At 36.5% G+C, this 51,389-nt stretch overlaps 7 protein-coding genes across 7 annotated transcripts; 5 read left to right on the top strand and 2 right to left on the bottom strand.

Moving 5' to 3' along the window:
- Nucleotides 1-848: 848 nt before the first annotated feature.
- Nucleotides 849-4,272, top strand: LOC105168592 (uncharacterized). Its single transcript, XM_011088726.3, has 5 exons — nucleotides 849-1,393; nucleotides 1,726-1,877; nucleotides 1,992-2,089; nucleotides 2,190-2,274; nucleotides 3,624-4,272. Exons 1-5 carry the CDS (start codon nucleotides 1,269-1,271, stop codon nucleotides 3,845-3,847), a joined length of 684 nt encoding a protein of 227 aa, XP_011087028.2. The 5' UTR covers nucleotides 849-1,268; the 3' UTR covers nucleotides 3,848-4,272.
- Nucleotides 4,273-8,998: 4,726 nt separating this feature from the next.
- Nucleotides 8,999-14,715, top strand: ATML1 (Homeobox-leucine zipper family protein / lipid-binding START domain-containing protein). Its single transcript, XM_011087872.3, has 13 exons — nucleotides 8,999-9,429; nucleotides 9,564-10,041; nucleotides 10,556-10,836; nucleotides 10,940-11,057; nucleotides 11,139-11,327; nucleotides 11,593-12,030; nucleotides 12,125-12,226; nucleotides 12,353-12,553; nucleotides 12,662-12,836; nucleotides 12,982-13,253; nucleotides 13,338-13,433; nucleotides 13,538-13,922; nucleotides 14,294-14,715. The coding sequence occupies exons 3-12, from the start codon at nucleotides 10,613-10,615 to the stop codon at nucleotides 13,901-13,903; spliced, it is 2,181 nt and encodes a 726-aa protein (XP_011086174.3). The 5' UTR covers nucleotides 8,999-9,429; nucleotides 9,564-10,041; nucleotides 10,556-10,612; the 3' UTR covers nucleotides 13,904-13,922; nucleotides 14,294-14,715.
- Nucleotides 14,716-21,606: 6,891 nt separating this feature from the next.
- LOC105167975 (vacuolar protein sorting-associated protein 28 homolog 2) lies at nucleotides 21,607-23,680 on the bottom strand. The gene is made up of 2 exons (XM_011087873.3): nucleotides 23,070-23,680; nucleotides 21,607-22,533 (listed from the first exon to the last, which is right to left on the bottom strand). The coding sequence occupies exon 2, from the start codon at nucleotides 22,450-22,452 to the stop codon at nucleotides 21,823-21,825; it is 630 nt and encodes a 209-aa protein (XP_011086175.1). The 5' UTR covers nucleotides 22,453-22,533; nucleotides 23,070-23,680; the 3' UTR covers nucleotides 21,607-21,822.
- Nucleotides 23,681-23,836: 156 nt separating this feature from the next.
- LOC105167976 (Pseudouridine synthase family protein) lies at nucleotides 23,837-28,011 on the bottom strand. Its single transcript, XM_011087876.3, has 9 exons — nucleotides 27,679-28,011; nucleotides 26,855-26,983; nucleotides 26,533-26,787; nucleotides 26,358-26,439; nucleotides 25,399-25,514; nucleotides 25,262-25,316; nucleotides 24,790-24,901; nucleotides 24,475-24,644; nucleotides 23,837-24,324 (listed from the first exon to the last, which is right to left on the bottom strand). Exons 1-9 carry the CDS (start codon nucleotides 27,939-27,941, stop codon nucleotides 24,052-24,054), a joined length of 1,455 nt encoding a protein of 484 aa, XP_011086178.1. The 5' UTR covers nucleotides 27,942-28,011; the 3' UTR covers nucleotides 23,837-24,051.
- Nucleotides 28,012-30,505: 2,494 nt separating this feature from the next.
- LOC105167977 (cytochrome P450 77A3) lies at nucleotides 30,506-32,506 on the top strand. The gene is made up of 2 exons (XM_011087877.3): nucleotides 30,506-31,708; nucleotides 31,801-32,506. The coding sequence occupies exons 1-2, from the start codon at nucleotides 30,556-30,558 to the stop codon at nucleotides 32,178-32,180; spliced, it is 1,533 nt and encodes a 510-aa protein (XP_011086179.1). The 5' UTR covers nucleotides 30,506-30,555; the 3' UTR covers nucleotides 32,181-32,506.
- A 10,314-nt stretch (nucleotides 32,507-42,820) lies between these two features.
- On the top strand, nucleotides 42,821-44,836 carry LOC105167978 (cytochrome P450 77A3). Its single transcript, XM_011087878.3, has 2 exons — nucleotides 42,821-44,097; nucleotides 44,209-44,836. The coding sequence occupies exons 1-2, from the start codon at nucleotides 42,948-42,950 to the stop codon at nucleotides 44,592-44,594; spliced, it is 1,536 nt and encodes a 511-aa protein (XP_011086180.1). The 5' UTR covers nucleotides 42,821-42,947; the 3' UTR covers nucleotides 44,595-44,836.
- Nucleotides 44,837-48,624: 3,788 nt separating this feature from the next.
- LOC105167979 (cytochrome P450 77A3) lies at nucleotides 48,625-50,505 on the top strand. Its single transcript, XM_011087879.3, has 2 exons — nucleotides 48,625-49,841; nucleotides 49,934-50,505. The coding sequence occupies exons 1-2, from the start codon at nucleotides 48,689-48,691 to the stop codon at nucleotides 50,314-50,316; spliced, it is 1,536 nt and encodes a 511-aa protein (XP_011086181.1). The 5' UTR covers nucleotides 48,625-48,688; the 3' UTR covers nucleotides 50,317-50,505.
- Nucleotides 50,506-51,389: the final 884 nt, after the last annotated feature.

Raw genomic sequence — 51,389 nt, forward strand, 5'->3', positions numbered from 1 at the left:
CAACATACCAAAACGTGGTTACAACAATGGAAAAACAATATCTGGATAAAATAAATAGGTGGAGATACGATTATCTGGTCAAGTGGAAATTATAGCAAGGGGAGATTAGATTAATGATAATATACTCTGTAAGAAAAATGGTGATGTACGTATGCAACCAAACCTTGTTATTATAAAAATTAAGACACTCCCGTTTGGATTAGTACAACATTATTAACAAAAGATTCTCTGCAGAGGGAAAATGGATGGCCATAAACACTAGAAACTTAACATCATGTTCTTTTCTGACAGTTGGAATGCATGCCACTGCTCAAGTATTAGGTTTCTGACTTGTTGTTTCTTTTGATTTATTATTGATAAATAAATGGAGTAAAATGCTGACTTAATTATTAAAAGCAAGAAAAAATTTGGTGGGATGTACTTATTACATGAATCATTAAAATTTCTTAATGACATTTGAGATTGGTCAATTCTTGATGTATAAAGTTCATAATATGAATCCCGCATCAGAAGCAGGGGATCGAATAATTTTTAGTATTGTTAAGTATTATCTGATAAATATATATATATATATATATATCGATACATTTTGTAATTTTTTGTGAAAAATTTCTAAAAGGGCTTTCTTTGTTTATCATGGATTCATAGAAGCTGGTGAAAAAAAAAATATCTTTGAGAAAAGTGAGATTTTTTCAGTTATTTGAACATTATTATTGATTGAAAACTTATGAATGTGTTAAGGTTAGATTTCTTTTGTTTTTGAAAACAAATATAGTACGATGAGGTAGTCAGGGCCGAACTAAACTGAATTAATGCATCTGTTGGAATGGAAATAATGCCCCAGCTCTCACCACATTTCTTTATAATCCCATTTATTTCCCTGAAAGAAAACATTAAAAACTCTCCAGCCAGCCTCCATTCCATGAATAATAGTAATTCTTGACCTATTACAGCATTTTTATATGAGTTTTTCCGGAGTCCATCCATCATGTCCTTCAAATCCACCCCCACACCCTTTTGTGGGCGATTTTCTGTGTTTTCCAGCTCATTTCATTCTTCTTTCTCTCTCTTCCTCTTCTTCTCCCTCTCTCCTCAAGAAACATTCCCAACCCATTGAGCTGCATCCCTGACAATCCCGCTTCTTAGTTTTTCCATTTCATCCCCTGCCTACAATTTCTTTGGTTTTTGGTTTCAATTCTGATAATTTCTGAGTTTTCTTGCTTCTTTCTTGATTCACTGAAGAGCCCTATATCACACAACTTGGTTGCATGCATGCTTGTGTACATCAGCAGTCTTTGAAGATATATGGGGATTGTGACCAGGATAAGAGGAGAAGAAGCTTCTCTGTTGAATCCCCTTTCTCCCTGTCTCATCTCAGTGCTTCTCTGAAAAGGTGCTTCTTCTCTTTTCTCTTCTTTTATTCCTTTCTCTTTGGGTAAAACTAAAAAGGTATTCTTGGGCCTTTATGCTTTTCTTCTTATATATCAATTCTTGATTGAAAATATGGATTGTATAGCTTCATGCACATTGTCGTTACTTTTTTGTGTACTCTGTACAGATACCATTCCCATAAGATGGGCTGTTTAATTTCCGAAAGTTACTCTTCTTTGCACCTGCTTTGATTCTCAAATTCTTTTCTTTCTGCTTTTTCAAGAATTTAACGAGGGAAAAAAGGTGAAGTGATTGTTTGTTATTAACCCTTCAACTCGTTTGCTCTTGAAATAGGCAAAGTGGCAGTTTTTTGACAATTTGGTGGTGCTTCCTTCTACATTGTGCTTCATATCCTTGTCGGCAGCAGTTCAATACAGTTGATAAAATGGGAACGAAAATGAAAGGGATCTACAAAGGATTCAAATACACTCTTTCTCAAATCTTTGGTAATTGCCATTTTCAAATTCTTGTTCATATTTACTATAATTTTATCTAAGTATCTTGATGTTCTTTTCTGTAATTTTGGAGGCTGGACTGAAAAGTCTTCATCTTTCTTGTAGTTGTGAAGGAGCGTGAAATGGAGATTGGGTACCCGACGGATGTTAAGCATGTGGCGCACATTGGGTGGGATGGTCCCTCTGGAAATGCACCCACCTGGGTACGTGTTTTTTCCCAGCTTTTCTGTACCTTTCTCTGTTCTATATTGTTTACTCAAACCATAAATCGAGTGGTCGACCGGTTTTTATATGCAAATTCAGATGAATGAGTTCAAGACAGGCCCTGATTTTGCAGCCATGTCAATTGGCAACTCTGGTTCTGCTCTTTCTCCTTGGTCATCTCAAGGTTGGTTCTTGACATCCCTGTTTTTATGTCCAGTTTCTATGGTTTTTCTGTTTAGTATTTTATATGGAGTAAGACATTAGTCAATGATGTTCACTACTGTATAGCACTGTAACATGATTACTCAAGAGGCTAAGCAGAATGTTGAGAAGTTTTTAAAAGAGTTGGAGATCTAGTGAGTGATGATGGCACATGGTACATCAAGAATTTAAGAAACGACAATTGGTCTATTGATTATTATATCATCACTTCTGTCTTCATTCGGGCATACTTTGTCACGGGTTGCATATTGACTGAAAAATGAGTACACATGTCCTATGCATTATTGTACTCTTGGGCCAAAGTTGGAGAGTGGTAAAGTTCCTAAGATCCTTTGCCTCAAAACAGGGAAATTTTTGGCTCATCTGTCACGAGGTGTTTACTCATTGGTAGGATTTGAGTCTAACATGGGGCCTTGAAAAGGACGGGGTTCTGGTGTATGGGGTCATATGCTGTGAAGTGCTAGACTGCAGTACCATCAAGTCTTGAGCCAGAACACCTGAAGCACAATATCAAAACATAGAAAAAGAAATGGAAAGAAAGAAAGGAAACAGGTGAAGAAAAGTGAAAACAAGAGAAAGTATAGATTTTAAGGCCAACAGCGAAGGCAAACCATCTTATCATATTCCATTCCTGACTTTTATTTTTGAAGTAATTATACCTGGAATACGATTTTGAATTGAAAAGGAAGAGTCGAACTATAAAACACGGAGTTGGTTTTAGTTCATATACTTCCGTAATTATTTATATCAAGATACTTGTATGAAGGTCAATGCAACTTTGATATGACAACTCATATATCTAATGTGTACATTGTATCTCGGGTATGAACGGCTACTGGCCTTTCCTTGAGTCCTCTATCTAAGTAGTTTGTTACGCAATCCAGTGGATAATAATGATAGGATCTACTGTAATATGGAAAGAGATCTTATAGCCATCTTGAAAATAGAATGGGCATACATAAGAGGTGAGGTCCGATGAACTGTGAATTCCTTAGGCAAATCTGGATATTTATCTCCATTCCTGATGCTACGACCTACGCACTGAACCAACCATCTAATGACATTGCCTTCTATATTATCTCAAGCAGTCCGAGAATGGCAAACTTTCGGCAGCACAAACTTGTTGCTACATGTTGAGATTGACAAGAGGATATAGATAGGAGTTCTCTAGTTATACTCCATGCAGTCAGTATAAAAACATATTGCATAACAAAGACATCTTTTGTCCATTTATATTCTCAAGTTGCTTTCACTGAAGGGGGTTGTCGAAGAAGATGGTGATTGATTGATCTTCCTTCTTTGTCTCAACAGATTTTGGTGAATCCATGCGGCAGCAATCTGAATCTGATATGTTTAAAGACACACCCTCAGCAGAACTTCCAAGCATCAAGAAAAAGGAGAAACGGAAGAAGTCTAAGTCGACTAACTCCCAAAAGTCAATTTCTTCTTCATCATCAATGTCATCAAGAGGGCCAAAGTCAAAATCCAAATTCATTGAAGGCAATGCAAATCCTACAAACATTAGAGTGGTGTAACTGTAGAAAGCGCAAGGCAAAATTTTCCGTGCTGATCAAAGTTCTTGAAAGTATTCACATTGTCCTATCCAGAAGCCACAAAGGAATCAGAGGATGTTGTAGAAAATATGAATTGGTTTACGATGATCTTCATATGCTTTTAAGGTGAAACACAAAGGGGGCGACAGATCCAACATACTAGAGTTCAAATGTGTAGTGATGTGAGAAACTGAATCTTTTTTTTCCTGTACCCCTATCTTTAATTAGTTTTCTCCCCTTGCTTGGAATTTAGAGGAGGAAGGCCCTGTAAAGAGTTAATCTTGTTAGTTTTGCTGATGAAGAATTGTGGGGATCACAAGCTATTGGATTTGCACAGGTTGTATGTAGGAACACCTGTACTTAGTACTGGTTTGTTTGAGGTTTTTGTTTTCATGTTGTTCTTCTAATTCTGGTTTCTAGGCCTTAAGATTGATAATGTTTTGATTGGTGATCCTCATACCTCTTTCGTAAGTCCTACATGAAGTTTTTAGTGTACTTTGAGGCGCAAAATCACCTTAGAACCCATCAAAATGGTGGAAAATTCTTACCAATTAAAATCAGGTTTGGTCAAATCAAATCAATCATAGAGTAAGTATATGATACAGGTTAATTTATGATTGGTCATTTTTCTTTAACTATATGTAAATTACACTACAAGTATATTGTACTTATTGTATAATTGGTTTAGGTCCAATCAAATTTGATTGGATTAGAATTTTTCTAAAGCAGCTGCGAGATTTTAACTCAATGCTACACTAACGCTCCAGCAAATGGCTACCCAAAGCTGCTGCTTTGGCCCATCTCTTGGCTCGACCCACATCTCTCACCAGATCCACTTCTTCCGACCCATTTGACTTGGTATTTAATTATTATTTGCTCTTCTCAGATGAAACCCTCTCTCTCTCTCTCTCTTTCAAATTGCCTTGTCTCCCTCTCCCTTCTTCTCTCTAGAATCTCCCCTGTCGTTCTTCTCTCTCACTATCATCAATTGCCGCTCTCTATATATATCTTCCCTTATGTTTCTGGTGGTGAGAACAATACGAACAAAAGTTTCCTTTCTTCTCTTCTCTTGCTCCCGCTTGAAAAGTTCTCAGTGGAGACCTAAGTGGTTTTGTGTATTTGAGCCTTTGTGACAAGACTATTTTTGGGTATTTTGCAACTGATATAGTGGTTGCCGGCTTCATTGGTTGTGGGCTTCCCTTTGACTGGATTTGGCTTCTTGAGCCAACTGTTTTATTCTGATTTCTTTATAAATATTACTGTATTTGTAGATTTGTATATATGTGTAATTCATTCCTAATTACTGGTTGTAATATTAAGGCTTTTCATAACTCACAAATTATTTGTAATAGTTGATTACGGTTTTGGGCTCACTATTGGAGGAATCTCCTCCCAACAGGCTTAAATAAGATGGGCTTTTATGGAAATCAATAGAGATCTATTGGGTTCGCCTTCACTCTGAATTGGGTCATATTCTCCTCCACTCATCTTCCCAATTTTCAACCGTCTCATATTTTTATCAAAATTAAGTCAATCAACCATGTAAAAATTCATTATAAACATAATGCCAATTACATTACCTTATCAATTTATTAAAATATTTATTTATTAAATAAAAGTAAACAGATTCACGAGTCTGACTAGCAAACAACGATGTCGTCCATTTTGCGAAGTAATAAATTAGCGAATAATCGATCCATTTTGAGATATGTATTAATATTAATCACTATAACAAAATAATAATCATGGTGCATGTAAGTTTGGTAATTAGGCAAGTTTAATTAAATTGAAGTACAGGTAGCAGTAGTGTGGTAACTAGAAGAGTAGGTAGCCCGCGTGATTAATTAAATGATATTTCTTGGTAGGATTTGTGAGGGACCAATTAAATTAGTTGCATAATGAAAACACGATTTTAATTAGTTTAATTTAATAGTTTGACTTTGATTTCCTCGTATTGCCCCAGTACCAGGTAACATTAATCTTAACTCAAACAAACTATTTTTACCTGATACGTGAAGGCAACGAAAACTTAATTCTGGTCTGTTCGCAGCCTAAATTAATTAGCATCTACCCTCTGCACTAAGGTTTGGACCCGAAACGAAAAGATAAAATTTCGACCTTGCGTCATTCTAAGTTCATTTCGTTAAGGTTTTCTGTTAATTTTTATTATTCGAAAAAGGTCTCGTTGATCATAATAATTGAATTGCGCTTCTATATACAAATATTTATGATAAGAATTAATATGTCTCTCACATTATACCAACTTTTATTATGTCATCCAACTGAAAATGGAAACAATTTCGGGCCTACGTGCCTTAATTATGACCACGATGTTCATAATCGACTTCAATTTCCGTAGCCGTGAAAATACTACTGAGACGACGACAATGACGGCAACGACGGCGATGGTGATGACGATTGCTCCTTCAATATCATCCTTAATTGACAACGGGCTGAAGAAGTCTTTTGTTTATTATGTTCCATAGAGATTTTTGCACTTAATTATATATCCTAATTAATCATTTTTTGTATATACTTTTGGAAGAATTTAATTGTCCAGAGACATGATGTTTAGTGTACTAATTCAAGCAGTATTGTGTTAATTAAATAGAGACATGAGCCATGTTTAATGTTTTGAAATTTGGATATATATATATATATATATATATAGTTAATTCGATCCCGCTTTTTTAGCCATTAATTATATGCAAACCCTAATTATAGTAATATCCTTCTCATTTTATTGGATTATGTACATCTTTTATATAGTGATGAAATTTTGGTGTATTTATACACGATCATGAAATTATTGTTTTGATTGGGACGAGAATGACGATAAAATATTCTAAATAAATTAAAATATTTTTTTATTAACTTTATCTTTATTTTTTTGAAAGAAAAACTAGAATGAAAATGAAACAAGACATTAGGGTTCATCATTCGCAATTATATTTATGGAACTTCTTCAAGTCCTATCTCACCCATGCTTACGTGCAAAGATAAAAAGAAGATATTTGCAAGCATTGACATGTAAGAAATAAAGTCTATAAATGAATTTGTTTAATGTAACCAAGCTTACCTTCATATATATTTTGAAAATATATGAATTCTTGTTTATTTTTTCTTCTAAAATTCTTTATCACAATATATGTAGCACAGTTATCAATTATAGAAGTAAATTATAACGAACTCTTATGACGTTTGGTATAATTGGGAATACTCTCTTTTTATTTGAAAATTATCAATACGTACTCCTTTCCATTATGTTTCTACTATATGTAATCTTGAACGGGAATCTCGAATTCTTTTTATCATTTTTTTTTCTTTCTTTCTTTCTTTTTAAAAATTAAAAAGTTGTTAAAAAAAGAACAAGGTGGATGAAAATTGTAAAAAAAAAAAAATTGTCTACTAAATCCATAAAAAAAAATAAAAAAACTTTAAAAAATAAATAAAATTATAATTTATAGTTCACAAGACATTTTGATCATTTTACCACGAAACGATATGCTAATTGTCGGGGTCGACAATCACAAATAAATTTTCAAATAACAAAAAATATTTATGATTTACCCAATATGATTTGTATACCAACTATATAGAGTGGGGGGGCTTCTTGGTTGGAAACATAGCGTTTAAGGACACCATTAATTACTAGGACTCTCCTCCCTGTCCTCACAAAATCCACTCCAATACACATTCAATTCAATACATATATGTATAAAAAATTATGATCCTATACACTAATATTAACATGTATAAAATTTAATTATACTTATTATTTTAACATTACTTTTCCGTAATTTTGTAGTCATAAAAATGATCACTAAAAACATGATAATAATTAGGGATCACATTAATACATCCTCAATTAATTAGGAGGCATACACATGACAAATATATATATATATATATATATATATTTCTCATTAATATAATTAATAATAATAATAATCTGATCACGTGTGCGCTAGCTAGCTACCTTTTATATCCTATGTGATAGTACCTGGTTTTAAATTTTAATGAGCTTCAGCCCATTAGGAAATTTTGAATTATGATTGCGATGATGCGATTTCAGGCCATTAATACATTATGGAGGAAAATATGGAAAAAGAATTGGTGTCAAATATTCAATTAAATGCAGTTGTGTCCACTGTGTGAGGTGGCTGAGTTCACTTTGGTGAGACAATAAATTTTCCTGGTCCCTTCAAATTAAATTATTACCCAAATACTACTATATATGATATGTATATATATATATATTTATATACACTTCAAATAAAATGTACAATAACAAGAAAAAGAATATATATATATATAGATGCATGTTATGAATATGATTATGATTATGATGTAAATTATGATTGTAAGACATTAATCTTGTTCTTGCATGGGGTATATAATTGATGTAAATTATGATTTTTCCTCTAATTTTATTAATTAATTGCCTCAAAATGAAGCATGTTTCACCATTAATTAATGTTGCTTAATTATAACTAGCTAGAAAAACCACATTCAGTAATAAATAATTCATTTTTTTCTTTTGGGTTTTATAGAAGCGAAGGAATAAAATTATTTGTTGATGAGTTGAGAAATATATAGAGATAAATTTGAATAGATTAGTAGATTAATCATCATTATTTAGGTGGGGGGCATAATTAACCTCATGATCGAGCAATATGATGATCATGTATGCATGTAATTAGGGTTTACTACAAAAATTCTCTTCGTAGCTGTAGCAAGAGAAGCGTATATATATATATATATGCGTACGTATATGCAACTTCATAAAAGATGACATATTTGCTTTGTTGAGAGATGAAAGCAACATTTTCCCACACTCACACGTTGGTGTCTCTCTCTCTCTATATGCATTATTAGTACACAATTTTCCAACAAAAATTAAGGTTTTAGAAAAATGAATTTTTTTTTTCATAATTTTAATTTTTTTTAAAGAAAATAAAGGGTTGGAAATTCTGATGATCCAGTGAGAAATGAGTTGTGTGGATGGGGAAGGGGAATTGAAGGGGCAAATCACCATGGCATACACCACATTAATATATATATATATATATATATATATATATAATCCTTACACGGGAAATTTAAACATGAGATTAGATACCAAACCCCTAACTCTTCTCCCTCTCTCTCTCATCAGCAATAAAACCCTTCTTTCTCTCTCTCTCTCTCTCTCTCTCCCCCCGCCATAAATGCCGTCGCACCCTCTCTATACGCTCTGCAATAACTCCTCCGCTGCCACATCTTCTCCACATGTTCCCCTTTCCTTCTTCACCTTCTCATCACCTCCTTCATCACATCCTCTCTCTCTTCGTCCCTTTCTTTCTCTGTCATCCCAACATCCCCCACTATTCTTCTTAAATTCTATTCACAAGAAAGGCACCACCCACAATAAACCTGAAAACCCAACCTCATTTAGTATCCAATATCTGCTTTATTAGCAACCCTTTAACTTGAATGGCAGATCTGCACCTTCTCTCTTTGGCCTAAACCCTAATTCTTGAATAGGGTTTTCTCTGTCAAAGTTTCAAGAAAGAGATCAGTTGGTTAGTTTTACTCATCGCCCATGTATATAACTTAATTATATTATGTGTGTAGTGTTTTTCATTAAGTTCAGCCACTGCAGGTGTTCAGATTTTGGTGTTTCCTAATCTCTTCCGTTATATATATTAATTTGCAGGAAACGGAAGAGAAGAAAGATTTTGAGTTGGAGTCCACCGAATATCTCGCTGGCGTTATATGTAACACCAGTTTGAAAATAGCTAATGTCAAAGGCCAGTTCAGACTGTCATTTCTTTTGTTAATTTTTCTCATTATAGTCTTTGGGCGCGTCAATACAGACACAGATAAAAAGTCTTGTTAGAAACCCCAAAAAGAAAACATAAAAAGTCCTTTGCTAGTATATTGTTACATGTAACCATCCCATTTGTTTTGCCCCAACACTGACACACAATCCTATTTAACTCAACGCCCCAAATTTCGTATCCCAAAAAGCGAAATCCCATTACACCTTAGAGAGAGAAACCTAGAGAGAGAGAGAGAGAAAAGAAAAGCTTTCTAGGGTTTCTTGGTAAAAATGTGCAGCTCTGAGGATGGAGTCTGATGATATGAATTTTCCGGCAAGTTGGCAAAGCTCTGTGTCTGACCGGAACTATAAGGTCGGTGAGCTTGGCTTTTCTTTAATTGTTGGTAGACAGAGTTGTAATTTATTTTGTAATAAACGAGTTGTCATTTGTCCTTCCCTCAAAGTACTGTATGCATAAATACTGATAACAAGAACAACCCTATTTAATTTCCGTGTCATATCACGATTTAATTATTGAGCATTTTTTTTTGTGAGGAGTCAACCATTTCGTTTTCCTCTTGGTTCAAGTGAAAACCCTTTGAGATTGATATGAGTAAGTGCATAAATTTATCCCAGCAAAATTTTTCTTCTTGGCAAGTTGTACTGCACGAGTACTTTTACACACACTGAACACTCGGACACTCGCCCCACTTGTTGGGGTTAATGCACATATTTCTCTTGAGGAGTAAAGAAAGAGATCTGCAGCCTTGATAACACTATTAATTGCTCACACATTCTTGAGATTTCAGTCCCTGGTTTTCTCTCTTAATCCTTTAATGGAGTTTTGACTTATAAATTTGCCCTGATTACAATTCAATTCTTCTTAGGTAATTGCAAAACTCTAGCTTTTCTCTGCTGCGAAATATAGATATATACAAGTGAAGATGTTTCAGCCGAACATATTCGAGAGCCACCATCACCTGCTGGACATGGCCCATAAGACCCCAGAAAATGAGATGGACCTCATCAGGGATGATGAGTACGAGAGTAAATCAGGAACTGATATAATGGAAGCTCCCTCGGGTGATGATCAAGATCCCAATCAACGGCCTAATAAGAAGAAACGATACAATCGCCACACCCAGCATCAAATCCAGGAAATGGAATCGTATGGACCTACTATGACTATTAAAGATTTCATTAGTAGAATAACAATTTTCATTTGATAGAATCAATTTTCTATTTTTCTAACTGATGAAATAATCTAATAGGTTTTTCAAGGAATGCCCTCACCCTGATGACAAACAAAGGAAGGAGCTTGGTCGCCGACTAGGATTAGAGCCTTTGCAAGTGAAATTCTGGTTTCAAAACAAGCGCACCCAGATGAAGGTGATTCTTTTTGCCAACAAAATATTTGTTCCTAGCTATTTTTTGGAGGTTTAATGGTGTCTGGAATTTTTATAATTGCAGGCTCAACATGAACGCCATGAGAACACCCAACTGAGAAATGAGAACGAGAAGTTGCGGGCCGAGAATATACGCTATAAAGAAGCTCTCAGCAATGCTACTTGTCCAAACTGTGGAGGCCCTGCCGCCATTGGCGAGATGTCATTTGACGAGCAGCATCTCAGGATTGAGAATGCTCGCTTGAGAGAAGAGGTAGAACTCCAGGACTCAAAACCTCTTCATTTTGTTTGTTGAAGAATTAATATCGACATAACTGAAGGTTGTGTAAATTTCTATACCTTCTGCGGGGATTATTGTTTGAAGGACTGATTCATCATTAAATAATCAGCAGTTTTACTTGAATAAGAATGATTAGACATTATTGAATGACTTAAATTTAGCTAGCTTGGACTAATGGTGGTCGATTATATATAGCATGGCTGAAGATAATCTTCATGCACCTATCGTCTCCTTTCAGATTGATAGAATATCCGGGATAGCCGCGAAGTATGTTGGGAAACCAATGCTATCATATCCTCATCTTCCACCTGGAGCATCGCGTTCACTGGATCTTGGAGTGGGGAATTTCGCCCCACAGGCAGGCATGACTGGGGAGATTTATGGAGCTGCTGATCTTCTAAGATCAGTATCTGGCCCAACAGATGCTGATAAGCCAATGATTATTGAGCTTGCTGTTGCAGCCATGGAAGAGCTGATAAGAATGGCTCAAAGTGGAGAGCCTCTGTGGATTCCCAGCACGGACAATTCAGCTGAGACATTGAGTGAGGAGGAGTACGTGCGGACATTCCCACGTGGGATTGGGCCGAAGCCCTTGGGAATGAAATCTGAGGCCTCTCGAGAGTCAGCTGTTGTGATTATGAATCACATCAACCTGGTGGAGATCCTGATGGATGTGGTAGGATTTCTTGTATATCTTTTGGCATCGGACTGCGTCGTATGTAGTTTTCCTTATTCGTTTGACCAAAACATTTTATGTCTGAACATTGCAGAATCAGTGGTCAAGTGTGTTTTCTAGTATAGTCTCTAGAGCAATGACTTTGGAGGTATTATCGACTGGCGTGGCCGGCAACTACAATGGAGCTCTACAAGTGGTAAGAATGGAGCTGGATCGTGAAACAAACTTTGCTTACTATTGATAAAACATGTTTTCTTAAAAATTACAATGCACTTCACCAGCAAACTTTTACAATCTTCTTCAAATGTGTCATGTTTTCCAGATGACCGCTGAGTTCCAGGTCCCTTCTCCATTGGTCCCAACTCGGGAAAACTACTTTGTGAGATATTGCAAACAACACGGCGACGGGACTTGGGCCGTGGTTGATGTTTCTTTGGACAACCTGAGACCTAGTTCTATATCCAGATGCAGGCGAAGGCCGTCCGGTTGTTTGATTCAAGAACTGCCCAATGGTTACTCCAAGGTGAGTAAAATGGAACCCCATTTTCAATTAGGTACCACAATCAAGTTGTTGAACACAGATCAATTGCGTTCAATTAATTAACCTGCATGGACATAATTAATTTTCTAGGTCACATGGGTTGAACATGTCGAGGTGGATGATAGAGCTGTTCATAGCATCTACAAACCACTAGTCAATTCTGGACTTGCATTTGGTGCAAGACGTTGGGTGGCAACACTCGACCGGCAATGTGAACGACTAGCAAGTGTTCTGGCCAATAACATTTCAGCTGGAGACGTTGGGGGTACAATACAGACACACACACACACACATATATATATATATATATATCTCTTAATTGCACCTTTTACATAGATATATCCTGATAACTATAGCTGAGATGAGTATGAATTTTCCATGACACTAATCATGTATCATCAATTTCCCAGTGATATCTTCTCCAGAAGGTAGAAAGAGTATGTTGAAACTGGCTGAAAGAATGGTGATGAGTTTCTGCACTGGTGTGGGTGCATCAACTGCACATACATGGACAACACTGTCTGGAAGTGGCGCCGATGATGTTCGTGTCATGACCCGGAAAAGCATGGATGATCCAGGGAGACCTCCTGGTATTGTACTCAGTGCTGCAACTTCATTTTGGCTCCCAGTTCCACCGAAAAGGGTTTTTGATTTCCTGCGCGATGAGAATTCCAGAAGTGAGGTATAAAGTGTTTTAAGTATCAGATTGAATTTTAATTTTTGAGCTACAGCTGGTCTAATGTCATCTCCTTTTCTGGCATTGAAGTGGGACATTCTCTCTAATGGTGGCCTAGTTCAAGAAATGGCTCATATCGCCAACGGCCGCGATCCGGGCAACTCAGTTTCTTTACTGCGTGTTAATGTAAGATGTTGATAAAATCAATTTTGTCTCATTTTTTTATTTACTCAAATTAAATTGCTAATCATACATAAATGATAAACCTGGAAAACAATTGGTAAATGCAGAGTGCAAACTCAAGCCAGAGCAACATGCTGATACTACAGGAGAGTTGCACTGATTCGACAGGCTCCTACGTTATCTATGCTCCCGTTGACATCGTCGCAATGAATGTGGTCTTAAGCGGGGGTGATCCCGACTACGTTGCCCTCTTACCATCTGGTTTTGCTATACTGCCTGATGGACCTAATAATCAAAGTGGTGGAATTCCTGAGGTCGGATCCGGCGGATCCTTGCTCACTGTTGCCTTTCAGATATTAGTTGATTCTGTTCCGACAGCAAAACTCTCTTTGGGCTCAGTGGCAACTGTTAACAGCCTTATCAAGTGCACCGTCGAAAGGATCAAAGGTGCAGTCTTATGTGACGGTGCATGACCGAAGGGTCATCCTCCTGGTAATTTCTTACATCTATTTCTTGCATTCAAAGCTTAGTTTATTTAACCTATTTTATAAGTTATACATTTTATAAGATATGTTTGGTGTTCTTGATATCATCTAGCTCATAAAATGTTAATAACATCAATTTTGAAATTAATACAACCAAAATTGGATGAATTTATTAAAATTTTAAAAATAAATTAGGAATTACTTAATACTTTAAAAAAATTATAAGCTCTTAAATCCATTTTTTAAAAAAGAATTATCACATAATTACGATATTGTGAACTTCCAAACATCTCAATTACATATCATATGCTATATCAAACACCCTCTTAATCTAATCTAATGTCTACATTGAATCTAATTTCCGGATGATTTCTGCAGTGACAACCGGAAAATGAATGAGGACAAAGAAGGATTTGTTTACAATAGGATGCAAAAGAAGGGAAGAAGTCAAGAACGCACCTCGCATAATCCTTGCCGTCTGCTGTTTATCTTTGACAAAAACAAAAGGAAAAAGAGATGAGGCAGACAGACATTCAGCAGGCTGCAAGGGTAATAGGTTCGGGTATTGACTCTGCCCATCAAATTAGATCAAGTAAACAAAGACCTTGTTTACAACATCAATCAATTAATGTATGCAAACATCTTATGTATCTTTTGTTAATTTCGTGTCAGGGTTTTAGGCTTTTAATTTTGTTTTAGCAGCAGCACTACTAATTAATTGCTTGTCTATGTCTTCTGAAAGAGGGTTTTCAGTTATTAGGCCATGGATCCTCAATCTAATTAGTCTTTTTTAACAATCACTACCCGTTTAGCTTTTCCTGTTGCCTTTTTATTACTACAGTAATTATCTTAATTTGTTGTCTTGTCTGAATTATTGAGTTGTGAACTGTGGCCATCTGGTTTTTATGTGTGCTATGTATTCTGTACTTAAATTCTAGCTAGAAGAAGAAAAAAGAAAGTAGTTTAATTGGGAAGATGAAGGAGTATTTATTGGGGTGCAAAGTGCAATGATTATATCCTTACATTTTTTGTGAGGTGAGTCTGGCAACCCAACCTAGAATTATTGCAATGGAGAACGAGTGGTTGGAACAATAAATGGTGTCAGTTGCCATCACTGCCACCCACTGTGTATATGGTGGGGTGTTCTCTCCCCCACCCCTCAAAAAAAAAATGCAGTTCAATTGGAAACCTCGAATCACGCAAGATCATGTTTCGGAAAAATATTCTATTTAAATTTAATTTTTGATAAATCAGATTAATTATAAAATAAATATAATATATTTACTATAACGTATTTGTCGATTTAAGTTGAATCAAACTCAATTTTATTGGAATTTTTCATGTTTAGGATTTTTTTTTCTAATAGAATTTCAGTTCGGAATTTGAGTTTGGATATTTGTTTCAATCTTGTTCAAAGCCAACAGCATCTCTTCTCGTCCAAACAAAGTGCATTCTTTGCAAAGATTTGGACAACATGTTCACCCAAACGAGAACCATAGCCTTTGACGGGAAAAGATAGCTTCAGCTTCGGACTCATGTTGCGTGTACTCGAATAAGTATATTTTATAATCGGATTTAATGTTATTTATCTCCTATAATATTTTAAATGAGCAGATTACTCTTTGTAAAAAAAATAGTAATTTATTTTTCTATATTAATTAAATAAAATAATGTAGCCCCTGTTTAGGTTGTTAAATTGTTTCGTTTTAAAAAATATAGGGAATTAAATTGCTAAATCTTAAAAAATATAAGAAGATAAATTATTAATTTTTTTATAAGAAGATAATATTCATTTATAATATCATACGAATTGTTTGTATTTTTCGCTTTTATAACCTGAACGATAATTGTACATTGAATGTTAAATAATTATAGAAACATTATTATGTTATTTAGAGATTGAAACACTTAATATGCACAAGCAGGTTTCATGCTATACACAACGTACGATGCACTTCATTAAATACGTAACATGCTTCAATTGCTGAATTTAGGGATAATTACACTTTCTATGAAAATTGGTGTAATTATACCTAATTTTTTTATAATTTAAAAAATTATATTTAGTATTCTTGAAATTTACTTTTGTCTAATAAATAGGCTCCTTGATCCTTTACTCAAAATTTATCGAATTTATTGATATGAACAAAATAAATAAATAAATAAATAAAAATTTATATTTACACTCGATTGATTTATTACTACTTTATTGCAAGTCAAACCAAATATCCTCTAACTAAATTGGCCTTATAAGGGTGATGATATTACCTCTTGACATGCATTAATGTGTGAAGATAGAGTTAAAGATAACATTAATTAGTCCTGTAATTTTGGCACTTTGACATTTTTTATCCTTTATCATTCTAGAATTGCAAAAGAGTCCTGTAACGTTTTGATATTTCACAATTTTGGTCCTTTCGATGCTAGATTTCATGAAAATTGCCAAAATAAATTATGTACCACATCATACTTTTATTTAAAATTTTTCATTTATGTTGGAAAAAGTGAACCAATCAAAACAAAAACTCCAATTTAAATGAACCACGTGAGGGCAGATGATTTATTCCAGTGACTATTGTAAAATTCAACATTTAAAGGATTGAAATTGCAAAATATCAAAAATTACAGGACTCTTTTGCAATTCTAGAAAGACTAAGGATAAAAGTGACAAAATATCAAAATTACAGGACCAAAAAACTTGTGAACATATATAAGGACAGTTTGATCATAAAAAGATTTATCTGACCTGCAATAAGTCAATAATAAATTAATTGAGGGTAAACATGAATTTTCATTCAATTTTTTTAATTTGTCAATATCAACAAATTCAGTGTGTTAGACAAAAAAAAAAACATCAATAGTATTAAATATAATTTTTCAAATTATAAAAATTCTACATATAATACTGTAAACCTAAAAAAAGAACAGTGCAATAATACCTTTAATTTATATGTACATTTCAAATTTCAAAATGAAAAAGAAAAACAAAGTCGTAAACAAATCAAGACAGGTATTTATATAGTATCTTAAATTCTTACAATTACACCGCCCTCGTTCTAACATGTATACTAAGAATTTATATATATATATATATATATATATATATACTTTTCGGTTTACCAGATTTTTGACGATGATTTAACGGATTTATGACATATTATGAACAAGCATAACACCAATAAGATGAAGGGGATCTACCCATGCATGATTGATCTCAAGGAAGCAACTATAAATTAATATGTACTTTATTAACAGAATGTACGTTTTTTTATTCTGAAACTGAAATAGTTGGGGAAAAAAAATATTACATGGTTCATTGTGCAGTCGTTGTGAATGAGTAAATATAGGGCCCAATTGTTGGTAAATTATAACTATGCACCAAACAGAAAAGGGTAATTTTCAGTTTACCCCTCTCAATGACAAGCTTATGTCAATTTGGCCCCTTAATCTATCAAAGTATACGTTTTAAGCCTTCTAATTAAGAGAATATAATATATCTTTTTTTCTTATTATATTCGTCTTAGTTTACAACATATTTTAAGAAAAAGATTAAAGTCAAGATGTTTTTGAAACTTATTAGAAACTTACGTATAATAATAATTCAACGCGGAACAACTATATCTAAAATCAGAATGGGGCAAAAATGATATCAAATAATAGTTGATGGACGAAAACTAAAATACATTCTCCCCATAATTAATGGCAAAGCAAGTAGAAGAATTCCATGATGATGATGGTGCAATAAATTGATGATGAAGAAGTGAAATATTGAATGGGGAGCGAGCAGTAGCAGGCATTTATATATACGTATAATGAATGAGTACATATATATATATATATATATATATATGATGAGGTCATTGCAGCCGCATGCATGCATACGTGGATGATCATGGGGAAATTCGAATCCAAACTGAGTTTGGCCGGACCTGATATGACAAGTGAAATATACTTACAGTGCGTGATTCATACATAAATTTAGGAAAAGTGACTAAGAATTGCTCTGTGATTGGTTTGGATAAGAATTTTTGAATGATGATGTTAATGATAATCGTCTCTGGAATAAAGTTGTCTGTCCGGGGAAAGTTTATTAATTCTGTCACAGTTGGGAGGAACAGCCGTAGCAAATATCATTAAAATGGATAGTTGCAAAAAGCAGGAAGCTATTTATTTGTTTGGACAAGAAATTTAAGGTGAATACAGTAGTGGTCTTAAATTTCACAAGCAGATTGCATTAATAAGCTGCCACTTTCCACACCAAAAGCTTCAGATAACACTTAATATACATATATGTATTTGAAGCTGCATGCAGTGATGGTTGGAAATCTTTCTCTACTTTTGACAGTTGTATTCTGAGTTTGATCAGTCATAACGGTGTTGTACGAATAGCTAGTCATGAATTTATTGAGAAAGAAAGAAAGAAGGGGTTTCAAGTTTTGATTAAATTTCAGTATAGGGTTTGTTCTTATTTTGATTGGTGGTGAATGATGCTGTCTATGTGCCCACCACTGTTGATATAACATATCGTGGAGACCATTTTCATGGAAAAATCGTCAGACGGAGAGCCTACAAATTCCTTATCTTAAAATCAAGAAAGTGTAGTACTTCAAACTTACTTGTACCTTTTAAATTGTATTTATGAACCAGCACTACGGGTTTAGCCAAACTTTCCACTTAGGCACAAGTCATGTTTAGAGAAAAAAGGATTTTTTTTTTTTGGGAAGATACCTACTTAGATATATGATGATTGGAGAACTTTATTTCAGTCATCAGAATTTTTAATATTTATCAAGATGTTTGGTTTTTTCAATGGACGATGCGATTCAGTAAATTTCAAGGAAGATTGCCGTCCTTATCTAGTGATGCGTACTGAAATCCAATTATAATACCACAAAGATTGAAATATGGAGTGATATAAATTGGAGTTCGACAACATCATAAAGATGGAAGGATTTTTTCAAAAATTTTAAGATTATCAAAGGCCAAAAAACTAATATGCAAATCAGGGGTTTGCATTCTGATGCTTATATCAGTAAAGATTCAGAGGAATGAATAAATGAAACTTAAGTGTAAAATGTGAGATTGGATGGTCTAAATTAAAAAATCCAAAGGTGGAGTGCTAGAACAAACGAAAGACCGTGTGGAAAAGACACTTGCAAGAAAAATATTGGGACGGATCCGTCGGGACAAAAAATAAAAATGAAACCCTATATCACAATAGTCTATATGACAATTCCACACACAATATCAAGGCTATACAAATAACATTTTAACAACTTGGCATTAATACCAAAACGCAAATCATCCTGCAATTTCAGATCTGAAACATGCAAAATGAAACCCTACTTTTTAGAAAATTTATTGCAATAATAAGATTTGATGAAGCCTAACTCCTTGGCTTGGGTTTGGGTCATATTTGTTTATCGGGGTTGAAAAATATGTGTTGTGGGCATCATGCAATAATAAGATTTGAAGAAAGATTAATAAATGTATTAAGATGTCTTATAAATGATTGCGGGTGAGATCCCATGAAATAGTTTGATATCGTCACGGGTGAATATATGAGTATTTCTCTCATATACTGATATACATTATTATTTCAAAGAAAGAGAAATTAATATATTATTTTTAAGATTAAATTTAATTAAAAAATATGAGTAGTTGTAAGAGATAAGTTCTGTTAAAACAAAAAGAATATTTCTCACTAAACCCCTAATTCGAAAAATTGGGTCACCATTATTTCCTGATGTAGAGGTGTTTATGGACCATCATTGGGCTGTGGATTGGTCCATAGATTCTAACTGCCCCATCAGCTAGACCTCATACCGTCAAGCCCTTATTTTTCTAATAATAATAAAATTTAATATTTTAAAAATACGTTATAAAATGCTTTTAATAAATTTAGCCAAACGCCTTCTCATCAAAATCAAATGTGGTGTAGCGTGAGAAACATGCATTTAAACTACATCAAAGAAGATTAACGAGAAAAAGAATCAAATAATAATTTTAATATTATGACTTTATAATTATATGTACTATTTTTAATTTATCACAATAATGGATTTGTAATTTTAATAGTGATTATTATTTTGTAATAGGTGCTGTTGGCAAGAATAAGTGACAATTTTTTTATTTTTTATTTATATAAAATTGTTACTAAAAATAATATGATATATATATATATATAATGATCATTTAGTCCCAACAAATAATCTTTGTTATTATACTCGTTCTATTACAACAATTGTCATCTCGCCAATTGTCTATTAATGTGGCAAATGTATAATGATACAATGTAGTGATAAAAAATTATTATTATTGATGTGTATGAAAACAGGTTGTCTCAAAAAGGTTCAAACGATTCAAAAAGAAAAAAGAAACGAGAGGCTCGTAACATCTTAGGAGACCCAAATCATGAGAGGTCCAAGAACACTTAATAGACGGTCTTGGCAGGTACCCCAAAAAACAGATTGGCAAGTGAAGGAAGCTGAAGGCATCCTCCTACTCAAAGCTCGAATAAGGCCCATCAACCCAAGAGGGAAGCCTAGTACACCAAGCTCAACCCAAGAGGTAAAGTCATTACACTAAGCCAGCCATGTACACCAAGATCGGCCCAAGAAAGAGGCTTGGTACAAAACCTACCGGACCTCAAACCTACCTTCCAGGCTAAGCCCACAAAAAGGGAGGCGTCCCAAAAAGCTGGACTTCATGACCTAGAAGGACTCCTTCCAGAGTAAGAGTCCTCATGTAAAAGGACTCCTCCTCCAACCAAAGATGTGCTGCTCAAGTCAAGGAGAGAATAAGATCATGCCTTATCCACAGATTTTCGCTCTTTTTGTCGAAAATGCAGGTCACTTACAGAGTGCCTACGAAGAGGGACTCCTTCTCTATAAATACAAGCAGCATTTCTCAACAGAGACCTTGAGTCATCCAACAGGATACCTTTAATCCCTCTACCCTCTAGAATTTAGAAAAAAATCACTCTCTATTCTTACATTAGCATTCGAATTGCACTCTTAGCACGATCTCTCTCACGAAATTGCTTACTCTATCACGATTTTCTCGTTACATTTTATTTCTTCTGACTATTATTCTCCTAAATCAAATATTAATTTGGATGTCGGAGTGCTAACGCCTATTTTGCAGATCCCCCTTCCGGATTTGCATTCGCTTTGGTGCGTACAGAAATTTACTATGAAAATACTTTTTTTTTTTTAAGTTCAAACAAACCCCTCCGTACAAAAATTGGATCACACTCATTTTGACTGTAAATTGACTATGAAAGTACTTTATATATATATATATATATTTTGGCCGTTCTCTCATGTCATTTTATTAGTGATTGTATATTTTTTTCTAATAATATAAAGATGTTTTACTAAAACTTTTTGTTCTTCATTTGTAGCACACACACTGCAGTGCAGACTAGAAGGGATAGTTCCAGGCCTGGAGGCTGCTCATGCATTGGCATACCTCGAAAAGCTTTGTCCAACCTTGCGCAGTGGTTCTAAGGTTATCGTTAATTGCAGCGGTCATGGTGAAAAGGATGTGGCAACTGTCCTTCAGTGCAACAAGAACAAATTGCCAAATTGAAATTTGAGTGAAATTCGGGGAAAGCTAACAGAGCATAGAGATACAAAGATGCAGAAGAGAAGTGGTATTGGTCTGAACAAGTAACAAAGGCAACCAAGTGACACAAAATTCAGTACAACATAGTCCATTCAGCAGAAATTTAGGTGAATGTTTACCAATGCCCACAAGAAGTTGAAACAATAAATTACTTCGCTTCAAATTTAACTAGTTCCTACCAATGTTAACACAACGCAATTACAACAGATATGTTTGGTGCTGTCAACAGAAAACAAATATATCCCCACGTATTTACAAACTTACCCCAAAACCAGCAATTATGTTCCAGCAGTGGGTAACGCTGCCATAAACGAGTTATAAGATGACTCCAGATCAAAGTGCAACTGTCGAGCCTGCTGCTCAGTCAGCTCATCAGCAGCACCCATTTTTGACAGCCTTGCAATCCACTCTCTCATCTTTGTCTTCCCCTCAAAATCAGGTGGCAGTATCGACAGCTTATTGAGAGAAGCTGACAAATCCGATAACAGCGGATGGACCTGATCAACTGCAACCATGTTAAGTTTTAATGAATCCATGGCCGTAATAAAATTCTGCACACACTCAGCCACTATGGCAGCTGATGTAGTGGCTGACATTGCTGCGGCTGCACGATGCTCCACAGTGGCAGGAACTCCTGATGTCACAAGACGATTCAGGGCAGCCGGGCAATCCATCTTATAAGTATCATGAAAACGCTCTATACTTGGTACAATATCTTTCAATGTGGAAGACAAAGTTTTAAAATGGGCAATCAACTTTTGGCATTCAGTTTCATATTCTGCTGGAGAAATAATGTCACGGACATAAGCCTTCTCAAGCTTCTCTGTTGCTTTTATAATGGCAAAGAGCTCAGCAAAATTCTCATACATCTCTCTCTCACGCTTGTCGCTCCATAGCTTAACCTCCATTAATGTAGTAAAATATTAATATTTGGAAATTGAATTGGAGAAGAGCACGGGACACGCGCAAAGAGAACCGAACCTTTATCCCTGCAGCAAAATCAAGAACCAAACACTTTTTCAGATCCAGGAAACTGAAATTCGATTTCACTTATCTCCTCGGAGAAGTACAAATTGAAAGAAAGCAATCTGATAGAGGGGGAGATAATAAAATCAGTTGACACGTTAAGAAAACCCCACTCAACAAACAAATCCCAAGTTTGACAGCTGCAATAATACACGTCAAGGCACTGAATCAACAACCTAGCTTTTCAATAAGAATTCAGCAGCATCTTATCGATGAAAACATATCTGCACCCCGTTATACCCATCTTAATAACACAGAAAACACCGAAACAGTTTGTAGATCCCACATCAAGAATCAGGGCAGGGAAAACCTAAGATCAGGAAGCACAAACACATACAAACAAATACAAGAATCCACAAATAACAATTAATATACCTCAAAAGAACAGCAAATCTTAGGGAGACGAAGTCAAATTATATATATATATATAGAGTGAGAGAGAGAGAGAGAGAGAGAGAGAGAGAGAGAGAGAGAGAGAGAGAGAGAGAGAACCACTTACGAGAAAGAAAGACGCGGTTTGGAATAATGGGAGGAGTGTTTGAGTTCAGAGGGGAGAGAGCAGGTTGTGCCCAGTCTGAGCTTGCGTCTGTCTCTGGTGTGGCCTTTACAGTTTACTCCATATTCTAATTCTACCCTTTTTTCTTTTTTTTAATTATCGTCTTGACACGCTCTACTTCTACCCACTACATGTATATAATTATTTTTCCATATATTTTAAAATATATTATATAAAATAAGAATGTATAATCAATCCATTATATTTTAAAAGAATTAATAAAATCAATCATCCACATAATAATAAATAATAATATAATAGTGTTACAGATAGTTGTTTATGATAAAAACTGCATATATATTTTATATTAGTATAAATCGAATAATTATTCATATTTTCTCGGCTCTGGTAGTTAATGGAAAGATTCAAGACCAAAATTCATTAATCTTTGTTAAGCTTATTTTGAATTGAGGTGGATGGAGTTTGAACAATTCAATCCAATCAATTACTCTCTTTTGTTCCCAAGGGGGAAAAAAAAGGATAAAAATGGAGTTTGACATGAAAATAGGAGACAATTATCTAAGGCGTTAAGCGTTAAAGGTAGCTTAAGAAAGCTAAAAATAGTAAACTGCTATAATCCAATCATTAATGTATTGTTATTCTCTTAGAAAGTGAGGATGTTGGGCTGGACCAATTTAGACTACCCGATAATTTAGAGGTTCAGGAATTATACTGGCTTTTTTGTATTTAATTTTACACGTTCCGAAAAATAGCCAAAAGATTTATTAATGATTGATTTCGTCTTTATAAAATACAGGGTTCGATGTATTTTAGCTTATCTTTGTTTATCTTACACTAATACAAATAGACAAGTGAAGTGAAAAATTTATGATTCACAATGAGGCTTACCTTTGATAAAATAAAATGCAAGTACAACATCATATAACATCTGACGGTGGTTTCCAGGCATGTGTTGTACTTGTATTTACCTCCACCATGGACATCCAGCCTCATAAGTGTGTTCTCCATCATCCCATGAAATTTGACATGCTTGAAGACCAATGGCAACACTAGGTTCCTTTCCATGGTGAGCAATCCATTCTTCAACAGCCAATACTTTTACATCATCACTGGAGTACTCTTTCTTGTTCTTGCCAAATGGGTTAAGTCCTGGAGAGTTCGCCTCAGCAACCGCAGCTGGCATATACATTGAGTCACCCACTAGAGGGGCTCCACAAGCAGCCAACTGTGCTCGAATCTGCAGGTATAACAACTTGCAAGGGTAAGTTAATCAAAGTCGATTTGCATGTCATGGCAATGTGGATGTTTTTTCTACTCACCCCATATTCTGAATACTACCGAAGAAGTAAAACATGAAGAGAAGTTCAACATAATTCCATCTCCATACCTGATGTGTCCGACCTGTCAAAAGGTTGATTTCACACTCGTACGCAAAATCTTTACTAGGCCATCCACAGTCCTCAATGCTATTTTTCTCTTCAATTATACGATTTGGCCAGGGAACTTTCCTGCACTCTAAGACCTCCAGTTGGCATAAGTGCCAACCATTGATGAATTCTGCACACAACAAAGAATAAAATTTATATGAAACCGAACACATTTGATATTCTCTTTGCCAGGGAAAATAAGAAAAAAAGAGAACATCACATGGTTCAGTCATGCATTAAAACACAACCAACCACTCAGACAACAAAGTGGTCACCTCCAGATATGAGTCGGGGAGCGATATTAACTGGGCGCATATAGTGGGTAATTACTCCAAGTGATACGGGAGCAGCAGCAAGAGCAAGATAAAGCTTCTTAACCTTTTTCTCCTGCGAACAACATATATTGTTTTAAATGCAGCAGACAACGGCCAACGATTCTGCAGAAATGCTTCAGAAACAAGAACATGAAATGACACCAAGAAAATAACCTAGATTCCTTTCTACTCTATATGTCCTGGGGAGATGACGAGCACAGAAGCCAGGGCACGGAGATCAATTATAATTATATCCATTATTTGAAAAACATAATCCATGAGATGATAGTGTGAACAAGTGATAATTAAGAAAGTAAGGTAAATAACTAGGGAAGGCCAAATGCGATCTTCTGCAAGCAAAATTTAATAAATTGATTGCCGTCATAATCATCCTAAATTACTAAAGCAAACAAAATATAAATCTGCAACTAACCCTTATTTTCCCATGGAAAACGGAGCAGTACTCCTTTGTTCTCGCTAACACTACACTGTAAATAAATAAAAAACAATTAACACTCTGCTTCCGTTACTATATAACAAGACATTATAAAATACACTATTTTCACTTACCAGCCCTCGGTGCAATTATCAATCTGGTGGGTAGTCCTCAAGGGAGCGTCTAATCCTAAAGCACGAGTAGCAAATGTTGCACAACTTTCTTCGATATTATCTGTGGTTCCTCCAACCTGATCAAAGTTAACATACCTCAGGCACCTTCAGCACACAACAGACTAACTTTCAACTCATCACATTCTCAAGGAACATTACATCAAAAAAAGGAAAAGAAAATCAAAAGATGGATGTGTAATATATCAAATTTGGAAAAAGAAGAATAGTTTCTGGTTACCCCTACATTGATCATGACATCATAAGTAAATGAAACATCAATTGTATATGTTCAGTTGTTCACAGTCAATGTTTCACCAAAAGATTGAGAGGAAAGTAGTTATCATTTCTATCTGATCTCTGGAAGAAGACATGCTCATTTACATTATCTTTCACAAATAGCATCAGGAGAGTGCCAGAAAGTCGTTTGCAGTTTGATAACCTCGTGGTGGCATAACAGACCCAAGGGAACACATATTACCTTTACATTGAAGTTCATGCAGCATCCTTTATTTAAAAGGCAAGTTTTAGTTATAGGTAAGAACAATGAAAAGTATGAAATATTGAAGATAAAGTCATAATGAAAGATGATCACAAAAATCACAATTTCATAAACAAGAGATAATAAAATTGTTTGTTTTGCAGATGAAGAACACAGGTAGAAATTTTTGTAAATATCATACTGAGAAAACCATGGAAATTTGAAAAGGACAGATGACAAATTTTTGTTTTAAGGAAAAGGCATGGTTAAGATGAGACAAGCACTTTTTCCTGATAACATTACAAAGAAACTTATTATCCATTAAAACCAGGTTACAGTAACATGGACCAATTATCAATTTCAAGAAAAAAGGGTCTAAACAAGCTCTCCAACTAGGCATAAAATGTATGATCATCATAGATTGTAAAGATCAACCACATACTGATGTACCCGCAGGTTTGTCCAAAATAACGTAGTCATCAGTCACAGCAACAATCCGAGATCTCCAGTCAATTTCATAGCACCTGATTGGAAAAGATATATCAGGATTGCCAGATTCCCAGGCCATATTAAACTAACAAAAGTCAGGAAAAAGCATATATACGTCAGAAGAAAACCTTGGAAAGCGTTTTGGGTGTACATGAACACGTAAGTAAGTTCCAGCTTCAACAAACTCATCAGGGCGAGTAATTCGAAAAGTTTTCTGTGCTTCTCGTACTGTTTTCCCTTTAATAGATGCTCTTTTCCTTAGAACTGATGGATCTGTGAATTCTTTAAAAGTCTTGATTTGCTCAGGCGTAGCACTTGGTGGAGGGTCCGGGCATACAAGAGCATAAAATACAGCTCCAAAATGAATGAGATCTGCAACAAATCTTCGAAGATGGAACATATCAGTATCACACATCAAATCATAATTAAAATAAAATGATGAAGACTCACAGTGGTGGTAGGTTCAAAGCACTACTGATATACTCAAGAACAGGTCCTCCTTTTGAAACAACCAAGTGTTCCACCCTTGGAGGTCCATTCTGGGATGGGCAAGGAAGAAGGCGGCCATACGGAGGGTAGCTGAAAAAAAAATGATTAACCATTCCGTAGGGAGAACTAAGGAGAAAAAATCAAGCATACAAATAAAATCCAGGAATTCCATATCAAAGGAAAAATAGTTATCACTTTCAGATGGGCTTAAATGAAACTTCATTATGCTTGCTTCATTTTCAATAATCTGATTGTCTTAGAACACCCTCAAGGTAACATCTTGACTATCGAGTTTGAAGTTATTTTCTTTTGTGTTAACAGGCAGCTGCATAATAACGGAACATCATGAGGCGACTAGGAGAAAGACGGTCATATATGCAATGATCTTCCCAAGAGGAAATTTTGTCACTATATCTACTGCCATCACTAATTTATGCTTTCTATATAACCGGCTTGGTGGCAGACAGAGACAACATGTCAACTTAAGTAATGGTAAGACTCGTGAACACCGGCGTCAGCGGGATGCTAACATGGACTAGATGGACTCAGAGAAGGCAGACGTGCACTGTTATGACTCTCTTAAGAATGCAAGGGGAAATGTCGCATCTGATGGGAAAAAAAAAAAACAAAGAAAAATAACGGAATGTGCGTAATCACAAAACAATACATATTAAGAACAAACACATATTGTATTTACAGAGTGAGGAAAACTGAGAATTAAGAACTATCAGCAAATTCTCTTCTTCCAGGAACTCGTTAATTTGGACCAACCAATTGCTAAGTACCTATTATTAGAAATATGAATCGAGGAATTCGTACTAATATCCGCAGAGGCAGTAGATTCGCAGCTTAAGTTTCTTTTGCCGGCAATGAGGGTGTGGTGTTTGTGAATATTCTTGAAACGACAGTTCGTGGCGGCTAACGTGCGAGCGAGGTTGATATGGGTGAAGAAGTTCCGGCGGAAACTGGAAGCAGATAAAAGCGAGGAAACAACACTGCCGGCGAGGGTTGAAGATAAGGCAGTGGTGGCGCCAATCGCCATTGTCATCGGTTCCGCGCAGGGTTTATCGGTGGTTCTACGATGGAACGGGCCACATGTACTTTGGATGTCGAACAATTGCGACTTTGGCGGTCGTTTGCAATAAGTCGCTTTTACATATTGGGTAGCGACTTTCTCGGAAATGGGCCAACTTTCGCTCCACTCCTATTAGGCCCATGTTGGTTGTTAGAAACGGTAATCGGCCCAATACCAAGCCCTAAATATACTTTCCGACAAGAGGGAATTGGGGAATATGACATTTGTAGATTAGGGTTTTTTAATTCGGGGAAAGTATAATTTGAAGTTAAAAGATTATACATATTCAAATTTTGAGGTGAAAATGGTTAATTAACTAAAGAAACCCATAGCACAAAAGTCTCAGCCAACTCTTGTATCCCAAGCCAAATTGTGCCAAATTCATATTTTTTGTCCTAGGAATTTTTTTTAATTTAATCTCACCTATTACTATATTTTATATTACATTTCATAAATTAAAAAAAAATTCTATTTAGTCGTCACCTATATTTTTCATCTAATAATTAACAAAAATGCATATAAGACCACTGGCGACTATTAATTATGGAACAAAAATGCCTGTGATGACTAAAATGAATAAGTTTTCAATTTATAAGATGCAACGTGAGAATTATAACAAATTAATTAAATTAGAAAAGACTCTACAATATGAGACCAAATATACAATTTTCCAAAAAACTGTAGAAATTTTTTCTCAAGAAATCGTTCAAGAATTTATAAAATATTTGTAAAAAGTAAAAAATTATAAAATACAAAATATTATGTGATTCAGATAATATTTGTACTTAAATATGTATATATATCTGTATATATATTTGTATTATAAAATATAGCAAAAAATTCCTTCCCTTAGAAATTAACAGAAATTATGTCACACTCGCCTATTATGCTAACGGACCTTATTTTTTGGCCTTTTTTAGAATTACTTTAAGTGTATAATATCCATTATGCCCGTTTCTTTCATATTTAAATATATTTTAAATTAATTTATTTATATTATTATTTTATTTAAACATATTTAACTAATTTAAATAATTTATTGAGTCCAAATATATTACAATAAATTGTATTTATTTATAAGTATATTAATTTAATATAAAACACCTAAAAAGTATATAATTTTTTTGCAAATTAAAATTTTAAATTTAAAAAATACAATACAAATTTATATATTAAAATTCACATTTCAAATTAGAATTTATATGCAATATAAAAGTTACTTTATTATATATTATTAACTCAATTAAATTATTATTAATTTAAATACATTTTATTTATTTATAAATAATATTGATTAAATATCAAAATAAAAAAAATAATTTTAATTATTTTAAGTTATATTATTTATTATAAATAATATTTAAAATTTCAAAAATTTAAATTATTTTTATATATTTTTTTTACTTCTTCTCTGTGCCGGTAGGAATATTGATGTCATTTTTTCAAATTTTTCTGAAAACATTCAGCTCGTTGGATATGTAAATTCTAATTATGCAAACGATAAAGATAGTAGGAAATCCACCACTTTGAAAGGGGGCTTGGCCTTCGGCCATTGATAACTGTTTCCATCTTCTCTTTGTGTCTTTCATTCTCTTTCTCCTAAAAGTTCTTTGTGAAATAGTGGTGGGTTTCAGTGGCTGATTGTGTGGATCTTTGTGATCTGAAAGTTGAGGTGTTGTTGAGGCTTTATGGTGGTGCAATCGTGGGTATTTACTTGTAGGTGCGATGCCTACTAATCGTGCTCACTTTATCGGTTTGGATCTGGCTTTTCTAAGCCTTTTTCATTCACATATTGTTGTTTCTTTATTATTTCTGATTTAATCATATTATATTTGTGATTTTTAATATTGGCCTGTAATTATTTAAGGAGTTTCATACTTCATTTCTGTAATAATTGATAGACTATTTCTGTCAAGGAATTACCACGAAGGGGTTCTTACTCCCTATAAATTATATAGCAAGTGCAAAATATTTACTGTGTAATTGGTGCATAGTTAAAAAAAAATGACCAATCACATATCAAATGTATTATACTTACTTTTTGATTAATTTGATTTAGCCAAATTTAATCTGGATTATAATTTTTCTTATTATAAGAATTGTTTTTTGGAAGGACAGCGTGATAGTTATAGGAATCTCCGAAGATTAAACATAAGTTACTCCAAATTAGAACTATAGCAAATTAAGTCATTCACTTATTTATGATCCATTAATTATTGCATTAATATTAATTTGGTACTGTTATACCAACTCCTATATGTATAATGCCTCTGTTTTGTTCGCAGGGGTGGCTGCCTCTATTCGATTGAATGAATCAATAATATACCAAATTGTAATTGGTTTAATTTCATCAAATTAAGTTTAAATTAGATAAATTTGAACCGACCTACGTTTTTAAAATTAATGTTTCTAATATCTTACCTAATTATTAATTAATACCGCCAGTTTAGTCAAAAGTGTTTCACCAACCTCCATTCTGTGTTCTTTATAACCCTCAATATGTACTGCGCACTCTTCAATTCACTCTCTATTGCTCAACCCTCTAACTATCTTTAATTTGCTTCCCAATCTCGGGTTCTGTGGGAACATGATTCTGATACACATTCTACTACTTTGCTTGGCAGCCCTCTTCCTCCGGCTGGGGTGGCGGTACTGGTCAGCCATGGGCCGAGGGCCAAGAAACCTCCCACCAGGGCCACCAGGGTGGCCACTGGTCGGGAATTTATTCCAAGTTATCCTCCAACGCCGTCTTTTCATGCATGTGGTGCGGGATTTACGTGCAAAATATGGCCCAATTTTCACCATGCAAATGGGACAACGTACTCTAGTGATCGTCACCAGCTCAGAGCTCATTCACGAAGCACTCATACAGAAGGGCGCGGTCTTTGCGAGTCGGCCGCCTGATTATTCCCCCATCCGGCTCATATTCAGCCTTGGGAGATGCGAAATCAACTTGGCTGAGTATGGACCTCTGTGGCGCTCCCTCCGCCGCAACTTTTTGTCGGAGCTGATGAACCCTACGAGAATAAAGCAGTGCAGCTGGATCAGAAAATGGTCGATGGACAACCACATGAAACGGCTTCAAGATGAGGCTTCCCGAGTGGGCTACGTGGAGGTGATAAGCAATTGCAGGCTCACCACGTGCAGCATTCTTGTTTGCTTGTGCTTTGGTGTAAAGATTTCTGAAGACCGCATCAAAGCCATTGAAAGGATAATAAAAGATATCCTGCTAATGACGACACCAAAGCTGCTGGACTTCTTGCCGGTGCTGACCCCGCTGTTCCGCCACCAGGTGAAAGCCGCGAAGGAGCTGAGGAGGAAGCAGATGGAGTGTTTGGTTCCGTTGATTAGGAACAGAAAGGCTTTTGTAGAGAGCGGAGGACACCCTAACGCCACCACTTCAGAAATGGCAAGCCCATTGGGCGCTGCCTATGTAGATTCGTTGTTCAATATCGAACCACCAAGCAGAGGCAGGCTGGGGGAAGAAGAAATATTGACGCTCTGCACTGAAGCTATAATTGCCGGCACTGACACCAGCGCCACCGCACTTGAATGGGCTTTACTCCATTTGGTTCAAGACCAAGAAATGCAAGAAATACTCTACAAAGAGATTGTTGAGTGCGTTGGCAAAAATGGTGCTATTACAGAGAGTGATGTCGAGAAAATGCCGTATCTTGGAGATATAGTGAAAGAGACATTCAGAAGACACCCGCCCAGCTATTTTCTGCTCTCACATGCAGGTAACTAATCAATTCATTCTTGACCTCTGCAGCTTTTGCTCTCAATCTCATGCGCATGCACAAGACTGAATTTTCTACTTAACTGATCACAGCCACAAAGGAGACTGAGCTAGGCGGATACACAATTCCGGCAGGCGTGAATGTGGAGATCTACACGAAGTGGTTGACGGAGGACCCTGAAATGTGGCAAAACCCTAGCAAATTCCGGCCGGAGAGGTTCTTGACAGGTGACGGCGTGGATGTGGATATCACGGGGAGAGGAGTGAAGATGCTGCCATTTGGAGTGGGCCGGAGGATTTGCCCCGCCTGGAGTTTGGGCACATTACACGTGAATTTGTTGCTGGCAAGGATGGTGCAGGCGTTCAAGTGGATCCCCATTCCGGATCATCCGCCCGACCCGACTGACACATTCGCATTCACTGTTGTTATGAAGGATCCCCTCAAAGCAATAATTCTGCCCCGGCAAAATTAAAGAAGATTTGAGTAATTGACTGTGCAGACATTACAAATGTCTCCTTCCTCGTTCCGCTACCTCAAATTAAGTGCTATTTATAGGATGATGATTCGAAAGTCACTAGGCTGAATCCGATTTTCCTTATTCAGAAGTGGGGAAATTCACCGTATCGAGTATGGTATTAAGTATAATATATTTGCAATGTGATTAATATATAGATTAAGAAAATAATTAATCACATAATAAGTGTATCATAATTACTCTGTAATTGATTTGATCCAATCAAATGTATTTTGTTAAAGATTTTCCTTAAAAGTGTTGGAGTTGCCAAAACTTAATACATTATATTTTTAGGATAAAATTCACTTGGCGCCCGACATTTGGATAATTAATCCCTAATTTTTAATTTACTTTTAATTAGTTAGTTCATAGAAAGTGTTTACACTCGCTTCAAAAAGCGATTTTCAACTTCTAGTTGCAAAAATACTTTTGAAGTGTTTAGGATACCAATTTTTGATTTGCTAAAAAAAACACTTGTAGGCCAAACGTTTTTAGCTGTTTTGTAAATAAATCTAATTTTATATTTTAGTACATTACCTTTATGATAATAATCTTAATTCAACTTTATCATTTTTAATTTTTATTTCTAAAATTGTATATTGAAAGTTCATGTCGGAGTTTTCAAATAATTTAAATTTACCAATAATTAAATTTACACTTTTAAATATTTAATATTTTATGGTTCATTTGTTGTATCATCTAATTATATTATTTTGTTAACATATTATTATTTGATTAATTAATAAATTGATTATTTTTTGCAATCATACAAGTTTAATTATTCTATATGAATAAATAATTATATTACTTAGTGGAGCATTATTAAATTAAATATATTTTTATGATAGTTTTAAAAATATAAATATGAAATACTTATAATTGAAATTAAATTTATGATTTTTTATGGAAAGATAATTAATAGCGACAAACAACAAGTAAAATAATAAGCAAAAAGATAATATCTTTTTAGCACATAGGACAAAATAGTCTTTCATTAATTAAGTTATTTTAAAAGTGATCTTTCTCCATACACTATCCAATTTAATTTTTATCTGCTTTTTATTTTTTTACAAATACTATCCACTTTTGATTCTGGTTCAACTTCTAACTTTTTCTACAAAAATCACTTATTTAAAAGTAGAAATTTTTGCAAACACTCTAATGTCATTTTTAATGAGCACTCCAATCCCCCCCCCTACCCCCAAACCCCCACCAATAAGGTGTGGAGAAGGGAGGAGACCCAAAGGGTTGTTTGAGAGAGAGAACAGAGAGACAGTCGGCAAAGGGGAAGGGGATTAGGGTTAGGGTTTGAGTGAATGAGAAAGAGAGAAAGGGTATTAATAAGCCAAGAAGCAGGTCAAACCTTGGTGGGCCGGGTTGGTGGGTCAGGTGGCCTATTGGGTCGTAAGTGATTCAACCGTCCAGCAGATATGAAAGGGCCCAAGCCAATTAGTCTTGGGCCATTTTTTATTTACATTTTTCACCTTGATCTAAAAACCAAGATGGCGGATCTTAATATGGCTTTCATTACTGCCCGTTGTCTTGAACCTGCATATTACCTACAAAAGAGAAGATTAGAAGCAAGGGTAATTCATAATTAAGAATATTAAGGCAATTTTTAAATTTTTCAATGGATAAGCATTTAGTGCCCATGTCTCACGAGGCGCCTATCACACAGCGCGTCGTGTGGCTAGTAGTCCGCTGACTACGTCCGCCAATACCTCCGCTCGGCACAAATGCAGCGCGCCGAATATATCAGAGTCGGGAGGAATAAATCACAAAACAGTAAATTGCGCACGCGGATTCAGAAAACCAAATTGCATTGAACTGAAAATGCGTATACAATGATCAACGATGCTAGAGCAAGGGTTCGCCTTGAGGAGGACTCCAACACGTCACTAAACCAAGCTTCTTGAACTCATTCCCCCCTATAATAGGCTTAAAAAAATAAATCCTATTGTCTACACTAGACACTAGAAAAGCTGAAATTTGCAACTCAAGAGGCATAACGTCCCCTTGAGGAATCTAAACAACAAAAAGCAAATAACAAAGCAGTAACAAAGCAATAAAAGGCCTACACCTAGGACTCTAAGACTAGTTGGTTGTCCAGCGTCTGTCGATGAAGGCTGAGTGGTCGGCCATGTAGAACGGTTGAGTGGCCGAAGTGCGCGTCACGGGGCCTAGTGAATGGGCAACCCATGACATTCTCCCCCACCTGAGATAGCGACGTCCCTGGCGCTACGAAAGCATGGTACGCTTCGACAAGAGGTAGAAACGCCTTTAGGTTTGTCACTCGCTCCCAAGTGTTCTCCTCGCTGCTGCATCCCCTCCATTTCACCAAGTACTCTGTGTGGTCTTTCTTCGCGGTACTCGTCACTCGGTGATCTAGGATTGCTTCAGCCACCTTCTCCTTCGTCTTCTTCAATTCGAGTTGTGGGCTGCTGGGTTGATTGCGGGTATCGTCTTCCTTGTCTGCTGAATACTTCTTCAATTGGCTGACATGGAAAACGTTGTGGATCTTCCACCACGGCGGCAACTCCACCTTGTACGCCACCGTCCCAATACGCCTACGGACAGGCAAAGGACCAACATATTTCTGCATCAACCGAGGATCTCTCCACCTTGATGACTTTGACAATTTCGGATTCGGGACCTTCACCAGCACCAGGTCTCCCGCATTGAACTCAATGAAGCGGCGATTCTGATCTGCATACTTCTTCATCCGCTTCTGAGCTGTCTCCAAGCAACTTCTAACGATATCAACATTCTTCTTCCACTCCTGGGAGAAACGTCGAGTAAGAGGGGATCTCACACTTTGGGAGATGTCAAGAGTGTGAGGAAGGAGCGGCTGCTGCCCAGTAACGATTTCAAAAGCGCTCTTGTTGATGGTGGAAGAGCTCTTTTGAACATTGAAATATAGCTGAGCGACATCCAGGAGCTTCACCCAATCCTTCTGCGTACCTCGCACAAAGTGCCGAAGGTAGTCCTTCAACGTAGAATTAAAGCATTTTGTCTGACCATCGGACTGTGGATGATAGCTCGAGCTCATGGAACGTGTGGACCCGAGAAATTTGAACAACTCGGTCCGGAAGACGCTAGTGAATCGGGAGTCACGATCACTGACAATATCTTTTGGCAGTCCCCAATGTTTGACGATGTGCTTGAAAAAGAGATGAGCTGTCCCTTCTGCTGTAACGTGTTTGGGTGCTGCGATAAATGTAGCATATTTTGACAAACGATCTACCACGACGATGATAGAGCCTAAGTTCTCGACCTTAGGCAATCCAGAGATGTAATCTATGGAGACGCTCTCCCATGGACGCTTTGGGATGGGAAGTGGTTGCAGCAGACCGGCCTTCTTCTGATGGTCTGCCTTGTCCTGCTGACAAATCAAACAAGTGCGGACATGCGTCTCGACATCGACCCGCATTTGTGGCCAATGATAGGCCCTCCGCACCGAAGCAAACGTGCGCTCCTGTCCTTGGTGTCCCGCCCAAAGTGTGTCGTGGCATTCGGAAAGAAGTGATTTCCGTAGGTCCCCGCCTCTCGGAACGTATACGCGGTTTCCCTTGGTCATCAGCAATCCATCCTCGATCCAAAAGTGTCGAGCCTTGCCCTGCTCGACAAGCCGAATCAGGCGTCGCGCCGCGGGATCTCTCGGTAGTAACTCCCGCACCTGATCCTTCGTAGAGATAGCAGCCGCGCTAGAAGAGAGCGCTGCTATCGACTCCAAGTTCGCCAAGTCCGTCCTGCGGCTCAAGGCGTCTGCTAACTGCTTCCTAAGCTCCACAAGCTTAGGTTGCGGCATTCTGTACGGTGCCCTAGCGGGCGGTCTCGTGCCAGGCACCAACTCGATCTCGTGATCCACTGCCCTCTTCGGTGGTAGCTTCCGAGGCAGCTCGTCTGGCATCACGTCTTTAGACTCCCCCAACAGTTCCTTACTACCGCCCGGGGTGGGCCCTGACACCTCTTCCATCTCTTCAAAACAAAGGGTACCCAAGTAGGAGATCTCATCCTGCTTGTGCCCCTTCTCAAACTGCATGGCCGACAAGTTCTTCTCTCCAGTACGTCCGGCCAAGGTAGGAATGACACACGGCTTCGCCCCCAACATCATCAGCGAATCGGCATGAGGTAAGACAGCAGTGCGTGTATCCCGTAGAAATTCAAGCCCAAGGATAAGCTTGAAGTCGTCCATTGCCACAACAGAAAGATTGGTCTTGCCCTCATAAGCACCAACCTTAATCAGCACAGACTTGGCTACACCGGCAATGGGTTGTGCAGCCGAGTTGATCGCCTTCACACGCCCAACTCCCTTCTCCAGCACGAGCCCGAGTCTCGCCACTTCGGCGCTCGCAAGGTAGTTGTGAGAGGCTCCAGTGTCGATCATGGCTCGAATCGGCTTGCCATGAATCTTCACATCCACGAACATCAACCCTTTCTTCCTAGGAATCCGGGGCTGAACTTCTTCTTCCTTTTCCGGCTGCTCCACAGTAAGCGCCGGGATGGTCCTTTTCACAAGGGGTGGCGCAACTCTCTTTGCCGCCACCGTAGAGAATGTGTTGCACCATTGGTTTACGGCCCCCAAGTTGTCCTCATACTCCTCCGTGTCATTCTCGCCACCTGCCTCTGCTTGTGGCTCCACACCCTTCGAGGATGACACCTTGTCGGTAAAGGTCGTCGCCAATGCGTTCAACACCTGTCTCTTCGGGCAATCCCGATACATATGCGGACCATCACAGATCAAACACCCTCACCTCCTCTCGGGTGCTCCCTGCTTGTTCTCCTGGGGCTTGTTCCTGTTTGAACCGCCCTGTGAGCCATTCTGAGAGTAGGGCCTCTGGTCTCCCCCACCTCTATTGAAATTATTTCTGAACGATTTCATCCCATTCCACTTACTCCGCTCAGGACTAGGCGTCGCTTGCCTATCCTTCTGAGTTTCCAGGTTGAAATCTGCCAAGCGTTCGGCCGCTATAATAGCCGAACTCAAATCAGTCACTCGTTGCCTCTGCAACTCGTTTCTCGCCCACTGTTTCAAGCCTTCCATGAAAGTGAACAGCTTGTCTGCCTCCGACATGTCTCGGATGTTCAGCATCAGCGCTGAGAAAGCTTTGACATATTCCCGCACGGAACCTGTATGTTCAAGCTTTCGCAATGCCCTCCTGGCATTGTACTCCACATTCTCGGGGAAGAACTGCTCTCTGATCGCCTCCCGTAGAAGAGCCCACGTGTCGAGCTGTATTTGATGAGCCTGGATTTCCGCAAACTTGGTCCGCCACCACAGCTTTGCGTCACCAGTCAGGTACATGGTCGCAGTCGCAACCTTCCTTGCCTCGTCCCGCACGTCTGCCGCAAGGAAGTACTGCTCCATGTCAAAGAGGAAGTTCTCGACCTCCTTCGCATCACGCTCACCGCTATAGGCCTTCGGTTCTGGTATTCGAAGCCTAGCACCGGGGTCGTGAGCAACCATAGGCGTGCTACCCACTGCACGCTGGAGCAACCCAATCTGAATGGACATTTGCTCCATGTCACGCCGCATATCGGCAATGCTGTCATTTCCGAATACGCCAGCCATCTCCTGAATCACCTGCCGACATTCGTCCAACTCCGAATTCAGCACCGTGATCTCAGATTCCAGGGAAGAGACCTTCGTCTCCAATTCCACCAACCGGGAGTGTCCATCCTCCGGGTTCTCAGCTCTCTCGCTGGATGAAGCTGCGGCATGTCGCGGGCTTTCCGGATCTTGCCCCGATGCCTTCGCAGCAGTAGCGGTGCACCTCGGCCCCATCGTGGCACGAGGCTCTGATACCACCTCTCACGAGGCGCCTATCACACAGCACGTCGTGTGGCTAGTAGTCCGCTGACTACGTCCGCCAATACCTCCGCTCGGCACAAATGCAGCGCGCCGAATATATCAGAGTCGGGAGGAACAAATCACAAAACAGTAAATTGCGCACGCGGATTCAGAAAATCAAATTGCATTGAACTGAAAATGCGTATACAATGATCAACGATGCTAGAGCAAGGGGTTCGCCTTGAGGAGGACTCCAACACGTCACTAAACCAAGCTTCTTGAACTCATTCCCCCCTATAATAGGCTTAAAAAAATAAATCCTATTGTCTACACTAGACACTAGAAAAGCTGAAATTTGCAACTCAAGAGGCATAACGTCCCCTTGAGAAATCTAAACAACAGAAAGCAAATAACAAAGCAGTAACAAAGCAATAAAAGGCCTACACCTAGGACTCTAAGACTAGTTGGTTGTCCAGCGTCTGTCGATGAAGGCTGAGTGGTCGGCCATGTAGAACGGTTGAGTGGCCGAAGTGCGCGTCACGGGGCCTAGTGAATGGGCAACCCGTGACACCATGTCAGCTGGGTTTTCTTCAGATTTGATTTTTTTTAAGACTAATTAATTTAATATAAAATACCTATAAATAATATAATTTTTTTGCAAATTAAAATTTTGCAAACTAAAAGTAAAAGAGAAAGAAAAGTGAAAACGCCGACGCAGTAACAGTAGCAGGTTACACCACTTCAGTTCGGAGTTCTCTTCTCTTCTCCTTCTCGACTCTCTCCAGCGGTAGCCAGACCCACCAGCGACTGTCTCTCCCTCGAGGCCGCGACTTCATTATTCTTCTTCTTCATTCTCATGTAATTTTTCTTTCTTTTAAAGTAGAAGAAATTCAAGAAATTTGACTTACAAGTTTTGCTTCGTAGGTATTTGATGAAATGCCTGATAGAAATTTTTTGTTTTTATTGTGTTCTTTTCTTTTAATTTAAAATTTTGAATTTTATTCATAAATATTCTTTTCATGATACATTTTATTTTTTTAGATATATTGGTATATGTATTTTTGGATAAAATTGAAAAAATATCAAAATTATTTATATATATTTTAAAAAATATTTTTTTCGATTTTTTAACCCAAAATACCGAAATTGAAACTATTCGGTTCGATTTTCAATTTTTAAAATCGGTAAACCAAATTTTTGATTAATCGAAAATTTGATTCGATTCCATTTAGTTAACCGAACTGAACACCCCTAGTCACCGGCATGTAGTGGCCGACAACGGAAGTAGCAGCTTCTTCTCTGGGCGACCACCGTCGCTCAGATCTGGCCACTGCCCCTTCTAAAAGGGGGCAGCGGCTGCAGTGGATCGTCACCCCTTTGTAAGCGGGCGATGGCGATGTCGCCCAGAACAATTTGGGTGACATCGTTGTTGCTCTCATCGCCCACATAGGTGGCGAGAGTTGCCGCTATAGGTATATATTTATTATATTATATATATATTATTTCGTACATGTATAAATATATTTAAATTATTTATGATTTAGACCGTTTAGTTTTTATAATTGAAAATCAATTTTTGCTATAAGAAGAGTATGACGATTAATTTAGCAAAACATTAACACCATTAGAATTTATTTAATGGAAGAAGAGAGTATGCAATCTTAAAAAACTAGGGAAACTTTTTTACCTATTTTTTTCACAACTAAATTTTAAAACCACCATCAGTTTTATGTAATTTATGCGTTACACTATTACAATTTTGTTGTCGCAGATGGATGGAAGAGTCACTAAATTTTTTGGATAATTACATGTAAATTAGGAATAAATATAATTATTCCTTTTATTTATTATATTTTAAAAATACATGTGTTACTGTAAGTGGCTAGTTTACAGTAACACATATATAGGTATAAAATTGGATTATGATGATTGGTTGAGGCAGATTATGTATTTCTTGCTGCAAATGGAAGGTAGTGATCATCAATTATTAATTGAGATGACTTATAACAGAAAGTGCAACGCTTTTAGCATTTTCTATGTTATATTGTACACAAATGTTTATAAAGACAAACACGACAACGCTGTTTTTGGACAAAATATTACATAAAAAATTTCTAAACATTATTTGCATTGTTTTATGTTTGGTATGTATTAATTGCACTGTGTCCTTACCAGACCTTCCAACCAACCAGCTGTCCCCAATATTACACTTCAATGCGCTGCTAGATTTTGTGCCCCAATCCACTACTCATCTATATATACACACTTATATACATATAATCTCAAATATACAAAAGTTTAAAAAAAAATTACTGCAAGTAAATATTATCATTGACTCTTTTAAATGCAAAAGGTGTTAGGTGGACCTATCAATACTGCATCCGACCATCAAACAGTTTCGCTGCCTTTTTCTTTTTATTTTTAATTTTATGAATACATACATCTCTATAGATAAATAAATTAATAAATTGATTAAAATAGCAATGTGGGATCAACACATCAAATGTAAATTAAAATAATAATATAAATTAGATTAAATTCATAATTTTAAACTTTTTTTGAGATATCAATTTTAATTATTAAACTAAGACATCTTCACTATTTTTGTTTAGTTTAAATAAAAATGCTATAAACACAAATGCTTTCATGAGAGTAAAACTCATATCTCATTGTTGAAAATTTTAATCTGAATCGAGTTCAATGCCACCAATTTAATTACATTGTAGCTAAATTACAACAGTTAATGTAATTAATTTACATTGTTGAAAGTATAATTAATCATGTAGCAAGTAATTATAAATTAGGAAAAATTGCAATTTTTTTTTGGTTATGTAATTTAGGTGTTGGCATTTATAATCTTGTACAATTTGATTTTAATAATTTAGTTCTGTAAATTTAAAATTTTGACAATTTTAGTCATTTCAATCAATTTAGCCATAAATTTGCATGTGATTTGCACATAATTTAATACGATTAAATCAATTCATACAGGATAAGAAAAATATCAATTTTCTAAGTTACATAACTAAAAATGTCGATCCCTTCTAAATTATAAGACTAAAACTGTAGTTTAATTTGGTTAAATGCAAATTATATGCGATTTTTGAATCAAAACGCTCGAAAAATAAATTAAAATTTTATAAAATTATAAAATTAAATTAAAAAAAATCTTAAAAAATAAAAAAGTCACCCCTAAAATCTAGAAATTTATAAATACATCCGTGAAAAGAATATTTTAATTATACTATATCATTATAATAATTGAGGGGCGTAAAGGGATGTGTATATATAGCTGGCTCTGATTTTTCTGAGCAAGCACTCTCAGTATATATAATATTATGAAATTTTATTTTCCAACATGTAGTAATTACTGTCAATAAATGCAGCACAGGCTTTTTGACTAGCTACTACTGGAATCAATAATAAAACTTTTCATAAATACAGATATATAGGTCAAAAAAATATTTATTATATGAAATTATAACACTCACATGTTACAATTAATGACAATATTAATATTACTTAATAAAGCAAAATCACACAATTAATTATGAAAGGGCTTATAAGGAAAAAAGTTCCTTCTTAACTAATTACCCTTTTAACTGCAACAATCAATGGCCCATAATTTTGTACAGATTTATTTGCAAGTGATGTGCGATCCACGATGTGGTGGGATAACAAAATTTTTTTTGACTTGTCATAATTTTTCTAGAACACCTGTTTGGATCTTTTGTTGTAAGGGAGTAGTACTCCTTGTTTTTTTTTTACTAGAAATTCTAGGGAAGTAACTCTCCCCACTGTAACTATTTTGTGCATTTTAATATAGGATGACTGGGGACTCCGAAAAGCTCCACCGCCTTTAGATGGTTTTTGTTAAAAAAAATAAAATAAAACAGTGGCCCATGCAACTCAATTTTGTTTGTTTTTCGACGGAATCGAAGGGTGTTCGGGGAGTGCAAAATTTTTACTCGAATTGAATTTGATTGAACGAAATTAATTACATGACAAGTGTACATAAGTGATTGCTCATTTTTTTAAAAATTGTATACTAATCACACGACAAGTGTATTGCACATATCATATGATTGGTTCAAATTTAATCGAATCGGATTTGAATTATTGTGTATATAAAGATTACGTTATCATGAATTTTATTTAAAGAAAAATTGTATATACATAATACGTATATATGAAATGAAATAAAAAAAAATACAATATAAATTACAATTGATAATTCAATGAGAAGACATATTGCATAAGGAATTGGGTGTGCAGGGATTCACTATGGGTGTACATTCAAATTAAAAATTAGACCACCCACCTATTTATGACCATATTAATTACTAGCTAGCTAGTCCTTTAATTTCTACTCCCGTACAATGTTCTTGCAACACATTTCAGCCTCTTTGGAAGGAAACAGTAGAAGCCAAAATTCAGATGCCCCCCACCCCCTATTTTGTAAGAATTTTAGTCTGAAATGTGTTGAATCACACCCTATAATAAAATATAGTAGATTTTATTTTGGCGACATCAATAACCACGAATATATACATTGTATTTTGATAACTTGTATCGTTTTTATTTTACAAAAAAAATATTTATATACATGACGGGTATCCTATAGCAATTTTAAGACATCAAATATAATTGATAATATAATAAATACTACTGTATTTGTTATATGATGGTGAGTATGTATAGATCAATAGTATTGAAAGTGAAGGTAAATATATATTGTGAAATTATTTATTTAATAGCGCCAGTTGGTAGTTAGAGTAAAAGTCTTTCACCCACCCTCCATTCCCTCCTCTTTATATCTGCTCTTCAATTCACTGTCTATACCTCACTCCTCCTGCTAACCTTTTCCCTCCATCTCCGGCCCCGGCCGCCCCCCACCTCCCCGTGGACTCTCAGCAAAAATTCAAGAAGAAAACATGGAGTTGTTAGACATTCTACTACTCGTCGTGGCAGCCGTCTTCCTCCGTCTGTGGTGGCGGTACTGGTCAGCCACGGGCGGAGGCTCAAGAAACCTCCCACCTGGGCCACCGGGGTGGCCGCTGGTTGGGAATTTATTCCAAGTCATCCTCCAACGCCGCCATTTCATTTATGTGGTGCGTGATTTACGTGCAAAATATGGACCAATTTTCACCATGCAAATGGGGCAGCGCACGCTCGTGATCATCACTAGCTCTGAGCTCATTCACGAAGCACTCGTACAGAAAGGGGCGCTGTTTGCGAGTCGGCCTCCGGATTCCCCCATCCGGCTCATATTCAGTGTTGGGAAATGCGCCATCAACTCGGCCGAGTACGGCCCTCTGTGGCGCTCCCTCCGCCGCAACTTCGTGACGGAGCTGATAAACCCTACGAGAATCAAGCAGTGCAGCTGGATCAGAAACTGGGCTATGGAAAACCACATGAAGCGGCTTCAAGATGAGGCTTCTCGAGTGGGCTACGTGGAGGTGATGAGCAACTGCAGGCTCACCATATGCAGCATTCTTATTTGCCTGTGCTTTGGCATAAAGGTTTCTGAGGACCGCATCAAAGTCATTGAAAGTGTGTTAAAAGACGTCATGCTGATGACGACGCCGAAGCTGCCGGACTTCTTGCCAGTACTGACGCCGCTGTTCCGCCGCCAGGTGAAGGCAGCGAAGGAGCTGAGGAGGAAGCAGTTGGAGTGTTTGGTTCCGTTGATTAGGAACAGAAAGGCATTTGTAGAGAGTGGTGGAAACCCTAAGGCGACCACTTCAGAAATGGCAAGCCCGCTGGGTGCGGCCTATATAGATTCATTGTTCGGGCTCGAACCACCAGGAAAAGGCAAGCTGGGGGAAGAAGAAATGGTGACACTCTGTTCTGAAGCCATCAACGCCGGCACCGACACCAGCGCCACCGCACTTGAATGGGCTTTACTCCATTTGGTTCAAGACCAAGAAATTCAAGAAAAGCTCTACAAAGAAATTGTTGGTATCGTGGGCAAAAACGGGGTTATTGCAGAGAGCGATGTGGAGAAAATGCCATATTTAGGAGCTATAGTGAAAGAGACATTCAGAAGACACCCACCCAGCCATTTTCTGCTCTCACATGCCGGTAATTAATCGATCAATTTCTCGAGCTCTCAGTCTCATGCATGCACGGAAAAAGAAAATGTTAGTACATTTCTTGTTTTCAAGAACTAATTGTCCTTTAACACGTACGCAGCCACAAAGGAGATTGAGCTGGGCGGATACACAATTCCGGCAGACGTGAATGTCGAGATCTACACGGCGTGGTTGACGGAGGACCCTGAAATGTGGGAAAACCCTAGTGAATTCCGGCCGGAGAGGTTCTTGACGGGTGACGGCGTGGAGGTGGATATCACGGGGATGAGAGGAGTGAAGATGCTTCCATTCGGGGCGGGTCGGAGGATTTGCCCCGCCTGGAGTTTGGGCACATTACACGTGAATTTGCTGCTGGCGAGGATGGTGCAGGCGTTCAAGTGGATCCCCATTCCAGATAACCCGCCCGACCCGACTGAGACATTTGCATTCACTATTGTCATGAAGGATCCCCTTAAAGCCATAATTCTGCCCCGGGCAAAGATTTGAATAATTGAATGCTTCGACTGTGCAAGCCACGTGAACGCATCCCATCCCATCCCACTATATTAATTAAAACACTATATTTGTTTCTTTTTCAGTTTCGGCTTTTCAAAGTAAGTGCTCTTTCTAGCATCATTCCCTAATCACCACTACCCCCTAAATCTCATGATTTTCCCTATCTAGACCAATTGTTAAAGTTGCTCAATTACCTTATTATATATATTACATATTTTCCCCGCCCACAAAAATCGTAATTAATCACCACATCTTATAACTCCATCTTTATTTTGAGTTATTAATTGGAGTATTCTATTTAATTTTTTATTTATTTTGTTCTAAATCGATTTAATATTAGTAGCTAAAGTTACTGTAACTAATTATAGCTGATTTGCAATTCTAAAGCTATCTATTTCATTTAAATCCCATCATGTCAAGTAAATTAAGGAGGTCTAATTCTTAAAAATATTAAACACATACTTTACTTTATTAATTTAAAGTTTGATATAAACAGTTGAACTTGAAACGTTTAAAAATTTTAATTTTAAATGTGCGAGTAAAAATACTTTTCTAACAGTCAAAACTTATCAACAACAGTTAATATTTGGGTAATGAGATGGACTCTCCTTAACTAATGAAATTATGAAAATTAGAATTAATGATGACTACTGTTAAATTCTTATCCTTGCAATCAGTCCCATGAAATCCTATGATCCATATTCCAACCCTGTTAGATGTTTGTAATAAATTCTCAAACGTAAAAATCATTTCTTTTTGGGTTTATTGTCATTAATGTTTTTTTATAGTGGAATCGTATTTGTTAGGCAGAAAACATCGGAACCAAAATGAAATTCCGAAATTGAGTGTGAGGAGAGATGTGAAAGGAACAGATGAGAGAGGTGGTTGGACACTTGGGTCCATAGGATTCAGGAAAAGTTGAATGCCCGTTCTGTGAATCGGTGGCCCATTGGTCATCAATGAATTACAAGCAGGTAGTTTATGGCACACCCACCCACACGGAATCAGACAATTATCCCACCAGTTTTTTTATCAGCCAAGCCAACATAATTTTCATTAATAAAAAACACACATAATAGTACAACAAAGTTTTTCAGTTGGTTTCTCTTTCAACAGGTCAAGGGATACGCCATAATCTAAATAAGGCACATGTACTAACAGACTTGGCTAGGTTAATACTAAGGATGCGCTGTCTGACATCATCCACAATCGAGAAGGCCAACGTGGCGGGAGTCCTCTCTTCATGCTCAAATCTCCTCAAGTTCCTTGCTCTCCAGATGTGATAAACACATGAAGCTAGTAAAGCTCGATACGCGAGGTTAACAATGTGTTTTCCCCTCTATTTTCGTGATGCCCATACGATATCAATCGTCCAATCTCTGTTGGGCCATGAAAAATGCACCAATCTGTGAATCTCAGAAAGACATCGTCTGCTAAACCGGCACTCCTGTTTTCTTAAGATTTACGAATAATTAAACACAAATAAAATTAAAATTGATTATTATCCGATGGTATTCAGTACATGATTTCTGCTTTAGTTATAGTGTTAGTCTCTATTTTTCTTTTTATAACTCATTGAACACTGCTAGATCTGCTGCATCTTGTACACTCTTGTCACCAACTAACCAATCAGGCCCGGCCCTCTTCATATGAAATTAATATATATATATATATATATAGAATCAGTAGCAAAATTATACGTTTAGTCTCATAAATTACGAAATTTAATATTTTTAGTTTTTTAGCTACTTTACCGAATTTTTAAAATGCTACCAAAAATTATATTACTCGACACATTTAGTTATTTGCTTCACAAAATTTATGGAATTAAATGTATCGAATTTTTTCAATTTTAGAATTATTTTAAAATTTTCATAAAATATCAAAAAAAAAAATTGTCAATTTTTTTTAATTTAAAATTATTTTAAAATTTTCATAAAATAGAGAACTAAAAATATTGAACCCCTATCCTATGAGACTCAAAATATAATTTTCACCAATCAATATATATAAGACATGTTTTTGTTTGACGAATATAAAGATTGAATTAGCGGAATATATTCGAGTAATGGTGTAAAAGTGAGAGATATTTAGGTTTTCATTGCCATAAATGTAATTATTTTCGAGTTCTATAACTTACAGTATGATATTTTTTGTTGTGAATGAATTGACTTTCAAATTTAGCCTCGTAACTTCAATATTTTAGAAAGTTTTAGTTATTTTTTGCCGGAATCTTCAATTTGTCAAAAAAGGACTAAGATTATTAAAATTTTAAAGTTGTAGGAGTTGTAAAAACTAATCCATGTAGGACCAAAAGTATCACTTTGAATTACAAAATTAAAATTGCAACCCCCCACCCCTTTGGGGCTCGGACACTAATTACATATATATATATATATATATAGGGCGAATAGTAATTTATTTTTTTGTGATATTGAAAATGAGCACATTATCCCCTTATGAAAAAATATAGCAATTTACCCCATATAATTTTTAAAATAAAGCAATTTGCCTTCTTGTATATTTTAAAAAATACAGGAAGGTAAATCGCTATTTATTTTTTCATAAGGATGTAATTTGCTCACTTGTAATATCACAAGGAGGTTGCTTGAATTTTTTCCTATATATATTGTATAAGAAGATGTCCGCATATATATAGCGTTATCAGAACGTACCATATATGCAAATACATGTGATAATTTTTTGCTTCTTTAGCGAATAAAACAGATTTCGTTTAATAAAAAATATGCAAAGGGTGGACGTATTTTTTGGAGTACAAAATAAATGACCATAGTACACCGTTGTTACCCTCTGTCATAAACCTTTATGTTTGATCAATTACGTTTTACTCTAGTAGTTAATGTTAAGGCTGAGGTCATTTTTTTGTAGATGTAATTGTTATTATGGAGATAACTTTCCCCGCTGTAATTATATTGTGCGTTTTAATATAGAATGATTGGGGACTCCGAAAAGCTCCTCCCACCTCTAAGTGATTTTTGTTTAAAAAAAATAAAAAATAAAAGAGAAAAATATAGCCCAGACTTGATTTGACTAATTTAAATCAATTATATAGTAAGTGCAAAATACTTGTTGTATAATTGATGTACAATTAAGAAAAAATGACCAATCACATAGCAAATGTATTATACTTGCTCTTTGTTTAATTTGATTCGACCAAACTTAATCTAAGTTAGAGTTTTTCTTATTATAAGAATTCTTTTTTGGAAGGACAACATGATAGTTATGGACATCTCTGAAGATTAAAGTCAAGTTACTCTTAATTAGAACTAGACCAAATTAAGTCATTCACTTATTTATGATCCATTAGTTATTGCATTGACATTAATTTGGTACAGTACCAACTCCTATCTGTATAATGCCTCTGTTAGGTTGGCAAGGGTGGCTGCGTGTCCACATGACGTACGTGTTTGATTGAGATTGCAATATTGCATGCACTTTTGATCCTTAATTTATTGAGAAAATTATAATTTTACTCCTATAATTTACGGGCATCATTTTTTATTCTGTACAAATAATATTTCAATCCTATGACTTTAAAATTTTGGTAAATTTTCATCAGTTGTTTGAAAAATTACATGTGACTTTTAAATTATATTGTACTTCTAGTTTAATTAGCAACTTCTCTAAATTGTACTTTTAGTTTAATTAGCAACTTCTGAATTAGAGGAAAGGGGATTACAATCTCCAAAACCACAACTCTAATCCTTGTCACAATTTGTTCAATTATCGTCTTCATCAAAGAAAATTATAGCCTCGACCCGACTCTATCGAATTTGAACCAATTATATAATAAATGTGATACATTTATTTTGTAATTGATTTGATTTCATCAAATTAAGTTTAAGATAGATAAATTTCAACCGACCTACGTTGGTAAATGTTTCTTTTCTTACGGAATTATTAATTAATACCGCCAGTTTAGTTAGAGCAAAAGTCCTTCACCAACCTCCATTCCGTGTTCTTTATAACCCTCAATATGTACTACGTACTCTTCAATTCACTGTCTATTGCTCAACCCTCTAACTATCTTTAATTTGCTTCCCAATCTCCTGTCCTGTGGGAACATGATTTTGATACACATTCTACTACTCTGCTTGGCAGCCCTCTTCCTCCGGCTGGGGTGGCGGTACTGGTCAGCCACGGGCCGAGAGCCAAGAAACCTCCCACCAGGGCCACCAGGGTGGCCACTGGTCGGGAATTTATTCCAAGTTATCCTTCAACGCCGCCATTTCATTTATGTGGTACGGGATTTACGTGCAAAATATGGCCCAATTTTCACCATGCAAATGGGACAACGTACTCTAGTGATCGTCACCAGCTCAGAGCTCATTCACGAAGCACTCATACAGAAGGGCGCGGTCTTTGCGAGTCGGGCTCCTGATTATTCCCCCATCCGGCTCATATTCAGCGTTGGGAAATGCGAAATCAACTTGGCTGAGTATGGACCTCTGTGGCGCTCCCTCCGCCGCAACTTTTTGTCGGAGCTGATGAACCCTACGAGAATCAAGCAGTGCAGCTGGATCAGAAAATGGTCGGTGGACAACCACATGAAACGGCTTCAAGATGAGGCTTCCCGAGTGGGCTACGTGGAGGTGATAGGCAATTGCAGGCTCACCACGTGCAGCATTCTTGTTTGCTTGTGCTTTGGTGTAAAGATTTCTGAAGACCGCATCAAAGCCATTGAAAGGATAATAAAAGATATCCTGCTAATGAGGACACCAAAGCTGCTGGACTTCTTGCCGGTGCTGACCCCGCTGTTCCGCCACCAGGTGAAAGCAGCGAAGGAGCTGAGGAGGAAGCAGATGGAGTGTTTGGTTCCGTTGATTAGGAACAGAAAGGCTTTTGTAGAGAGCGGAGGACACCCTAACGCCACCACTTCAGAAATGGCAAGTCCATTGGGCGCCGCCTATGTGGATTCGTTGTTCAAGATCGAACCACCAAGCAGAGGCAGGCTGGGGGAAGAAGAAATATTGACGCTCTGCACTGAAGCTATAGTTGCCGGCACTGACACCAGCGCCACCGCACTTGAATGGGCTTTACTCCATTTGGTTCAAGACCAAGAAATGCAAGAAATACTCTACAAAGAGATTGTTGAGTGCGTTGGCAAAAATGGTGCTATTACAGAGAGTGATGTCGAGAAAATGCCGTATCTTGGAGCTATAGTGAAAGAGACATTCAGAAGACACCCGCCCAGCTATTTTCTGCTCTCACATGCAGGTAACTAATCAATTCATTCTTGACCTCTGCAGCTTTTGCTCTCAATCTCATGCGCATGCACAAGACTGAATTTTCTACTTAACTGATCACAGCCACAAAGGAGACTGAGCTAGGCGGATACACAATTCCGGCAGGCGTGAATGTGGAGATCTACACGAAGTGGTTGACGGAGGACCCTGAAATGTGGCAAAACCCTAGCGAATTCCGGCCGGAGAGGTTCTTGACAGGTGACGGCGTGGATGTGGATATCACGGGGTTGAGAGGAGTGAAGATGCTGCCATTCGGGGCGGGCCGGAGGATTTGTCCCGCCTGGAGTTTGGGCACATTACACGCGAATCTGTTGCTGGCAAGGATGGTGCAGGCGTTCAAGTGGATCCCCATTCCGGATCATCCGCCCGACCCGACTGACACATTCGCATTCACTGTTGTTATGAAGGATCCCCTCAAAGCAATAATTCTGCCCCGGCAAAATTAAAGAAGATTTGAGTAATTGATTGTGCAGACATTAGAAATGTCTCCTTCCTTGTTCCGCTTCCTCAAATAAGTGCTATTTTTAGGATGATGATTCGGAAGTCACGTAGGCTAAATGCGATTTTCCTTATTCAGAAGAGGGGAAATTCCCAAAATCCAGTATGGTCGTACCTCAATAAATTTGATATTAAGTATAATCCATTTGTAATGCAATTGATATATAATTTTAAAAAATTAACTAATCACATAATAAATGTATCATAATTACTCTATAATTGATTTGATCCAATTAAATTTTATTTAGTTAAAAAATTTACTTAAAAGTGTTGAAGTTGCCAAAGCTTAATACATTATATTTTTAGGATAAAATTCATTTGGCCCCCGACATTAGGATAATTAAGCCCTAATTTTTAATTTACTTTTAATTAATTCTTACAAAGTGTTTGCGCCTGCTTCAGAAAAGCGATTTTCAACTTCTGATTTCAAAAAACATTTTTGAAGTTTTTAGAATCCCGACTTCTGCTTCTGAAACGGCTAAAGAAAACGCTTTTAGGCCGAATGCTAGAAGCATCCTAGAGGTACTTTTAGCTGCTTTGACTTTTTTGTAAATAAATTCAATTTTATATTTTACTACTTTACCCTTATTATAATAATCTTAATTCAACTTTACCGTTTTTAATTTTTATTTCTAAAATTGTATATGTAAAGTTGATGTCGGAGTTTTCAAATAATTTAAATTTTACCAATAATTAAATTTACACTTTTAAATATTTAATATTTTAAATTTTTTATGCTTCATTTGTTGTATCATCTAATTATATTATTTCGTCAACATATTATTATTTGATTAATTAATAAATTAATTATTTTTTGTAATCATACAAGTTTAATTATTGTATATGAATAAATAATTATATTACTTAGTGGAGCATTATTAAATTAAATATATTTTTATAATATTTTTAAAAATATAAATATGAAATACTTATAATTGAAATAAAATTTATGATTTTTTATGGAAAGATAATTAATAGCGACAAACAACAAGTGAAATAATAAGCAAAAAGATAATATCTT

This window comes from Sesamum indicum, linkage group LG8 (genome assembly GCF_026168435.1).
Source record: "Sesamum indicum cultivar Baizhima isolate 11 linkage group LG8, ASM2616843v1, whole genome shotgun sequence".
In the NCBI taxonomy this organism is placed as follows: Eukaryota; Viridiplantae; Streptophyta; class Magnoliopsida; order Lamiales; family Pedaliaceae; genus Sesamum; species Sesamum indicum.

Bases quoted from the DNA above. Each gene is read 5' to 3' on its own strand.
- LOC105167975 (XM_011087873.3), bottom strand. From the start codon at position 22,452: ATGGAGGTTAAGCTATGGAGCGACAAGCGTGAGAGAGAGATGTATGAG.
- LOC105167977 (XM_011087877.3), top strand. From the start codon at position 30,556: ATGATTCTGATACACATTCTACTACTTTGCTTGGCAGCCCTCTTCCTC. The intron at 31,709-31,800 runs GTAACTAATCAA...AACTGATCACAG, and splicing joins TTTTCTGCTCTCACATGCAG to CCACAAAGGAGACTGAGCTA.
- LOC105167979 (XM_011087879.3), top strand. From the start codon at position 48,689: ATGATTTTGATACACATTCTACTACTCTGCTTGGCAGCCCTCTTCCTC. The intron at 49,842-49,933 runs GTAACTAATCAA...AACTGATCACAG, and splicing joins TTTTCTGCTCTCACATGCAG to CCACAAAGGAGACTGAGCTA.
- LOC105167976 (XM_011087876.3), bottom strand. From the start codon at position 27,941: ATGACAATGGCGATTGGCGCCACCACTGCCTTATCTTCAACCCTCGCC. The intron at 26,984-27,678 runs GTACTTAGCAAT...TTTTTTTTTCAG, and splicing joins ATTCATATTTCTAATAATAG to CTACCCTCCGTATGGCCGCC. The intron at 26,788-26,854 runs GTGAGTCTTCAT...CCATCTTCGAAG, and splicing joins GCTTTGAACCTACCACCACT to ATTTGTTGCAGATCTCATTC.
- LOC105168592 (XM_011088726.3), top strand. From the start codon at position 1,269: ATGCATGCTTGTGTACATCAGCAGTCTTTGAAGATATATGGGGATTGT. The intron at 1,394-1,725 runs GTGCTTCTTCTC...CTCTTGAAATAG, and splicing joins CTCAGTGCTTCTCTGAAAAG to GCAAAGTGGCAGTTTTTTGA. The intron at 1,878-1,991 runs GTAATTGCCATT...TCTTTCTTGTAG, and splicing joins CACTCTTTCTCAAATCTTTG to TTGTGAAGGAGCGTGAAATG.
- LOC105167978 (XM_011087878.3), top strand. From the start codon at position 42,948: ATGGAGTTGTTAGACATTCTACTACTCGTCGTGGCAGCCGTCTTCCTC. The intron at 44,098-44,208 runs GTAATTAATCGA...ACACGTACGCAG, and splicing joins TTTTCTGCTCTCACATGCCG to CCACAAAGGAGATTGAGCTG.
- ATML1 (XM_011087872.3), top strand. From the start codon at position 10,613: ATGTTTCAGCCGAACATATTCGAGAGCCACCATCACCTGCTGGACATG. The intron at 10,837-10,939 runs GTATGGACCTAC...ATAATCTAATAG, and splicing joins CAAATCCAGGAAATGGAATC to GTTTTTCAAGGAATGCCCTC. The intron at 12,031-12,124 runs GTAGGATTTCTT...TGAACATTGCAG, and splicing joins TGGAGATCCTGATGGATGTG to AATCAGTGGTCAAGTGTGTT.